The 72089-nt window shown below is 38.6% G+C and overlaps 4 protein-coding genes across 4 annotated transcripts; 1 reads left to right on the top strand and 3 right to left on the bottom strand.

Moving 5' to 3' along the window:
* Window positions 1-21331: 21331 nt before the first annotated feature.
* Window positions 21332-25165, bottom strand: LOC130992825 (non-specific lipid transfer protein GPI-anchored 7-like). Its single transcript, XM_057917576.1, has 3 exons — window positions 24453-25165; window positions 23701-23739; window positions 21332-21588 (listed from the first exon to the last, which is right to left on the bottom strand). The coding sequence occupies exons 1-3, from the start codon at window positions 24760-24762 to the stop codon at window positions 21491-21493; spliced, it is 447 nt and encodes a 148-aa protein (XP_057773559.1). The 5' UTR covers window positions 24763-25165; the 3' UTR covers window positions 21332-21490.
* Window positions 25166-25891: 726 nt separating this feature from the next.
* LOC130994307 (uncharacterized) lies at window positions 25892-27268 on the bottom strand. Its single transcript, XM_057919353.1, has 2 exons — window positions 26656-27268; window positions 25892-26580 (listed from the first exon to the last, which is right to left on the bottom strand). Exons 1-2 carry the CDS (start codon window positions 27266-27268, stop codon window positions 25892-25894), a joined length of 1302 nt encoding a protein of 433 aa, XP_057775336.1.
* Window positions 27269-27770: 502 nt separating this feature from the next.
* LOC130994306 (glutathione S-transferase T3-like) lies at window positions 27771-28778 on the bottom strand. The gene has a single exon (XM_057919352.1). The coding sequence runs from the start codon at window positions 28776-28778 to the stop codon at window positions 27771-27773; it is 1008 nt and encodes a 335-aa protein (XP_057775335.1).
* A 32292-nt stretch (window positions 28779-61070) lies between these two features.
* LOC130994305 (uncharacterized) lies at window positions 61071-64417 on the top strand. Its single transcript, XM_057919351.1, has 4 exons — window positions 61071-61344; window positions 61705-61805; window positions 62006-62119; window positions 64265-64417. The coding sequence occupies exons 1-4, from the start codon at window positions 61071-61073 to the stop codon at window positions 64415-64417; spliced, it is 642 nt and encodes a 213-aa protein (XP_057775334.1).
* The last annotated feature ends 7672 nt before the right edge of the window (window positions 64418-72089 follow it).

Below are 72089 nucleotides of genomic sequence, written 5' to 3'. Positions count from 1 at the left end.
TATATATATATATAGGGTCGCATTCAATGGAGACCACTCCCATAGATAAAGAATAATGACCAATTTAAGGCCATTCATCTCACTCCAATCAACGGTTCATATAATTTCCTGATTTGATTTTTCATGTAATTAAATATTAGTTTATTATATTTATTTAATTCGAAAAGGGCATATATGTCCACTTCCACTCAAATCCACTGAAATTTGGGATCACGTTGAACAAATCCCGAAAATCCCTCTCTTCCCATTCTAGGACCTGATCCGTCAATGAACATAACAGGTGAACATTAGTATGTTCATTTGTTTTCTTACGAACATATCAACGAACATTAGTATGTTCATTTATTTTTCTACGAACATTAATATGTTCATTTGTTTTTCTACGAACATATCGACGAACATTAGTATGTTCATTAGTATTTTCTAAGAACACTAAGTCTATATTCAGATCTGCAGATCCGCCGGCGGCACGACGGTCGCCACCACAAGCGTCCATGTGACCGCCCTGGACAGCCTGGTGAACGTGAACTCCCTCTTCACCATCGGCGTCGTCGTCGGCTATTCCTTGGCGACGCCGAGGCAGCACAGCCTGGAGAACTCCTCCGCCTGCGACGTCGGCGGAGATTGGGGAGGGAGGCGAGGGAAGGGGCGGCGACGACGGCTGCCAGATCTAGAAAAGGGAGGCGGCGGCTGTGTGGGAGAGAAAGAGAGTGTGAGTTGGGAGAGAGAGAGATAAAGCGTGAGTTGTGAGAGAGAGTGATAGAACGTGAGAGAGAGAGGGAGAAAGAAAATACAAATGACAAATCTAACCTTTATTATATAAAATAAATGAAATAAAATCATACATTTTTTTGTATAAAATAGGAACAATTTTCAGCCATTAGATCATCAAGATCTACGGTTGATTCATCACCTTGTTGGATGAATTCAGGTCCTGAGTTCGAATCCCAAAGGTAGCGAAAAATTTATTTTTCGCAATTCATATAGTTACACAGCCAATTCATGTGTGTTCTACATAGAATTCATACATTTTAATTCGTTTATATTTATACAAAAAAATGTGTTTTTATTCTAGCCCACCCATATATATATATATATATATATATATATATATATATATATATATATATATATATGGTATGATTCTAGTGAGAACTATAATTTTCGTAAGAATGTGAGAACTATTAAAATTATTGCATCTGCTGTAAAAGTTAACGCATCTGTTTTTAAGTTTATTGAACTATAAAAAACTAAAAAATTCGATTTCTTCAGGGTTCGAACTTAGGTGTTGCATTCATCCACCAAGATAATGCATCCACCATAAATCTTAATGATTGAAGGGCTGAAAATAGTTCTCTGTTCTTATTTTATTTAAGGGTTCTTACTTATATGTCAATGATGTATCTTGTAGACTGCAGGTCATGTGATATAGAGTGTGCATTTTATGTTTATAGGATTTTAGCCTGAAAGATCCTGATGGTTCAGCTGAACAGCTTGAAGGTTCAGTCGTCAGTATTTAAAATTTTCAGTAAGTATAAGAGGACCAACTAATGCTCCATCAGTTGATGAACACTAACAGTTCACTCAAAGTTTACTTTTCTCACATAAGCCCTAAAGTCAGATGACATAAAAGAGGAGTCAATCTACAAAGCGTATCAGACAATGTTAGACATTTAATGCCACAGATTCGACATTTAATGAGGTTCCCGCTTTTTCTGGAAAAAGCACAACCAAGTACGAGGATTTCGCAGAATATTAACATTAACAGTGTACGAATCTTGAGGAATCTGACACCACCTTACCTTAAGTTAAACAGAAAGAATTTTGAAGCTAACCACCGCAAAATTGAAGATGTTCTCTCCAACATCAAAATTGGGCTTTTAGCTTAGGCCCACCAATTTCATCGAAATTGCAAAATCTGGATCAGATTGCTCGTCAGACGCTGTTTAGATTGAGGCACAGGCGCGCCATGGACGAAGGCCAAGCCCCTCGTGCATGCCCTAGGGTGCCTCGTCGCACCTATAGTAGCTTGCTCACTCACAGGTAACCCGCAGCCGACAACATGATCGTGACCATAGTCGTTTAGGGACAGAGGGCCCCAACGGTCATGCCCCGAGGTCGCGGGTGTGATCGCGGCCCCTGTTGTGCTGCGCGTGGGCCGACGCATCGGTTGTTTCGACACTCCGCCTCCGTCTCGTTTGCTTTATTATCTCGTTCTTCATATAATTACATTTAGAAAAATACTACTCTATAAAAGTAATAAAATTATAATTTAACCACAGACGTTCTCGTGGTGAAAAATGATTACAACGCCAAACCGGCGAAAACCAACAATAGAAAACAAGCCACAGAAAATGATGAACACCAATTAAATATAATTAGAGCGCATATAATAGTTGTACACAATTGATTTCTAACAGAGCCAGAAACTTGAACCTAAAGCTCTGATACCAATTTATGGAACCGTATAGTGAAATACGATTTTTATTTCCCCTTCAGATCGTTTCTGGTTGCCAAATCAATCACTATAAAAAAAAACTATATACCTATCATGCACCTAATAATTTATCTTTATCACATTGGTGGTAAAATCACTTACTTGAGAAAGTGTGGATGAAATACTCCAAACTTGAACTTCTGAATTGTGATCCCTTGCTAATGTTGTGCTTTCTTGGTGAGCAAAAATCTATAGAACAGTCCAACTTTATGTGTGTGTGTGAACTGGTGTGAAGTATCTGTCCATCTCCTCTTCTCTCTTTATTTATAATTTTCCAATTATTATCATCGGCTAGGTGTAGGATACCTGGCCAAATAAATTAATTATAAACCTAAGAGAGGCGTGTTATAATTAAATAACATAGAGTACTGTGTTGGGAAATTAGGTGCAATTTCCCTCTAACCAGATATGCGAGAGCGAAACAAATGCGGAATAATAAAGACACAAATTTGATAATGGAGTTCGGCCATTTATGCCTACGTCTTCGGAGCTGCAGATCTATTTAACAAGGGAGAAAAAATATACAATGTTTACAACACTCACAACACTCAACTCACAACCCGTTACACCCCGAGAAAATTACTATCTAATTTTCTCACACCAAAAGCTTCTAACTAAGCTTTTGTCTAACTAAGCTTTTGTCTCAAAGCCTCAAACTTTCGTATTTGAGATTTCCCTTCAATTCACTCTTGCTCTCTCTACATTACAAAGTTGATGAATGTTACATATTTATAGGCAAGGAGGGAGACAACAACATTAAATGTTGTGGAAGAAGTATAACGCTACTTTTTTGCCTTTTCAACTATTATGGGCTAAGGTTTTACCTAGCCTTTCACTTCTCAATAGTAGCTAGCAGCAAACACAATCTTTGCATTGTGTTTCCTCAACAATTGTGGCTGATATTTGACTAACAATCTCCCACTTGAAGACTGATTTCAATGTGTCTTCACACCTTGATCAATGCAGTAGCTCCTCCGGTCTTGTTACTCAAGCAGACCAACTGAAGCTGAACACAACCTCAGTTTATCAATGGTTACCGTCTTCATTAGCATGTCCGCTGGATTTTGAGCTCCACTTATCTTCTCGAGTTTCAAAATCCCATCTTCCAGAAGTGACCGAATAAAATGATACCATAACTGTATGTGCTTCGTTCTGGAATGAAAAGATGGATTCTTTGCTAGATGGATAGCACTCTGACTGTCATAATACAAGACATTGTCTTGTTGTTTCTTGCCCAATTCCTCCAAGAAACCTTGTAGCCAGACCATTTCCTTGCTGGCTTCTGTGACAGCAACATATTCTGCTTCTGTTGTGGAGAGAGCAACTATCTTCTGCAGCTGAGAAACCCAACTCACTGTTGTTCCACCCAGAGTATAGATATACATTGTTGTGCTCTTTCTGACGACAACATTTTAGGCTAAATCAGCATCCACATAGACTATCAGTGTCGTATCTCCACTTTTGAAACATAGTGCTTTGTTAGTGGTACCCCGTAGATATCTGAGGATCCATTTGACTGGTTAATTCCCAGTGAACCTTGCCTGGATTATTCATATACATCAGACTTCCAATTGCTGAAGCATATGGCACCTTAGCCATATGTGCACGTTCTTCCTCCGTCTTCGCTGATTGCTCCTTAGAAAGCCTGAAATGAACACCTAAAGGTGTACTTACTGGTTTAGCATCTTGCATGTTACACCTGGAGAGTACTTTGTTGATGTGCTCAGCCTGCGACAACACCAAAGTCCCTGACTTTGTGTCCCTCTTGATCCTCATGCCAAGAATTTACTTTGTAGCACCCAGATCTTTCATTGCGAACTGCTTTGATAATTTATGCTTCAAATTATCAATCTCTTGCATGTCTGAACCTGCAACGAGTATGTCATCTACGTATAACAATAAGATAATGAAGCTATTGTCAAACTTCTTAATATAGCAACAATGATCTGCTTGGCATCTAGTGAAACCGATGTCACCGATAAAGTTATCAAATTTCTTATTCCACTGCCTCGGAGCTTGTTTTAAACCGTACAAGCTCTTCTTCAACCTGCACACAAGGTTTTTCTTGTTTGCTTTTATGAAGCCTTTTGGTTGCTTCATATAGATCTCCTCCTCCAAGTCACCATGAAGGAAAGCTGTTTTTACATCCAGTTGCGCAAGATGTAAATTCTTTGCAGCTACAATTTTCAACACCAGTCTGATTGTAGTCAGCTTCACAACTGGAGAGAAAATTTCATTGTAGTCAACACCTTCTTTCTGCTGAAAGCCTTTGACAACCAATCTTGCTTTGTAGCGTTTGCTCCCGTCATGCTCTTCTTTGATCCTGAAAACCCACTTGTTATGAAGTGCTTTCTTATCAGGTGGCAATTCAACTTATTCCCATGTCTGATTTGACATGAGTGAGTCCATCTCATCTTTCATGGCATACTCCCACTTGGCTGAATTCTCCATTTGCATGGCTTTATCATAACACTTTGGTTCTCCACTATCAGTTAGCAATAGATAATGCAAAGAAGGCGAATAGCGTTGGGTTGGCTTGGGAACTCTGGAGGAGCATCTCAGTACTGGCGTGCTTGGTTCACCATCGACTGCTTCAGGATTGACCTGATCATCTTTTTCAGAAATCTCCTCGAACTCAATGAATTCCTCCTTTATTTCAGCATCGTTGTTTGGTCTTCTTGATTCAGTTGTCATCCTGTCTTTGTACATCACATTCTCCGAAGGATCTTCCGATTTTCATAGTCCCAAAATCGGTAGCCAAACTCGTGTCCGCCATATCCAACAAAAACACATTTGTTAGATTTTGCATCGAGTTTACTTCTTTGAGCAGAATCAATGTGTACGTAGGAAATACAACTAAACACTCTTAAATGTGAAAGGTTTACCTATTTTTTGCTTCAAACTTCCTCTGGTATTCTCTTGTCCAACGGGACTGATGGCCCACGATTGATCAAGTAGGCCGCAGCCCACAATATATTGGGCAAGCTGGCATGTATCCTCATGCTCCTGGCACATTCATTCAGAGTTCTGTTCATGCGCTCCGCCACGCCATTTTGCTGCGGCGTCATCGGAATTATTTTTTCCATCTTAATTCCAATTTCTGCGCAAAATTCTCTGAATCTGCTATCTCTGTATTCTCCTCCATTATCGGACCTCAACCGTTTGACTTTCAAACTGGTTTAATTTTTCACCATCACTTTCCATTTTCTAAAGGTATCAAAGACTTCTAATTTCTTCTTCAGAAAATAAACCCACACCTTCTGTGTCGAATCATTAATGAAGGTGACGTAATACACTGCGCCTAAAAGAGATCGAATTGGTGATGGTCCCCATACATCTGTATGAACCAATTCCAGGTTCTCCGTCTTGGGTTCCTTGCCAATCTTTGCAAAGCTAACTTTCTTTTGTTTGCCAAAGATACAATCTTCACTAAGCCCGACATCTACTTTCTTCCGATGCGGCAGCTTCCCTTTTGACAGCAATGTCTTCATCCCTTTCTTGCTCATATGGTCAAGCCGTTGGTGCCACAAATTGGATTCCACTTCAGCGTCTGCTACTGCTATGATATTATCTAAGTTTGAGGTTACATAGAGAGTACCATTCATCTTACCACGAGCAATGATAAGTGCTCCTTTGGTAATCTTCCATTCATGATCTGAGAAGGTTGTCCAATGACCTTCTCCATCAAGTTGACCCACCGAGATCAAATTTCTTTTAAGACCGGGAATGTGTCTTACATTTTACAGCTTCCAAGTAGTTTGATTTGGCAGCATCAACCGTATATCACCTTTTCCCACGATCTTTAAAGCTTCATCGTTAGCTAGATGAACCTTCCCGAAATCACCAGTGACGTAGTTTTCCATGATTTCTCGGCATGGGGTAGCTAGGAATGATGCCCCTGAATCCAAAATCCATGATTCAATTAGGCTGTTGACGCTTAGAATCATAGCATCACCTGCTACCTCGGCTACGTTGGCAGATTCTTGAGCACCACCATTCTTTTTCGGTGCTCGACAATCCTTCTTGAAGTGACCCGGCTTGCCACAATTATAGCAGCTCAGATCTTTCTTTCTCGATCTAGATTTACCTCTTCTAGATTTGGATATGCTGTGATTTGTATTTCTTTCCAAAGTTCTTCATCTAGACTCAGTGTGTAGAGCCGAAGAGGTTGACGATTCACCCGATTCCATCCGCCGAATTTCTTCACTCAATACTAGATCCCGGACATCATCGAACTTTAATTTTTTGTTTCCCAATGAACTGCTAACTGCTGTAATAGTAGCATTCCAACTATCTGGTAGAGATGATAAGAGAATCAAAACTCGAACTTCATCATCAAACTCAATCTCCACAAAACTCAAGTGGGTTGTTATTGTGTTGAGTTCATTGAGATGTTGAGTCACCGATGCACCTTCTGCCATCCGTAGGTTGAATAACCGCCTCATCAGGTGGACTTTATTTGAGGCTGATGGTTTTTCATACATACTGGAGAGTCGCCATAAGACCCGCCGTGGTCTTTTCTTTTGCTATGTTGAAGGCAACATTACGGGATAACGTCAGTCAAATGACTCCGAAGGCTTGTCTGTCGAGAATAATCCAGTCCTCATCCTTCATGCCCTCTAGTTGTTTTCCTGAGAGAGGTTGATATAACTTTTTCTGTTACAGATAATCTTCAATCTGCATTTTCCAGAAGCCAAAGTCCACACCATCGAACTTCTCGATTTTCACCTTTCCTTCGTCTGCAGCCATCGTTCCCACTCGATCTGGACTCCTTGGATCGTTTTTTATTTTTTTTAGTTAACCACCGTGTTTAGAACACCTTTTGTTGACAAGCGGGAACCGCCGACAAATTTCACTATTCACGTGAATAGTAATAGCGAAAAATATCAGAAAATATCTAGCACCAACGTGGCTCTGATACCAGCTGTTGGGAAATTAGGTGCAATTTCCCTCTAACCAGATATGCGAGAGCGAAATAAATGCGGAATAATAAAGACACAAATTTGATAACGGAGTTCGGCTAATTATGCCTACGTCTCCGGATCTGCTGCAAATCTATTTAACAAGGGAGAAAAAATATACAGTGTTTACAACACTCAACTCACAACCCGTTATACCCCGAGAAAATTACTATCTAATTTTCTCACACCAAAAGCTTCTAACTAAGCTTTTGTCTCAAACCCTCAAACTCTCGTATTTGAGATTTCCCTTCAACTCACTCTTGCTCTCTCTACATTACAAAGTTGATGAATGTTACATATTTATAGGCAAGGAGGGAGACAACAACATTAAATGTTGTGGAAGAAGTATACGACTACTTTTTTGCCTTTTCAACTATTATGGGCTAAGGTTTTACCTAGCCTTTCACTTCTCAATAGTAGCTAGCAGCAAACACAATCTTTGCATTGTGTTTCTTCAACAATTGTGGCTGATGTTTGACTAACAGAGTGGGCTTTCACATAATTGGAGTATTAGTTCCTTTGGACTTGGGCTTATGTATGGCCAATTCAGAGACTAAATACAAGGGATACAGATTGGTCTCTATGTATTTATTAATTTCTTATATATAAACCATGATACAAATTAATAATAAACATTAATTCATTCCACTAGAGAATCAATATTAATTTCTTATATATAAACCATGATACAAATTAGTAATAAACATTAATTCATTCCACTAGAGAATCAATGTTAACCTACCCCTATATCTCTTATTTGAGTTGGGCTTATGTTAGACACGTATTAACCTCGTATTTAAGATTGTAGATGATCATTAATTAATTAAAGTTATTGATTAGCTTATATTAATTAATCTCTTATTAATTCATCGATTAGTACCACTCATCCTTATGACTTGCGCCTAAACTTAAATCAACTTGCAGGGTTTAGCACAATAATCTTTATGAACTAATCGAGAGGATATCATCACCCCCTAAACTGATACGGTATCAAGATATAGACTACCAAGAATCTTACGTGCACTGTTGTAACTAGGGGTGGCACGGTACGGTATACCTTATTAAATCGACCATACCTTATACCTTACCTTTACCTCCGGTATGGAGAAAATTCATACATTTACCTTACCTTTACCTACGGCATACCTTAGTTCGGTATACCTTAAGTACGGTATGGAGAATATACAAAACCTTTACCGTACCTTTATTTCGGTATACCGTACTTTCACGGTATACCGCACTTTAACGGTATACCAAAATAATCGGTATTATCAAAATCGAAAAAAATCAATTGGTATACCGTACTTTATATTCGCATACTTGTAGTAAAATATAGTAAATTATATAAATGTTATAAGTTACATATAATTTATATGTTAGAAGTAATATTATTTATAATATAATACTAATATTATAACTGTGCTATTATATATGTAACTATTATAAGTTAGATGTATAATTTATTGTAAAACAATAATTTTAGTTATATATTATAACTATACTATAATATCAAAATAAATAATTTTATTTTATTGTATAACTTATACTATATAATATTTTATTTGTTTTTGTATCATTTGATGATATTTATAAATTTATAAATTATATAGTATATACTATATACTATATACTATATAGATGTTATAAGTTATATGAGATTTATAAATTAGATGTAATCTAAGTTATAATCTAATATCAATATTAATTATAGCTATGCTATTATATACATAGATGTTACACGTCAGATGTATAATTTATTGTAGAACAATAATCTTAGTTATATAATATAGAATATTATATTATAACTGTGTTATGATATCAATATGAATAATTCAGTTATATTAAATTATATAACTTACATAGTATATTATATTTTATTCACTTTTATATCATTTGATGATATTTATATTCGCATACTTGTATGCATTCATGTAATATATAGTAAATTATATAGATGTTATAAGTTACTTATAATTTATATGTTAGACGTAATATTATTTATAATATAATACTAATATTATAACTATGCTATTATATATGTAACTATTATAAGTTAGATGTATAATCTATTGTAAAGCAATAATTTTAGTTATATATTATAACTATACTATAATATCAAAATAAACAATTTTATTTTATTGTATGACTTATACTATATACTATATTTTATTTATTTTTGTATCATTTGATGATATTTATAAATTCATGTACAATTGTATATATTCACATAATATAGATTATATACATCATTTTATAAAATTTATAGATATTTTTAAAAATATAAACATAAAAATAAATATTATATATTTTAAAACTATAAATTTTGATACGATATATACCGCGATTTTCGGTATACCAATATATACGGACAACTGCGGTATATCAGAATAAGGTATTGTACCTTATTACCGGTATATACCGAATATTAAGGTATACCAGAATAAGGTATGATACCACATCACCGTTATATGCAGTAATATTCGGTATACCAGTAATACGGTATCATACCGTATTTCGGTATATACCTTTAATACGGTATTTATTGATTTTTTTGGTATATACCGCGGTATCGGTATACACCGGTATACCCCGGTATTTGGAAAATTCATACCTTTACCTTACCGTAAATCTTCGGTACGGTATCATACCTTATCAAAAAAACCGGTATACCTTAAATTCGGTATTTTGCGGTATTTTACGATACGATATGGCCGGTATACCGAGTTTTCGGTATATTTTTCCAGCCCTAGTTGTAACCTAAGATACATAGAATATGAAGTCTAGGATGACTCTCGCCCATAGCAAGTCAAAGTGATACATACTATGCATACACCCTTGCAGCCTTATTAACAATAAAGTTACCGACAGTCACTGAGATCTCTCGTTTTCTGCTTTGGTCAGTTAAGAAGAACACATATCATCATGGTCCTCAATACGTCACAATGTGTCAGCATAACTAAATGACAAAGACAAGTCATATACTTATTATGTTGCAGCTTAAACTGATAATTTGTCCTGCAATATCTCACATGTGATTTAATATTTTATATCTCATAAATGTTAATTCGATCTAGTTGTGATCTAGGTATTACTACATGATCTACTTATATAATGAGATAAAGGGACATCCATATGCAATTGTAAACAATTCAGATATGAGAATAAATAGTGGCCTTGGTACCATTGTATACATTATACAAGCATAAATATTCTTGTTTTTTAGTATACAACCCCAACAATATGTATGTGTTTGTGTAAATGACATGAATGATGTTCAGTACTTGTTGGACTTGGTATTTGATGTTTATATGTATTTATGGTTTTATATCTACATGAATTATATGCTAAGAATCTAACTAGTCTTGATTTTGTGATTAAGACAGTGAGCTTGGTATGATGGTGGTGTTTACAACATTACATTACTTGTTTATTTAATTTAGTAAGAACTAATCTATATGGGTAGATTAATCTAAAAGTTAAACTTTCTCACCTCGAGAAAGTCTCTTAAGTAATGTAAAGTTTTAGTTTGTTTAGTTACTATAGAGTTTAGTTTGATGCAATCTCAAAGTCTAAAAATTAGTACAAGTATAATTAAAATTAAACTTTCTTCATTCTCAATATCTTTTCTCGTTCTTATGAAAGCCTCGTTACAATTAAAGGTCCAAGAGAATTGGAAGTAACTGAAGGAAGAGTAATATATGTAGTTAGTAAGAAGATATAGGTGGACTTTCTAAACTAACATCAAGACGACAATTTCTTGCAAAGTATATATATGTATATGTATATGTATGACAACTATTTTCAAAGTTGTTGACTTGCCACTGTTTTGAGTTTGTGTATGTTACCATCTACATAAGATATATTAATTCAGTCCTACGCAATGTAGGATTTATGTACATTTGTGATTGTGAGCTATCTTTTGGATTAATCGGCTAATCACCGTATTTGAGAAAGAGGCATACTTCTAAACATATTTATATATGATTGTTGATAGGATAGATACTTACTTGATAACTTAGACTGCACTCATTATTACCAAATAAAGTAAAAACAGTTTAGGGAACACATGATGCTTTTAGAAAAACTCTTATGTGTTTCTTTATTATGGTAAGTTGAATATACAACATTATGATATAAGCTTTGAGATTTATTTTGGCATATGTCATATGAGTGTTTTTGTACTCAACTTTGCATATATTCTCTTAATATGATGGTTAAGCTTGGATATACGTGGGAGTGTGCAGAGCAGCTTTTGTTATAAATAGATATTAGGCTCAAGAATACATGTCTTCATACATATAATTCAATTATGTTATCCGTTGCAACATTTTGATAATTTCTTCTTCTATTGTGTTGTAAAAAGTTGTGAATTATTCTGAGATGATAATTGACATGCCCAACTTTTGTGCTTTTTTTCTTGTCGTGTCTAGGTCTAGATAGAGTAATTTTTAGTGTCTTTTGTTTGTTTTCATATCTGGGATGACACTTGTCATGGCAGAGTCTCGTGGAAGTCGAATAGGGCATGATGGAGCAAATTCTTTGGGATCTGGGAAGCCACCTTGATGATCAAGTCTAACTTAGGTCTGCATATTGGATGCAATTTAAAGATCGAGAGTTACTTATGACTGATCTTCCGGACACGGTGTTGATCAAGAGGCAGTACTACTCAGGGGAGGAGTTCTACTATGGCCAGGGTAGGAAGAAGTTGATCTCTGGAAAAGCGTGTTGGAGCAAAGGCTATTGGCGTCGATCAAGATATCGGTCTGACTACCGCTCAGAATCAAGTTTCCACCACGAGAGGCATAGAGGACAGGACAGGGCAAGACAGTTGATGGAAAGTTGAACAGGGGACGAGCTGGAATGACCAGGCGTCCTAGGCTGGATGTTGACGTGAAAAATCCGGTGCTGGAAGGATAAAGATGCGGGGAATATTCATTTTCCCCACACACGGAACATATATATACTTAATCCCTTCCGAATATGCACGGATCAAGGGCAAGCAGATCAAGCGAGAGTCTAGGGGCGAGAGGACTTTGCCTAAGGCTGAACCTCGACACTCCTATGCAAGGCAGACTCTCCCAAAACCTAGACGTCTGTTGGCTTTCGACCCACGCCTGAAATCTCTATAAATACCCTATTCCATTTCAATTCCAGTGTACGCAAATTGATAGAAGATCGTGTGTGCGCCAAAAACAATTACTTTTAATTTTCTGCAATTGATAGTTCTAAGTCCCAGTTTGGGCAAGACAGTAGTTTATGTTATTTTGCTGGCAATGAAGCATCTTGCCTTATTTTCCATTTAATAGAAGTACCTTTTATTTTTTTCTTATTTTTCTTTATGTTTAATTTTCGTTATTTACTCTATGTCTAGCTAAGTTTATAAATATGGGTAAGGCATAGATAACGTAGATATGATCTAATAAATCGTGAGGTTGAAATTATGTGCTTAAGTAATTGCAAGAATGTGTTCCTGATGTGCTGGGCAAGATAACCAAGTGTCTAAATCGATTTGTTTAGTTAACAGGTTATTAATTAATTGAATAGACTTAGATCACCAATAAATTAAGATTAAAAGATGTGTAGGATAAAAGTGCATCTTGAGAGTATTCGTGGGGCACGGGAGGTTGAAGTGGACTACGGTCTGCCAAGTCAATATCAGGTCTATCTAGGGCTCAACGCTTCTTGATTTAATTGCATGCTCTGAGGTGTTCTATTGCATGGTTAGGTCAAGATGGTTTATTGGTATAGGGTGTCACTTACCTTGAACGCAAGTAAGGATAGATTTTATTACATAATGGAAGTACACGTGACAAGTGAGAATGTGGGCACAAGTCATTGGTAATTTATAACTGGTAGACACATAAGTGTAATTAATATCTTGACCAGGGAGCGATAGTAAGTGCTTATCCACATATTCGACGTCTTGACCAAATTGCCTTTCATCACTGATATTTCTGTTTAATGTTTTCAGTTTATTTTCTTTATTTTAAGTCAAGTTTAGTCTCGAGAGGTGTCTCATGACCAAGACAATAGTCTACCCCACCATTTTTTATTTTTTTCATGACAAGAGATGCAACTACACCAACTCCTTATAAGATCGACCCTAGCTTATCACTGGCACTACGCCTGTCTTGGACAAGAAGAATATAAATTTATTTGTACATAAGTTGGAATGACAACTTCGATTAAACCCGAAGTTCAGCTTCATCAGTACTCCACTTATGGTGTATTTTCTTTAAGGTATAAGGAAGGGATAAGATCCATTTATCATCTTATATCTCGTTTGCTCTGATGTAAAAAAAATATGGGCATATGGTATAAATCTTCGGACAACACTTTTTCCCTTGAATGAGGTATAATTTTATACCTAAGTGAGAGTGTTATGATTTTATACCGCCTTATAAGGAGTGAATAAATATATTATCATTCAAAATAAATAAGTTATAAAAATGTGATCCCCACTTTAAATGATAAGTTTATAATATCAACTCTCTATTCAAAAGGATAAAACCAAATGCAGCCTTAATATTTGGGCAACTTATTGTGTTATTGTTGGAAGTTGTCTACTTGAGAATGTTAAAGTTAAGCTTTTGTTGATTATGAAGTCTATGGCATTGAGCTTGATGAGTTGAATCAATGGCGGAAGCCCGTCTAGACTCCCGTGCAAATAAAGTTATAGTTTCCTATGCTCATAACTAGGTTCCACTAGCGGTAAGTACAAGGTCGATCCCACGAGGAGTTGGTGTATTCTTCTCTCTTGTCACATTCACAATCAATCCCTTTGGGGTATCACTTTGATCAGAGCGCTAGAAACTAAAGACTTTGCCTAGAAACGGGAAATGAAATAAAACAAAGAAAAACATTAAAAATAAAGATAACCTGGTCTGGGCACAACGTCGTTAGGTTTGAGAAAAGTCATCGCTCATAAGTTCAAGGATATTTGTTGTGCCCGTGTATCATTGGTTATAGGCCGTTTGATTAGTGAGTCGTGTCCCCATTGTCACGATGTCACATGTACAAGCTCACCTGGCCCTCATCCGCGCCCTTTCTATTGGGTGAAAGTGTACTCCCTTCCTCCCTCTACTCTAGTAGATTCTCTGCATCAAACTGTAGTTGTGCGAGTATGCTCAGAACTCATTACGGAACAGCAGACCCAAATAGTCACAGGAATGCTTGACTCAACTCAAAACACCTAATAAATTGACTCGCAATCGTACAAGGTCAATTGCAGTGGAATAAGCTAACCTAAGTCGTACTCTCAAGGAAGGCTAAGCAAGGTGTTCGCTCGTGTTGCACACAATTAACAGGAAATTAAACCTAAACACTCTAATCAATATTTTGAGTCTGACACTCTCTCTCGTTAACTAGAACGTAATTGAAATAAAGCATTTAAAACTATATAGGCGGGAATCAAATGTAAATAAGCAGTGATGAAATAGCATGTGATTCTACGCTAGAGTTTTTAAATAAGAACATCAATTATCTGGGCAGTAATCGAAATCGTAAATTAGAATTAATCTAAAGAGCATACGCGAATAAATAACTGATATTGTATTAAATTCATAAATCTAATAGTTTTATCTAGACAACAAATGGAAACTTACAGTAATGACGATAACTGGAAAATAAATCTCTAACTAGTGAATTACTCTAGGCGTGAGGATGAATATCAAAGCAAGAACCCTAACTAGGAAATTTAGTGTCAGGAACGATGGCTAGAACTGCGTCCGGAAAAGTGTAAGTGTGCCCTAGGAAATGAGAGTCAGCTTTTTTATATCATCGGATGTGAAATACGTTTTTTCTTTTAACGCTGGACTAGGACACATGGTGCACACTGCTTGGAACTTGAAATAAGCAACTGTGCAGTGAAATAACAAACCCAGCGATCCTTGATTTTGGCGCGCGGGCGCGGAGCAAAGGTGTGCGCGGGTGCTGGGAAAATTGCGCGGCGCGGGGCTAGCTGAGGAACGTACGGGCGCTGAAAACTCCCAGCGGGCGTGGTGGAGAAAAGCGCGCGGGCGCTACAGCAATGGTGCGAGGGAATGGCTTGACCGCTGGGGACTTTGAGCGCTCACGGGGTGCTCGCGAGTGAAAAGCGCGGCCGCTGGAAGCTCATGGGTGAGTTGCGCGCTCGCGGGAAAAAGTCAGCGCCCGCTGGATTGCTCACGCGCGGAACTGGGCGATGTTTTTATTTTGGCCCGTTCTCCCTCGTTACAGGTTGGATTTTATCCGTTTTCTCCTACGAACTCATATCGAGACGAGCTACAATTCTTCTTAAGACTAATTAACCAAATTCAAACTTCATATTTGTCCACTAATTAATCAATTAGAGAATCAAATCATGAGACAACAAAATAAGCACGTAAACTCAAATCAATCAACTACTGAGTGAACGAGACAAAAATATAAACTAATATCGCACCTAAACACCCATAGAATCATCACAAAATAGGACTAAACAATGCCCAAAGGCATACTACCACCGCCTGCATCAGCCACACTATACGAACAAGATTTCTCCAAGCTTCTGCTTGTGTATTGTTTGCAACCTGGCCTTGCCCAGAACGTTACTGGCTGAATAAAGCTCCAAGTTTGCCCAAGTTATATAGGGATCAAGCCTAATGCTTCGGGAACACACATGCACAACTACTTTGCCCAGATTAGACCTCACGAATAGGGCTGTAATCGGTCCGGTTCGGTTACAACTGAATCAATTTTTCGCTTAATCGGAACTGGTTAAGGCTGAAAATGATAACTGAAAATCGAACCAGTTTTCAATTTGGTTAAATGATTAATTACATGGAACCACCAGTTAATTCGATTAAACGGACCGGTTAGCCAAAATAACCGATTATTTAAAGGCAGATCAGAAATTCCTAAAAAATTCGATTTTAATGGTACTAAGAGGATTCGACTTGCCCTTTGAAACAAAGGGTGAGGTCTTATCCCCTCATGCCAACAACAAAACCAAGTTTCTCAAAACCAATGTTCGATTTAATCAAAAAATAATGGATTGTCCAAAATCTGGTTCAACATCCAACTATCTTATTCTTCAACTTAAATCGTATATAAATGCATCAGATAAGATCTACACACACAGATTATGTAAAATGTGGCTGGAAAGTGTTTGGTGCCTGAAGAGTGCAATATTAGAGTGCAAATATTACAGAATGTGATGTTTGGTGCCTGAAAAACACCCGAATAACAAGTCTATACACTAACAAATATTCACCAATAAGAAGAAATAGAGTAGCAAGCACAATTTTTTACATTTACACATTCTGAAAATCACAAACATGAACACACCACACACAGAAGATATTCTATACATATAGAAATAGAGTAGCAAAAGTGGTATTATTACCTTAAATTCAACTATTGGAGAGAATTAGCCCTCTCCACACGAACACCACCACACACCGCCAGTTTCAGACGCTTAGCCATCTGCTGTTGCTGGAGTTTTTTTTTTCTAATTGCCCACTGTTCAGAGACGCTGGGATTGATGGACCGCCGGAGCTCGGACTCGGAGCCAAGCAAAGGTCGAAGGGACTCATGCATGGACTCAAGGCCAGTAGATTAGCCGAGGAAAGAGGCGCTCAGGCGCACAGGGGCAGTACACCGACGACGTGCGTAAGATGCGCTGGTGAAAAGAAGTGTCGGCGGCGTGGTCGGCACTACCTTCAATTTTCCTCAACAATCGCAGAAGGCAGGGGCGGTATTCCCTCCTCAACCCTCGAAGCCGAAATTGAATCAGGAAGTTTGAAACCTAAAGCAGAAAAAAGCCTTATTCTTTCAAATTTTAATTAATTTACAACTTAATAAATATATAAATTATTTAATTAATAAATTGGTTAATTCGTTTTAACCGATCGGTTATCGGTTAAACCGATTAATCGGATAACATACAATTTCAAAATTAATAACCGAACCAAACCAAAATTTTCGGATTAGCGATTAACTAATTAACCGGTTTTTCGGTTCGGTTACGGTTATAACCCGATACCAAAATCGGTTTACCACCCTTACTCACAAATTAATTACCACATACCCAATTTCGATTTAGCTCAAACCAGGAAGAAAAGCTTAACTAGACATAATAAAGTAATTAAAGGCAAAGATAACGAAAAATAAAATACTTGGATAAATGATAGAAAGTCAAAACGAAAAGCAGTCTTTGCTTAAAACCAACTTTGGGCAGAGCAAATAAAAACAAGATAAATACAAATTAAACAAAGTCATGGCTACCCAAGCTACTCTAATGATTACATTGTGATGATTGTAAAGTGTAGAAAGTGTAAAAAAAGTCTCTTCTAACTGCAGAGGGTGTGCATCTATATATAGAGGGCGAAGTGGGCCTTAGGCCAGGTCGATACAGACTAGGGTTTCTGGGCGCAGCCAAGATTGCTGAGATTTGTTTCCTCGTGTGCTTACCCCAATCAGATATGTATCTCATACTTTAGCAAGTAAATCACGTTGGATCTCCCTATAAAAGGTAAGAGCATATTCGCCTTCTTCATTCCTTATGTTGATGGGTGCGCAGCTTTGCCCTTGAACACCAGTTTGTCTCCTGTCTCGCCACTTTGCCCTTGAATGCCATTTTTTGTTAAAAGTTTGCTTGATATCTCTGCTCAGATTTCGCTCGACGTTTAGCTCACCGCTTTGCCTTTGAACACAACTGGATTCCGCACGGTACTTGATCTGGGCAAAAGGAGTATGACTATTGTGCCCATGAATGATCTCAAGTCCTCGCCTCTTTTGCGGAATGCAACCTGTTTTGCCCAAGATCTTGTCTATAAATCCTATTACCTAAAATGTGTCATCCCAGACGCAAAAGACACAAAACACACAAAAAGAAAACTCGGTCTAGACCTAAACGATACACAAAAAAAGCACGAAAAATAGGCTCATCAATCAAGTTTATGTATTCTTATTCAACCATTTTCTTCCTCATCTTCTTACTTCCTCATCCCTAATCATAGCTTCCACAACTTAACTATCTATAATCTAAATCAGGCCCTGACATATGTCTAATTGTGTTATGCTGGTAATTTCGTAACTTAACATGCGACGTAACTCTCAGACTTTATCCATAATAAGTACTAGCTTTGTCCACAAAAAATAGTTCCAAAAGAAATCAGCATAGGTTTTAGTAAAAATAGTTGAGTGTATTGTGGGTAGAGAATGTGCCCCAATTACAAAGTAGTATTCCCCCGTCCCAAAGAAGTTGAGTCGTATTCCTTTTCGGGCCGTCCCAACGAAGTTGAGTCTATTCACTTTTTAGAAAAAAATAGGGAAATTAAAGCTACTAATTACACCCTTATTTTTTCAACTCATTTTCTTTCTCTCTCTCAAACCCATTATTCTCTCTTTGACACACACACACTCTCACGCACAGCCGCACCTCTCTCTGTCTCGGCTCCTCTATCGCCGCCGCCTCGACAGTGGTGCCGTCGACAAAGGCTGGCGTCCCTTCTCTCCCTCAACATCTGTCGACCTCTTTCTCTCTCATCTATACACACACACAAAATATAGCGCACCTACACACAATGCGAGAAGGTGGTGGCGCAAAGAGAGGGGTACCCTATTGGCGCTGTGCATCGGTCGCCTTGCCCGCCCAACCCTCGCTCTGTGCACACGAGCAGATCTAGGGCTTCAATATCTTTATCTATTGCATTCAATTTATGATTTTCTTCGTTCTCGCAGATCTAAAGCTGAATGAGAAATGTGGTTTCAATCGGAGAATGACCGGTGTGGTTGAGGAGATTTGGGGAAGGCGACGAAGTTGCTGGGGATTTGGGACAGCAAGGGGGAGAAAGACCAGTGGGGTTACTGGGATTTGGTGCGGTGGGGGAAAGAAGACCGGCGAGGTTGGGGATAGGGGGAGAGGGGAAATGAGGGGTTGGGGGGCTTTGGGGCGGTGGGGAAAAAAAAACTTTGAGATTATTTAATTTAGGGGTAATTTCCTGTAAATCCATAACATTTACACGAAATTGGTTTTTGCTCCTATTTTAAAAAATTATCTGCCTCTAAATATATAACCTTTCATTTTTGTCCAGTGATCGATTTTTTCTTAAGCCGGCGCCGAAAATGACACGGTGGCAGCCGTAAATGACACCCTAGACATATTTTTGACATGTGGAAAAAAAATAAAAAAAAAACAAAAAAAACCCACATCATCATCTTCCCCAACCTCCTCCACCCCCAAACCCTAATTCCCCTCCTCCCCCACCCGCCGCCACCGCCCCTGCCCCCACCATCGCCGCCGCCGCCCTTTCACCCCTCAACCTCCCCTCCCCTGTCGACCAATCACCAGATAGCTAAGGGAGGATGAGGTGCTGACAACCAAAGAAGAACCCCGCTCATCTCTCTCTCTGTTTGAGATTTCCTCGCCGCCTCTAGAATCTCCGGCGAGCAGCGGTCGCCTCTCTCCCTACCTCCATCTTTTCTCTCCCTCACTTTTCTTCATTCCTCAATTAATCAATTCTTACTCCAGATTACTTACTCACACGAACGAGATAATAATTAGAGCCCTAGCTTCTGTCAATCCAGTTCAGTCAAAATTGTCGTTGCCGCTCAGTTCTTCCAGCGCCGCCGCGGCTTAAAAGTTCCGGCGATGCCGTCTCTGAAATCGACGGCTGCAAATACAGCCACAACCAATTTTGTCGAGCTCTGCTTCGTGTTTGAACAGGTCGAGACGTGGAGATTTGAAGCACCAACCTCGTTTATTTCAGAACAACAACATTGGCGGATTGGTTCCAAGATTCAACATCAAGGATTCGAAGCGCTGACCTCGCTGATCTTGAAGGCGGCAGCAACAACAGGATTTTAGAGGGACAGATGGAGCATATGACCGTGACAGGAGGGAGAAAGCGGCCTCGTCCATGGCGATTCTCGCCAATTTTGGAACAACGGCGGCAACGGTATTTGCATCTATGCGTTCTGTATCATGACGAGTATTAAATTGATTTATCCCTCATCCTCCCTTAGCCGTCCACTGCCCCTTGGTTAGACGAACGAAGGCAGGGGGGCTGCTGCGGGTTCGGAATGAGGGGGCAGGGGGGCAGCTGCAGGAGAGGTTGAGGGGTTGGTCAGGCGAACGGCGGCGATGGTGGTGGCAGGGGCGGTGGCTGGTGGAGGGATGAGAAAGTATGGTTTGGGTGTGCGGGAGGTTGGGGAAGATGATGGTGTGGTTTTTTTTTTCTTTCTTTTTTTAATTTTTTTCTCACATGTCAAAAATATGTCTAGGGTGTCATTTCTAGCTGCTACAGTGTCAATTCAGCTGCCATCGTGTCATTTTCGGCGCCAGCATAAGAAAAAATCGGTCACCGAACAAAAACGAGACAAAAATGAAAGGTTATGTATTTAGAGGCAAATTTTTTAAAATAGGAGCAAAAACCAATTCTGTATAAACGTTATGGATTTACAGACAATTACCCCTTTAATTTACAATTTGAACTTAAAATAAAATTATTAATTATGACTACTTAATCACAAATTTGCGAACATACTTAAATAATTAAACAATAGCTCTTTAAGTCCTATATCCAAAAGAAATGTCTTAACTTCGGTGGGATAGAGGAAGTATTAATAATAATAATTAATTGTATTGTAAATGAAAAAATGAGTCCATCATGTGATAGCAAGTTTTCAAAAATAAAAAGATATTAATTTTTGTGTACGTTGCAAAATATAAAAAATAAACTATTTTTTGATCGGAGGAAATAATTACTAACTAATTGTGTTTGATCGTGTTAAGCATGTTACACTAGATCCATCTTCTTCCCCGCTTCTTATTTCCCACGCCCTAGCGTTCCAATTGAAAATCATTTGCCCACATTAATTTGAGCTCAAAATAGATTTAGGCATAAGGATATAAATAAAAATCACGCAGTGTAGAAATATGAGCTCAACATCGGAAGTTAATACATTACAATACAGAACAAAAACCTCAAAATGTAAATAAATGGTGGATACAATACAATCACAGAAGAGAAATGTGTAGATGAGAAAATAGGTGGATTCGATATTACAACTAATAGAAAAAGGCGAAAGCTGAGGCCAGAAGGATGGCTGGGATCCCCATCTGTGAAACTCTACCACCAGCGTTCCCGTTGTTGCCACCTGGCGTCGCTGTTTAAATATTCAGTGTGTTAGTTGCAAACTTTTGTTAAACCATGTTACCATTCTTTATATATTAAAGCAAAGATCTTGGTTGCAAAGTTTTGTCATCAAAATTATCATTGATTCATTTGATAGATGTTAAGATTTAATTGTTCCCTCAGTTTGATCACTTTCTTTTCAGCATAAAACTAAATGAGATAGTACTTAGTGTGTTGAATATAATAGGTGAAAGATGAATAAAAAAAATTAATAAGAAAAGTGATTAAATTACTTGAAATAGCTCGAAAATAAATATTGATCAAATTAGTTAGAACCGACGAAGTATTTATTAATAGATTATGATTACTATCCACCAAATACTTCTCTTAAAATATTTACAAAAGTCATTTTATTATTTAGTGATAAGTTCAATCGTTAAATAAAATGAGCAATGACCTAAAATCAAAATAGTTCATTTAAAAAAAAATGTTAATTATAAGTTATAACCTTAATACTTTAATTTATTTTTTGTAATTTCAAAATTATGACAATAGTTTATTTCTCAAAATTTAATTAGAAAATAGTTGTGTAGATTCGTATAGTTTATTGAATTTACTTTTTGATAATTATTCTTTGTTATGATAATTAGCATATGAATTGATTTTTTGTATATAAAAAATTATAATATTCATACTGTGCATCCTACGGGTATAATATTAGTATATATAGAAAAATAGCATAGACTCATTTATTATATTCTCTAGATAGGACTTACACTACCCTTTATCAATAGTTTAGACTAATCGCTTAATGGGAAAAAAGACAAAAATTGAAAACAGAAAAAATAAAAAATAAAAAGATATAGACCCATCCAAAAAGATTCTTTAATAGTTTATTCCTTGACTCAAAAACTAAATAAATTAACTCTGAGTAATTAAATAAGAAATACTCCTATAATAATTAGTATTGGTTACTGTCTGATTCCCACTAAGAAATCCCTCCAAGAACGTGCTCTATCAGAGAATAGATTTTAGGTTAAAGTGGGTCATTAATATAGAAATGAATTACTTATATTAAAAGTTGAATTGGTTTAAGTTGTTGATAATATAGGATTAATTTTATATTATGGATCTTGGCCTTTTTTATGATAAAATTAATTTAAATAATTTCAAATTAATTCAATTTTAAATAATTTCTAACAAATCTCAATTCATATTAACCGACATATTGACTATTCATTTAATGGCGTAGTTGGTATGCCGTGTGGGGTCAACATTTTTCGGCTCGGAAACCGCGTGCATTTGGCAACTATTGATCAAATCTTTCACGTTTAATATACCTAGTTTTGCAATGTTATTAATGAGAAACAAACATTATAGAGAGTAGATAGGAAAGAGACACGATTTGTTTAAAAGGTGGTCTCCGGTGCATTTGGGTGTACCGTATATTTGAGTTGGGGTGTACCGTATATTTGAGTTGTTCTCGACTCGGATCCTGATCTAGTTGGATTATTCTAACTCATCTTTTTTTTAAATGACACTAACACTAACACGATCTTGGAATGACACTAATACTATTTTATTTTACAAACGATATTATTTCGAAAATGACACAAACACTATATTGAAATGACACTAACACTATATGTAAATGATATTCACATTATATCGAAATGATACTAACACTTGACATTCAGATAGGATAGTCCAGTTAGGTTAGATTTGGGTCGGATACGATCCGAGTGTACAGAATTATTTTTTTTCTGTTTTAAAACTTTAAATTACTGCTTTAACTTATTCATTTTAAATTTATTTTTTATAATTTTTAAAATTAAAGAGTTTTAGAATGAATCAATATAATTTATTAATCCTCAATTACACTAAAAACCATTATAATTAAAAATATATATAAGTCAAATCATAAAAATTGATATAGAAGTGAAATAAAATTAATATAAAAATAAAGAAAAAATTATAATACGTTCAATATTGAGAAGAGAGAAAATAAAATATAGGAAAAAATTTATTCTAAAACTTTAAATAATCAATATTTTTTAGTTCTATTTTTTTTTTTTGATTATTTTTATCTCAAATCAATTTTTTTAATAAGGGTCAGAATTTTTAAAGAGAGGGAGAAGTTTACCTGGAGGAGGGAGAGACGAGGAGCCCGGAGCCAGAGCAGCTGATGAGAGAGAGAAATGAAGCTTTGTTATTAAAATGAAAGAAAAAAAAATATGCAGTTACTGAACCTAAACCAATTCTAGAAGATCACAAGTCTTATTAAAACCTCACCTGGCGAAAATTATTTGAGAAAAAACATTAAAAAACAAAAAAGATCCGAAATTCAACATGGATATTAGCTGGCCATTCAAAATTACCCAAAACATAACAGATGTATTCCCACTTTCCAGATAGACCATTCATAACTACCCACACACTGCTTACAGCTTACTTTAAACGTCAATTAATTTGACGATGTAGAGCACGATTGGGAGTTATACCGACAAAAATGTACAAAAGTAATGGCACCTTTGTAATGTGATTGAGGAAGTAATATTTTAGTTACTACTAGCATGTGTAATCTATCATTTGCCATTTGGCATGATATAAATTAATGATTAAAAACATTTTATACGTATTACGTAATTATCCTTTAACTACAAAATAGAAACTATAATGGAAAAAGATATAATAAATTAATATAAAAGACTCCCAACTCCTCTTTTTAATTAATTTAACAGATAAAGATAAAAGCAAATAATTATCCAAAAGTTGAAGAAATTAAGTTAGTGACCGCCCTTCCCAAAATCCAACAGAAATTATGTTAGAGGCTGAACAGGAAATTTCAAGTGTGTGTGTGTGTGTGTGAGAGAGAGAGAGAGAATGTGCACATACCATTGCAAGCACTGGTATCGCTTGGGAGGCCGCAATGTTTAGGTAGCTCAAGAGCTTGAGTTATATTGATCCCGGCGAGAGCGCTTGGGTTTCTTATCAATCCGCAGAGACAAGGAAGTTGAGTTGTCACCACAGTTTTTATGGCCTCGCAGCACTCCGATGACGGATTTGTCGAGTTCAAGTAATCTGCGCACGGTACCAGCTTCACGGCGCAGTCCGACGACTGCCCCTCCGCCACTCTTCCGGCGGCCAATAGCAGCAGCGCGGCCATCATCACCGCCGCGATCGCCGAGGAATTACCTCTCGCCATGATGATTTTGGTAGATCGGAAACTTTTTTTGGGGGAGAGAGGTGGATGGAGGGTGGGGTCGTTGGGAATTGAGATTAATTGGAGCTCTATTTATTTATAGCGTGTGTTACGTGTGGTGTGTATGTGGGAAAGCTGGAAAAGGAGAAAACGTGATGTTGAATTTGCTATTAAATTATTTAAGGAAGAGTCTTGCTTATGTAAATTGTATTAGTCAAAGAATTGTACATGGTGTTCCCATGAAAATAACCTACGATATAGTGTGGGTGGAAAGAGTCTTGTTCTATGAAAATCTAGATCCTTTTTGTTTTTATAAAGTTTAGAATTGACCTATTATATTAATGTTGGAGGATTAGTCTTGTGTGAGACCAACCTGATGGTCAGACCGGGTTGACCCACCCTACCCGCCGACCCTATCCGTTGAACCTGACCCGGAGTATAAATAGAAATTAAGGTTACTGTTCACTCCTTCTCTTCTCTCACGCACGCAACCTTTCATTCTCTTCAAGCTTGCGTCTCTCTCCAGCAAAGCAGCCACCGCACTCAATTTTGCTTCAATTACCGCTGCAATCGCAACCTCCGACCGACTGTTTTGCAACCTCCGTGGCGAATAAGCGGCGCGCGGAGGTTTACACTTGAAGGACAACGTCCCACATCTAACCACCGATTTCGTCGATTCAAGTAGCGGTTTTGTCGACTTTGCTTCAATTTTACCCCACCGCAACCTCCGACCACCGATTTTGGAGCATTCGCCACAAATAAACAGCGGCGCAGAGAACGACCGCAAACCCTAAGGCTATGTTTATCAGCAACCACCCAACCATCCAACCATCTTCAATATTTAATTAATTTCTCTCTCTTCCACATCACTATATTTATTCCAACCCAACCACCTCTATTTTTGTTGATTTATCAATGACCACTCCAACCACCCAACCACAACATTATATATAATTATTTTATTTTTATTTTTAATCGTAATAATTTTAATTATATTAAATATAAATTAAAATATTACAAAAAAATTAAAAGGAAAAAAAACAAACTAATAAAAATTTAAATTACGACAAACTAAAAATATAAACTACAACAATGCAAACTCGAAATAGAAAAAAAAATACATATTAAGCATTTAATTATCATCACCAAACTTTTGCCAAATGTGTTCTATCAAGTCATTTTTTAGAGCATTGTGAGCTTCCCTATTACGAAGTTGTGTCCTGTTCCTCATATAGCTTGCTAGACTTGCAATCCGTTCCGTGGAAAATTCAAAATTAGGATCATCATTAGCTTCAACATCTCCACTTTGGCTATTGAACCTTCTAACTTCCATAAATTCTGTTGGATCACAGTAATTTAGGTAAGTATGTCGCTCGTCTTCCACTATCATATTGTGCATAATAATGCAAGCAAGCATTACTTTTCCCATCATATCACGATACCACATGAGACATGGTCGTTTGATAAAATTGAAACGAGCTTGTAAAACTCCAAATGCACGCTCAACATCTTTTCGAGCAGCCTCTTGATGTTGAGCAAACAGTTGATGTTTTTGAGTATGTGGACCATTAACAGATTTGACAAATGCTGCCCATGAAGGATATATACCATCAGTGAAATAATATCCCATATCTTTTTCATGGCCATTTACCACATAACTAACCTTTGGTGCTCGACCTTCCAATATATCTTTGAAAACAGGCGATTGGTGAAGCACATTGATATCATTTCTTGAACTTGGAGTTCTAAAAAATGCGTGCCAGATCCATAAGTCTTGAGATGCGACTGCTTCCAAGATGATTGTTGTCTTACCGCTTCTTCCTGTATATTACCCAGCCCATGCAGTAGGGCAATTTTTCCATTCCCAATGCATGCAATCAATACTACCAAGCATACCGGAAAAACCGCGTTGAGCACCAACATACAATAGACAAGCAAGATCTTCTTCGGTTGGCCTTCTGGGGTACTCCCCACCGAAGTTGTGAACTACACCTTGCACGAATTTTTCAACTGATTTTCTTATAGTTTGTGCGTTCATTCGAATGTATTCGTCGTGCAAGTCTGCTCCTGTTCCGTATGCCAATACTCTCATCGCTGCAGTACATTTTTGAATCGAAGACATACCTAAACGACCAGTTGCATCACGTTTTTGTTGGAAAAAACTGTCTGTGGCAACGAGTTTGTTCATTATTCTTTCGAATAATGGCTTTCGCATGCGAAATCTTTTTCGAAAAACTTCAGGAGTGTATATTGGCTCGTCTGAAAAGTATTGCTCGAACACACCTTGGTGGCCTTGCTCACGACGACATTCAATAAATCGTCGTGGTGCTCTATCAGTGTTGTTTGTAGGTTGTAAAGATAGAGTTGGAATCTGAAAAGCCACATCATCGATCATGGAGTCAATGCGTCGATTTTGCAATACATGATTTTCATGCATTTCATCAAATTCGGTGAAATCAAAAGGATCAAAGCTAGGACTGGAATCATCAAAGTTTTCATTTGATGCCATGTTAAATTTTGGTGGCTAAATACTAACAAATAGATCAAGCAAATGGATATGTGGGAAAGCTTTGGTTGTGATGAGGTCAATTACTTGTTACTACAGATATATAGAAATTGCTAGTGGAGTAGTTGTTGGAATCCAAGGTTATTCACGTGGAGTATGTAATATTCAACCACAATAATTTCTTCTTTATGTCATATCCCACTATCAATGGAATCCAATGTCATATCCCACTATCAGTGGAATCCAATGTCATTCACGTGTATAGCCAATGGGCAACATAAATAATTGAAACTTTTGTCAGGCATCCAATGTTGAATATCTAGTGGAATCCGACGTTCAATAAATCATTTGCAGTGACAACTATTTAAAATCACATCACTTAGATTCAAAATACATAAACTGAAATTGAAATTACATAAATTTAACGTACTGAAGATGAAATTACATAGAATGACATTACACAACAGATTCACGAAAACTAAAATAAACATAAATGTAAATAGAATTATGGAAATAATTCTGCCATAAGTCGATTTTTCATGGACTCTTCTTGAGGAGATAAGTTGTTTTTACCCAGCAACGTGTTAAGCACATTCCATTTTGACATCATCAAAGTGGATTGCATCCTAATTTCTCCCATTCTGTTAATTGCATCGGTTTCCTTCTCACGTACGATCCTCAAGGCTTGAAGTTCTGCAGTAAAATCCTCAGAAATAATTGACTGTTGTGACATTTTGGCTTTTCCTTTCCTTTTTGCTTTTGTTTTATCTCTACCAGCAGGACGACGGATTGTTGAAGTTACACTTACAGGAGTTTCAGAGGTGGAGTTGTTTGGATTCTCATCTTCCACGGTGGTTCTTGATTTTTTGAAACTGCCACGATCTTCGTCAACATCATCTTCATCATCAACTGCACGGGCACGCGTACGCTCGGTGCCCAACTTCAGCTCCCAATTCGGATGATGACGCATGACTTTTTCAAAAACCTCATAGTGCGTAAACTTAGTTGTTCCATAAAAAAATTGTGCTTCCTTCTCAATATCTGCATCAGACATGCCGCTACTTTTTCTAGCATATGCTTCCTCATATGCACCCACCCACTTAGTTACATTCGCATTCAACCTCTTGTAACGATTTCTCAATGACTCTATGCTTCTTTTCTCTCCCATTAATCGCGAGTTGTCAGCCCGAGATTCTTCATACATTGCTCGAATGCGTTTCCATAAAGTGGCCTTATTTTGATTAGTGCCAACAATTGAATCCGAGCTACAAGTACACCAAGCATACATGAGCGCCAAATCTTCTTGATCATTCCAACCTTTCGGACCGTTGGAGGTGTTTGTGTTTGTGGGGTGGATATTTTCTGGAGTGGAATTTTCACGAGTGAGATCATATGGAAATTGAGGGTTTGAACCAGATCCAAAAACTTGGCTATCAATATTATCAAGATTAGGATAATAATCTTGCGAGTTTGAGAAATTTTGAGAATCCTCAAAAAAATTTCTAGGATCCATTGCAAAAAGTAGAAAATTTTGGTATGTATAACTATAAACAAATGAGGTCTATTTATAGAGAAATTAAAATTATAAATTTTAATATATATATATATATATATATATATAAATTTTATGCTAATATCTAAATTAAAATCAACCAACCAATAAAATTGCAACACATCATCAAAATCCTATCTAAAATGTGAAAGAGACTGCAGGTCTCAATTTGGTGGGGTGGAGACCACGGTCGGTCGACTTCAGCATATTCAATCTCATTTTTGCTTTTTTTTTTAATTTCCTATGTGGCCGGTCGACCACTGGCAAAATGGTTGCCGTTATTTGTAGTCTAAGCTCTCTTCTCCTCTCGACCGCATCTCCGACAACCGATTTTGTACCGGTTATAAAGACTTTGACAAGATTTTCAAGTTGTGAGAGCATATATACTAATTTAGGTATAGATATATTGAAGTTGTATAATATAAATGTTTACATTGTTTACTGTAAAATTTACTTTTGTATACAACAAGTTGTCCTTTTACTGAATGTATAATATTTGTTGTTTCTTGTCTTTCTTTTTAGAAGAATGAAGACTAATAATGTTGATAAAACAAATGATGATACAAACATTGTGGAATCCGATTCACATGCTCAAAATGATGATTCATCAAGTGTGAATATTGAAGAACATGGTGAAAATTGTTTACAAGTCATCTCAAGTGTGAATGTTGAAGAACGAAGTGAAAATAGTTTAAAACTCATCTCAAGTGGTGAAAGTAAATTTCTAAATCAGTACCTATTGTATATGTTTGATTTGCTTTGTCTGTACAACATAAATTACAAAAGTAATAGTTTCATTGAGTAAAAGTTAACATAGTCATTAAATAAAGTGTAATTTTTTTGTAAGATATCTAAATTGTGAATTTCTCTGAATTATTTCTGTGATCAAATATGATGGTTATATATATGTAATTATCAAGAGTAATAGTTACATTCAAAAAATGTAAACGTTGATAATAAGAAAAGTATAATTTATGTGAGAGTTATATACATTATAAATGTAGTGATTTATATTGAAATTAATATTTTTATGTGATCTTGATAGTATTTCTGAATCATTGGTTGGTATAAAAAGCGAGATTGAAGATCTCTATGAGTTGTACACAAAACATGCTCGTAAGGTTGGGTTTAGTGTTAGAAAATCAACTACGAGATGTAATGTTGCTAAATTGTTGGTGTCTAGGATTTTAATTTATGCATGTGAATTATTAAGAAGAAATACTAGCTTTAGTTCTTCAAGCAATCTAGATGAATCTACAAAGAGAAAAATGCAAATAACAAGTGTTGGGAAATTAATGAAATATCATTTTCCTTGTTTTGATGATCCCAAAACTCATAGTATTTTCTTTCTAGACTAGAGCTTTTACTGGACTCAAGTGTTAGAGTCTATTTTATTTGCTAGACTGAAGATCAAAGGACTGAAGACAAAAACACTGAAGGCCTGAAGACAAGACTGAAGTTATTGTACCAGTCCTAACTGAACACCAACACTCAAGACAGTTACTGAAGAACACATACACTGAAGTATCAGTATTAGGGAAAATACTGATACGTGCCACGGTGGATTGAGCGGACTGATACTAAAGTCAAGTATCAGTAGAACCCACAGAGTTATTCCTCATTCCTCAGACTGATATCTCAGTTTAAAGAAGCCACGCGGAATGTATGCAAGTACAGTCGCATTAAATGCTTAGATATGAATATCGTCCTTCTGAAGACAGAGTTTCCCCTTTCATGCTACTTTATTCTGTAGCACCATACTCCTACTGCCGAAAGCATGCTAATTCTTTTCGGATTAGGAACATTGAAGATCGAAGCCTGAGCCAAGATTCAAATTTGTCTCACAACGGCAGATTTCTAAAGACGACCTCCTCAAACGGATCTATTCAAGACGCTGCCTATATAAAGGGCTCAAGGATCAACTTCAATCTTCACCGATTCAAATACACAAGCTGAACCTCTGTCAAAATCGCAACTCAACAATTTCACTGCATTCCAAAGTTTGAATCGAAGAAGAGAATTTCCAATGCTCAACAATCAGTTCACTGATTACTTACATTCTCTTATTCCCTTAAGCAAATTTCTTGCATACCCTAAGCATATGTTTTGATTACTGAGAACCTGTTCTTAGTAATTTAGTTGAAAATACGAACCCCCTTTTTCTAAAAAGCGAAAAGAGAGTTTGATAGTGAGTTCGAGACAGTTGTCTAAACTCTAGGTTGTTTAGTGCCCGGAAACTAAACAGTTAGTTATTCTTAGCACCTGCAAGCTAAGAAGGAAAAATCCAACCCAGTGTGTTGGTACTGAAAGGAGTTCTTTTCAGTCTAAGGTTTATTGTGCACCCGCAAGCACGAGCTTGGTTTGTTGTGCACCTGTAAGCATGTCGCAGCCCGGCCTAGGAGAAAGATAGCTAGACCAGGTATCGTACGACTAGGGTGGAGAAACGAGAGATGTAAAGTAATTGAAAGGAAACTAAGACAAATAAACAATTAACAACTCACATATATAATCAATGAATTTCATGAGGTTCGTCATCATCAAACTTAAACAAAGAAGTTTAAACCAAATAAACATCATAACCAAGATCTGTCAAGCTCATATATAGGTTAAGGTTTTAAAACATTCTACAACACATCAAAAGTGATAAGAGAAATAAAGTGTTGCAGCGAAGTACATCATTGGACATTATGTATGAAGACACAACATCCTGAGCCTATTACTATTTACATAAACAAAAAGCTCCAGCTCAGCACATTTCCATCTTCATCCCAACTTAACCTGCACATTTAGAAAGATATGCAGGGCTGAGTACCAAAAGCACTCAGTGAACATGTGCCGAAAACATTTGAAACTCTGCATGATAATGTTATATATTGAACTTGCCATTTTAAGCAATACACAAGTGATTTCTAAAGCAACCTGTGTTTGCTAAACTGTTTTTATATAGTAACTGAAAGTGTCTGCGCAGACTAAGTTATCATACAAGTATGTACCATATCTACTAATCTCAATAAATACGTTGAGAAGTAGGCCTCCTTCCCAAACGTAACGACAAGCTAACTCAAGGTTAACCGTCACTCTGTGTACACAAATCCTGACTCGCTTAGGACCCGAATTCGTTCTTCTATGTAGATGGTATCATACAAATCTTAAATATTGGCAAGTCAATAACTTGAAAATAAATGCATACACTTAAACGTTATATAATAAAGTATACATCTTTATTTCTTGAGTTAGTAAGCCCACCTGATATATCTCTTTTATTTATACCATACTTCAACTCTAACATTAAATCCCCAAATTTTTGAAAACCCTAGATTTTAAAACATAAATTTTCTTCATGCTATACTTGTAGGAAAACAGAGAATCGAAGAAATTCACCCTTTTCTTTTAAAGTAGTGCAGCTGCTACTTGAAAATCTCTACGAATTTAAACTTGAAGGGTGAGGAAGATGGCTCTGTTCTCTTCCTTTTTTTTTTTGAAAGTAGCCGACAGTAGGTAGAAGTGAATTGAGTTTTATCTAAATTCCCACAAATATACATGGTTATCCTTTTTGTTTGGGAATTTGTGCATTAAAATTCTAGAAACCACTTTTTACAATTAGAAAAAATGGAACTCCCATTTCATTTCTAAAGTTGCCGGCCCATTTGGGCAAAAATTCATACATATAAAGTTTTATTTTAATATATTAGAATTCTAGAAAAAGAACTTTAAAAATGGAAAAATCTATAATTAAATAATTTTATGAATAAAAGAAAATACTTTAAAAATATATTTTGATGAATATTCTTCAATTACAAAAATTTAATGAGGCCAACCATATTCTATGTTGGGAACCTTGTGGAATATCCTAACCCTTGTTTTGATGATACCAAAATTCATAGGACTTAAATGTAATAGACTAGAATCGTTTTGAACTCAAGTGTTAGAGTTCGTTTCTAGTTTAGTTGCGGTGACAAAGACTGAAGACTGAAGACTGAAGAATGAAGACTGAAGACTGAAGACTGGAGTTACCAACTGAAGTATCAGTTGAAGAATCAGTTGAAGACTGATTATTTAATGCGCGCCATAGACTGATACTAAAGTCAAGTATCAGTTGAACATTCCTCCTATGACTGATCTTCCAACGTTCAGAGGAAGCCACGTACGCTCAAGTACAGCCGCATTAAATGCAGAGATATCTCAATATCTTATCTCTGCAGAGGTCATTCCTATCTGGTGGTTACTTTTCAGAGATGTCACATCTCCTGTCATTCAAAGAGAGCCGTTTCCACACAGACAAGGAACCTCGAAGATTGAAGCCTCATCCCAAATTCGAATTGCTCTCCAACGGAAGAAATCTTGAGGACGATTTACGCCAACGGATCTATTCAAGAGTTCTCCTACAAATAGCGCTCGAGGATCACTTCAATCTTCACCGATTCAACAACATAAGCTGAAGCTCTGCCGAAATAGCTACTCAGCCGAAAAGCTTAAACGCTCAAAGCTTGAATCGAAGAAGAGAATTCCAAAGCCAAAATCAGTCACTGCTGATTACATACATTCTCTTAGACCCTAGGCATATATTCTGTGTACCCAGAAGCCAAAGGTCAAACTTGCTTCAAAGAACTTGTTCTTTGTAAGTATAGTTGGCACTCGTTTAAACCTCTCCCCCATAAGAGTGTTTGAGTGACTCAGAGATTCAGAAAGGTACTCTGATCTCTGAAAGGGAAGTCTGAGCACGAGGTGTGCTTAGCAGGGAAATCCTACGCGAGCTGTGTAGGTGCTGAAATCCTATACGAGGTGTGTAGGTAGGGAAACCCTACGCGAGGTGTGTAGGTGCTGAAGAGAGTTTATCTTCAGTTTACGGTTTGCAGTGCACCAAGCAAGCACTTGCGGAGTGGATTGTTGGTCTGATCAACCAGCCGTGGATGTAGGAAAGAGTTTTTCCGAACCACGTAAAAGTCTCTGTGTTATTTACAGCTTTCAGTTTTACTTTCATAACTGCGCTATTTCATTTGATAAAACTGAACACTGACTAATCGCTAGAGAAACCCTAATCCAACTATCTGCTCCACCGAGGCTATTCGAAACTAAGTTTAATTTCCGCTGCGTGTGATATCAATCTGACTGAACTATCCTCTGATAGTAAGGAAGAGTGATATCATCTTTATCTTTGCAAACACGACTGAAGCCCTTACGTGGATCAGTTAAGTTCTTGTGACTTAACTGATAACTCTTTACTGAAGAGCTTTCAGTATCAGTCGTCAACCCTGTTGGTCAAAACTAATTTCGGTTAAACAGGTGTCTGGTTTGCTTGTAAAGTTTCATTTCTATCTCTGACTGAGATCCCTCTGATTGAGGTTGGTAGATAGACTAAAAATAGCCTATAGGTGTATTCCCCCCCCATACACCTATTTGAGACCCCCCCCGGACCTAACATTCTAGTCTATCAAGAACTATTCACCTTCAAGAAAATGATAAATAAATATTCTCATATTATTCACACTATTGATTTAGTAATAAATCTTAATTACTAAACCAATAAACTCATGAGTAAATAATACTCAAATAATTAAATGGCATCTCAAGCTATTTAATTCCTTTAACAAATATATATACTAATAAAAATATTATAAAAATATACGGGGTATTACATCCTCTCCCCCTAAAAATAAATTTCGTCCCGAAATTTGCGTACCTCGTTAAATAATTCGGGGTACTTCTCTCTCATCTTGTTCTCGAGTTCCCATGTCGCTTCATCTCGCCCATGGTGTCTCCACTGGACATTGACTAAATTAATGGATTTTTTTTTGATCGGACAAAGTCATGTTAGATGTTAGTAATTAGTTCCCCATCCACTCCAAGAACCACCTTATCTCTCCATTCACCAAAATCCACCTTATATCTCCAATCTCTAATTCGCTCCCAAGAGGGATCGAACCCGGGTCACTTCACTTAAGTGAGGACCCGGTGGCCAGTGGACTAAATTAATGGATTTGTTTCGCAGTTGTTGAATCTTGTTATCCAAGATCATTTCAGGTTTATCTTCATAGCTCATATTTGGTTCAACTTCTATTTCTTCTTGATGGACGACATGTTTGGGATCATAGACATATTTTCGCAACTGCGACACGTGAAACACATTATGCACGTTGCCAAAATTCGGTGGCAGTGCTAATCTGTAGGCGACTGGGCCTATTTTTTCCAAAATCTCATATGGTCCTGTGAATCTGGGTCTTAACTTACCTTTTACTCCAAACCTGGATACTCCTTTAGTCGGTGAAACTTTTAGAAATACTTTGTCTCCCATCTCAAACTGTAGCTCGGTTCGTCGATTATCGGCATAAGATTTTTGTCTATCCTGTGCCTCTTTCATTCGTTGTTTGATCTGTCGGACAATTGTAATCATCTCTTCCACCGCATCGGGTCCTAAGACTCTTCTTTCACCCACTTCATCCCAATAAAGGGGAGATCGACACTTTCTCCCATATAGAGCTTCGTATGGTGCCATGTTGATCGTTGCTTGAAAACTATTATTATAAGAAAACTCAATAAGGGGTATTACTTGTTCCCATTATGTGCCTTGATCCAATACAATGGTTCTGATCATATCTTCTAAAGTTTGAATGGTCCTTTCAGATTGCCCATCAGTTTGGGGATGAAAAGTTGTACTGAAATTTAGCTTGGTGCCCAATTCTTTCTGCAAACTCATCCAAAAACGTGAGGTAAACTTAGAATCTCAGTCCGACGTAATAGTTATTGGTATTCCATGTAAACGTACTATTTCTCGGACATACACTTGGGCCAATTTGTCAGAGCCATAAGTAATGGGGATGGGAATAAAATGAGCACTCTTCGTAAGTCGGTCTACGATTACCCAAATTGCCATATTTCCTCTTTTGGACTTTGGCAGACCGATTACAAAATCCATTGTTATATGCTCTCATTTCCATTCCAGAACTTCCAACGGTTGTAACTTTCCATAAGGTCGTTGGTGTAACGCCTTTACCTGTTCACAGGCCAAGCATCGTTCAATAAAAGAAGCTATGTCTCGTTTCATTCCTTCCCACCAGAATTTTTGTTTAAGATCTTGATACATTTTGGCGCTTCCTGGATGAGCAGTATATGGCGTTTCATGAGCTTCACTCATGATTTCATCTTTTAAGCTTTTATAATTCGGAACAACAAGTCTTCCTTCGAACAAAATTGCATTGTCTACTACTTCTCTATATGCACTAACTTGTTCTGTCCGAATTTTGACTCGCAACTTTTCTAACTTTTCATCATCTCTTTGTGCATTGACCACCCTGGTTCTCAAATCAGGAGTTATTATCAATGTTGCCATCATGCCCTCCATAGCTTCAATTTTTCAAAGTCCTTTATGAGTTCTTCTCTTTGTGTGAGGAGAAACCCTAGCTTGGATTGACTCTTTCTACTTAAAGCATCAGCTACTACATTAGCTTTTCCTGGATGATAATTGATTCCACAGTCATAATCTTTGACCAATTCAAGCCATCGTCTTTGTCTCATATTCAGATCTTTCTGCTCAAAGAAATATTTGAGACTTTTGTGATCTGTATAGATTTCACACCTAGCCCCATAGAGATGATGTCTCCAAATTTTAAGTGCATGTACTACTGTAATACCTCGTACTTTTCCTCATGTTGTGAGATAGTGTCTTAACACTAATGAGAGTACTGAGATGTCGAAATACGAGACTTTTTTTTTATGAGTAGATAAGACAGATTGTCTTTAAATAGAGATATGAGAGAATAAACCAATGGTGGAGTTAAAGTGAAGAGATTTGAGAAGTGAGTTGAGATGGAGATGCTGATTGAATTGAGCTGAGATTTTATTTTATTTCCAACTACCGGGAATAGAATTACCGGATACCGAATTATCAGAGTTTGACTGTCCTATTAAGAAAATAGGAATAATGAGTTGGAAATAGAGTCGAGGAAGAAAGAGTGAGAAACCTTGATAAATAGAGTCGGTCAGAGAGACGTCTAGTTTGTTTGTGTCTGCCGACCGCTTTGATGTGATGTTATGTGAATTTACGTGACTGATTGATTATGTGATTTCTGTTACGTGTGTCATTATGACCAAGTTACTATGATTTTTTATTTGAGACCTTAGCACTTGGATTTTTGATTAAGTTTCCAAAGAAAGTGCGATTTATTTTTACCGAGAAATCGAATGATGACGGTTTATGGAAATTTTTCCTAGCATAATATTTTTAAATTATTTTTCCTACGAAGAGGAATATTATAATTGAGTGAGTGCACTAATATTAGTGCTATAATTTTTTTTTTGATCACATGAATAATTATGCTATGGTATTTTATTATTGAATAATATTTCCATAATTATTGTGATTAATATTTAATCACCCTTCTCACACTATTATTTTAATTTCCTAAGCATGTGCTTAAATACCACAATTTACCAAGTGGATTAATTGAGAGAGTAGAGATTGAGAGTGTATTAATTGAGAGAGTGTAGAGATTAGAGAGAGAGAGATCAAGGCAATTAATGCCAATATTCACTAAGATTGCCAAATCTTCTATAAGATTACCAAATCCTCACAAATCTTACCAAGCAATTCTCTCTCACTCACTCACCACATTCGGCCACTCCACCTCTCTCCCTCACTCCCCATTTTCGGCACTCTCTCTCCCTCATCTCTCACTTCACCTCCATTGACAACCATTAACGAGACCTTCGGAGCTTCACAAAGTCACACCAAAATCACAAATCACCCTCTAAATCTTACACTAAACACTTCCACCTCCTTGAATTCAAGAAGATCTTTGGAGTTTGATCTTCAAAGTTAGAGAGAGAAAATTTGGTTTTGGGTGTAAGTTTGGGTAAGTGATCTCTATATTCATAGATTAGACTTGTATGAGATTGTATGTGAGTATTCTTGAGAGTTTGAAGCAAGAAAATCACCCCCTTCTTTTTTTTCTAAATTTTCGAAAATATGGGTCTCATACCCTTCAAAAAATTTTCTTTTTCTTTTCTTGATTTGGGGTGAAAAATGAGTTTTATATGATGTTTGTTGATGATTGATGGGTGTTGTGGAGTATGTGCTTAGAAATGTGAAAGATTGATGTAGTTTAGTTTACCCAAAAATGGGAACTTTTGAGTTGATGATTTAAATGATGAATTGATGATGTATATGAGTCCATGAGATGTATATGATGATGATTGATGGAGTAAATTGAGTATATGATGTCAATTGATGATTTTGATATGAGTTAGTTTACTAAAATTAGGGCTATGTGTATCTATGCTCTAATTTGTAAATTGATGGAGTATATGTGAGTTTAAATGACTAAAATTGATAGATATATGATGAGATTAAAGATCCATGTGTGTTTATAAAATTTCAAAAGAGTTTAGTTTAATAAAAATTAGGATTTTCTTGCTTATGTGTCTATTAAGTGATTTGGTTTAAGATATATGAAATTGAGCATGATATTAGTGTTTTAGTATGTTTGATTAAGTCTATTGTAAGCTAAGTAAAATTTGGACTTAGTTTAGTTTGAATGAGTTTTTGAGTTTTCATATTTTGAGAAGTCAATGAATGATAAAATAAGGTCTAATTGATTTATGACCATTATGTGAACGTTTGTCATGCTTTTGTTAAGAGTTTGCGTTGATACATGAGTTATCATTAGAGTTTAGTTTACTTGATAAAAAGGGGATTTATATGTGTAAAGTGAGTTATATGATGTATGAGGTCATTAATGAATGATTGAGTGATTTTGAGCATGAGAATGAAGAGATAATTGAATTGATGGTTCGTTGAAACGTTTTACTTGAGATTTGAGTTTATGATGTAAAAGAGGAGAGTCTAGATTAAGTATGATAAGTATTTTAATGTGCTTGAATGTTTTTGAGTGTTATATGTGTTTAAAATAAGCTTTGATGAGTTTTCTTGGATGGAAGGTTGAGTTGAGCATTTAAGAGTTTGAGATGAGATTTTGGTGATTTTCGTAGGCCTACTGACCTACTGTGATCGACGATTTGTCGATGTCAAAAAGCTTTTAAAATTTTATAGAAAGTCCCTACATGAGTCTTGAGCACCCCTGTAAACTTTCAAGTCATTTGGACTTCGTTTACTATTTTTATAAAATGCAAAACCTAAACTGCATATTTCTACCGAGAGTTGCAGAGAACAGGGGAAAGAGTCATTATTTTCAGTGACTTCCTGTGTAATCTAGCCTTCCAAATTTTTATGGTATTAACCTTATTGTGTTATCTAGATATCCGCCAAATTTGAGCCCAGTTTGACAACATCTACTATTTTTCAAAAATCAAAGTTTTCGATTGCTCAAAACTGCCGAATATGGTAGACTGTAGTAAAACAGTCATATCTCCCAAACCACTTGGAGTTTTTGACTCTACTTTTTTTTATATGAAACGAGACTCGAAGACCTTTCTTTTGGTATAAGTCTTGAGTCCAGGAGATGTCAGAGTCAGAACAGGTTAATGTTTTAAGTTGAGTCAGGGTAAAAACAGAACATGATTTGGTAATGTTTGATTGTATTTTTCTTATGTGCCTTACGTGTTTGTGTTGCCTATGTGTTTGAGTGAAAATTTGACGAGTCTTATATGAGAGATAAAATCGAGACTTAGAACCATGATTTTCTTGAAACCTATCCTTGAGCTTAAGGATTTAAGATGAGTGGAGAGTCTACATAGAGTTGAATAAGGAAATAGAATATGAGATAGAGCAAGAGTTAAGGCATGAGATTTGTTAATGAGTTTCTAATCGAGATTCATTTTATGACATGAACCTTCGATGATGACGATGATCCCTGAAGACACGAGCAGAGCAAGGAAGTAAGTAACTCCGCTTTGACGGGAGATTTTGAGTAAGGTCTTCAGGTGGGCAATATTTTGAGTATATGTTTATCATATGAGCTTTCTAAAATAATTTGATGATGTTATGAGATTAACAAATGTTTTGAGATAAATGATATTTGAGAACTGTTTGACTTGCCAATTTTTGATGTTGAGCTTGTGTGTTACCCTCTACTGATGAGACGAATTCGGTCCTGCCACAAGCGGGATTTTGTGCACAGAGGTGACTGTGAGCCGTCTTCGGGTCGGCCGGTCACGGTACTTGAGAGGGAGGCCTACTTCTCAGTACCTTAATTATAATGATGAGTTGTAGATGCGGTACATACATGTCGATTACTTTGTCTGCAGACACTTATTTATGATGTTGATTATGAAAACTGCATGCACAGATTCTTTTATGCTGACTTATTTATGTGTATTGCTGAGATGTGGAAAGCTTCAAACTTATAGCTCTAAGAGCACTTTCCTTGTTTTTCGGCGTTTGCCCACTGAGTATTATGTACTCACGCCCTGCATGTATTTCTAAATGTGCAGACTAAACGAGGAGCGAGATTGGACTGGTGCTGGTGGGGATTTGTTGGAGGATGTATTTGCTTTATCGTATTCCCATTTTGACGATAAAGCCTTGATGATTGATATACTTTGATTTTTCTTTTGAATTTAAGCAATGTACTCACGGTTATATGTCTTCATACATATAATCGATTCGCCTTTTGCTGCGATACTCTGCATATTATGATTCCTCACGAAAAATGAGCAATACCCGTTTTGTTTTTGATCTTGAAATTCCTGATATTTATGAAGTTATAACGACATTGACGATTTTACCCTTGGGTTCCTTTATGATGATTTCCTTAACACCTTTCGATACGAGCTTCCGCTTGATGTTCGACCTATTCCTCTTATCTTTTATTCTTTTAAAAATAGTCGTATCGATACTCGTACCCCGCTATTACTAACGTCGGGAATCGGGTTGCGACAACTACAGCTGCTAGTTCCAAGTCGTGTGTTAAATAATTCAATTCATGTGGTCGTAGTTGTCGTGATGCATAGGCGATGACTTTGTCGTTCTGCATCAACACACAACCAAGTCCAATCTTTGAAGCATCAGTGTAAATTGCATATTCTTTATCAGCTTCTGGCACTGCCAATACTGGGGCTGTAGTTAATTTCTTCTTAAGCTCCTTAAAACTCTTCTCACATTCTTCCGTCCATATGAATTTGGTATTCTTCTTGAGTAATTGGGTCATCGGTCGTGCTATCTTAGAGAATCCTTTAATAAACCTTCGATAGTACCCAGCGAGACCTAAGAAACTGCGAATTTCGTTAGCTGTAGTGGGTGATTTCCACTCTTGCACAACTTGTACTTTTGCAGGGTCAACTTTAATTCCTTCCGATGAGACAATATGCCCCAAGAAATTTACTTCTCTCAACCAAAATTCGCATTTGCTGAACTTGGCATAAAGTTTTTCAGCTCTTAATTTCTCCAATACAGTCTTGAGATGTTCTTCATGTTCTTCTTCACTCTTTGAGTAGACAAGAATATCGTCTATGAAGACTAATACAAACTTATCCAAATATGTGTGAAATACACGGTTCATAAGGTCCATGAACTCTGCTGGGGCATTGGTTAACCCAAAAGGCATTACTACGAATTCATAGTGCCCATACCTTGTTCGAAAAGCAGTTTTAGGGACATCATCTTGTCGTATCTTCAATTGGTGATATCCAGATCTTAAATCCATTTTTGAAAAGACACTTGCTCCTCTAAGCTGATCAAATAAGTCGTCTATTCTTGGCAGAGGGTATTTATTCTTCAAAGTCAGTTTATTTAACTCACGGTAATCGACACACATTCTCAACGTTCCATCATTTTTCTTGACAAATAGGACTGGTGCTCCCCATGGAGACATGCTTGGTCGAATGAATCCTAGATCAAGAAGTTCTTGCAGTTGAATTTTTAATTCCTGCAATTCTTTCGGAGCCATTCTGTACGGTGCTTTGGATATTGGAGCAGCGCCAGGTTCGAGATCAATAGTAAATTCCACTTGTCTATCCGGTGGCAAACCTGACAAAGCTTCTGGAAAAACATCTTTATAATCCCGCACTACTGGTACATCATCAATGCTCATTTCTGATTTTACTTCTTTATTCAAATAGACCAAGTATGCTACATTGTCCCTATCCCGCAACAACTTCACAGTTTGCATTGCTGATAATACAACAGGTGTTTTCCTCTTTTGCTTTTCCATGCCGTAGAAGCAAATAGGTTATTTTCCTGGTGGTTGAAAACAAATTTCTCTCCTTTCGCATCGAATCGTCGCATAATTTTCTGTCAACCAATCCATTCCAAGAATAATGTCTGCGTCCCACATTGGCATTAAATGCAAACATTTCGATGTCATCTTAAGGGGACCTAACTCAAAGTCTAAGTTTGGACAGGTGTGCTTAGTTGTGATACCCTTGCCTAGAGGAGTCATTACCCCATTTTATTTTTATCTTGTTCTACATTAAGCTCAAAGGTATCTACGCATGCATATGATATGAATGAATGTGAGGCACCAGTATTAAATAACATGATGATAGGCACACCCTTTAATTGACTCATACCTGCCAGATTACCTTAGTTCTTCTCAAAAGGTTTCTGCTCTAGGGCAAAAATCCGTTGGTGTTGTTGTTAATTCAGCAGCTGCTTCTGTGGTTGTTGTTGTTGTTGCTGCTGCTACTGCTGCACGAAAATCTAAATGAAGTCCACGAGTGTTGGTAATGCTGCTGCTGGGGCTCGAAAGTATTTTGCTGCATGAAACCTGGATTGTACTGCTAAGGAAAATTCTGATTCCGGATAGGAGGAATTTCTGCCTTGCTCATCTTGAGCTGCTGTAGCTGCCTCATCACAGTTGCCAACTACTTTTGTAGCTCGCAATTAGGTGCCACTGCAGTTGCCTCAACCCGTTTTCCACGAATCAACTTCTGTTGGGAACTCTCAGCTAGAGTCTGGAAAATCTGATTGAGCTCTTCAGCTATCTTCCTGGCTATGTTTCCTCCTGCAGTACTGTCCACCATAAATTGAGCAGTCTGAACCAATCCATCATAGAAAAATTGGCTCAACATCGCAGGGAGCAGCTGATGTTGTGGGCATTGCCGGAGCAGCTCTTGAAATCTCTCCCACGCCTCATGAAAAGGCTCATCTGCTCCTTGGATAAAATTCATAATTTGGGTACGAATTTCCTGCGTCTTGTGATTGGGATAAAATTTCAACATGAATTTTTCGCATGCCTCTACCCAAGTTTTGATGGAATTTGGTGGCAAGGATAAAAGCCAGGTCCTTGCCCTATCCTTCAAAGCATACTGGAAGCATTTAAGCTTCAGCTGATCTTCTGTGATTTCCAGCAGCGGGAAGGTCTGCACCTGGGTTCAGAAATCACAGACAAACTTCAAGGCATCTTCGTTAAGTAGCCCATAAAAGAGTGGAAGCGAGTTTGAATCGGTTGGTGTCAACTTATAGTTCCTGACTGCAGTAGGAAGAACTATAGCTGAACTCATGGCCTCAATGACAGGCCCGGCAAAATCTCCCATGTACTGCAGATTTCCTGCAGCCATCTTTTCTTCTTCTTTCGCTGCAGACTCTTCAGAACGGTCAGAGTCAGATTCTGCAGTATCCTCTAGATTAGTATCTGAATAAGAGTTTTCTGCTCTTTCACGATCTTTTTCCACATAACTGTTTGAACTGGATTCAGACTCCTCCCTGCGGTTTGGAAATAAATCCTTGCATGCACAACACTAACAAACGGATCAAATGCACCGGAGGGAGAAAATAACCGAATCAAAAGAAAAAAATAAAAAAAAATACATAAAACAAAGCAACACAATTAAACGCCTAAAACCTTCCCCGGCAACGGCGCCAAAATTTGACTCAACCTAAACACTATGCTAGATTGACTCGCAATCGTACGAGGTCTATTGTAGTGTGTAAGCTAACCCAAGTCGTCTCTCAAGGAAGATTCAACAGGGCTCCTAATTGTATCACAGCGAAAGCAATAAATTTTAGGTTTGATTATTATAATTAAACTAATGTTTGTAATTGAGAACTCAACTTAAAACTAAACTCAGAAATGACAAGGCAGGAAAGAACAAAATACAAATACCGATGCAGAAATAAACTATTAAACCCTAGGCATAATTAAATGATAAAGTAAAGGCTACTGGAAATAAAATGCTACTACGTTAAGAATTTAAATAACTGTAAATAAAAACTTCTAATCTAAATTGACAGAAATGAAATTGCAAATTGAAAGCACAACATAATTCGTTCAGATTCAATGAGGCTAAAATAAATAAAAAATACCAATAACGTCTCGAGAAATGAGTCACTGTCACTGATTACAACTTCGAAACGGAAAATGAAATCAAAACGGAAATGAAAAGCTAACTAGAACAGAATCTCAAAAAACTTAAAGAACTCTGAAAACTAGAAAAATACTAAAATATTTTTGGTGCCAGAGGCGGAAGATGATAGGTCAAAAAGAGCAGTTAAGCCCTTTTATAGTCTGCCAAAAATAAAGTATGCTTCTATTTTTTGCCTTTCTTCAAGCCTAATGAAAACAAGAGGGCGCAGCAATTCTGGGCCTAAAAGAGAGTCGGCAAGGCATGCGTGCGTGCGCGGGGTCGGCACTCGGCCGAGACTCTGAAAGAGCAGGCGCCGAGAGCTACCGCTAGGCGCCAAAGTGTGAGGCACACAGGAGAGTGCTCGACGAGGAGGTATAGCGCGCGGCGCTTGGCGCGCAGTGAAGCAACAGGGACCTCGGGCGAGGAGGAATAGCGCGCGGCGCTTGACGTGCGGCGAGGCAGCAGAGTATATGCCGCATGCCTCGGCGCGGGCATGAATGCCTCGGCGCGGGCATGAAGGCCATGGCCGAGTGTGCATGGGGCACGCGGCAGCAGTCGGGCGAGTGAAGGTAGAGAACACTGAGGATGTGAAAGGCGCGCACGGCGCTGAGCACCCGACGGGCAAGGGGCCCCGGCGCCGGGCCCGGCGCTGGGGCCCAGCACCAGTTTGAGCCCAAATAAGTAATTTCTCCAACATAGCATTCTTCCTCCTATTTTATCAATATCTCCTGCAAAACATCAAACAGACTCATAAACGCACCAAATTCCAAAATAATTAAACTCAGAATATCACAATCAAACCCCCAAAATAAGAACAATTAGGCATAAATCAACACTCACGAATGAAATGACAGTCAACCTCAATATGTTTAGTCCTTTCATGAAACACTGGATTGTTAGCAATGTAGATAGTTGCTTGGTTATCACAATACATAGGTAAAGGTTCATTGAAAGTGAACCCCAATTCCTCAAGTATAGGGCTGGGAAGTTCGGGATCGGGTATCGGGTACCCGATTACCCGACCCGAAAAAATTGGGTATTGGGTACCCTATACCCGAAAAAATCGGGTTCGGGTTCGGGATTGGGTATTTAGGGTGTTAGAAAATCGGGTATCGGGTATACCCGATCGGGTATCGGGTATACCCGAAATACCCGAATTAATTGTAATATATCGGCACTGGCACAACTGTAATCCAATCCCACTTGACTTCCCTTCCCTTGAATCCCTTCGGCCTTCCCATTTCCCAAGTCCCATTTATTTTGAATTGAAATCCCAGCTGTATTTCCCAAGTTCCCAAGTTCCCATTGTATTCACACTCTCGAAATTAATACAAGAAAGATATGTTGGCATTTGATTCCTAAGATTTCTCTACAATTCCTTGTTTTCTCTCGTTTCCCATTTATTTTGAATTGAAATCCCAGCCCCAAATCCCAAATTCCTAATCCCAGCCCGCCCCCAAATTCCCAATCCCAGCCCGCCCGGCCGCCCCCACTCTAGAATCGTTTCCGTTTCCGGTGACCCAGCGACGCCCCTCGCCCGCCCGCAGTCGCCGTTCTCCTCGGCCGTCGCCGTCGTTCACAGTCGCACAGTCGCGACCTCGCCCAGCCCCCCCAGCCGCTTGTTCCGCCACCGAGCTTGTCTACGCCTTTTCTTCTTCTTCTTCTTCTTTTTTTGTATGAATTTTAAAAGAGGTAGCCTCATTTGAATTTGCTGAGTCTCGATCTGTATTTTGTATGAATTTTCTTGATCTATGATATGTATGAATATTGTATGAATTTTCTTGATCTGTATTTTGTATGAATCTTGATCTGTATTTTGTATGAATCTCGATCGGGTATTAGGGTACCCGATTTCGTTTTCGGGGTCGGGGTCGGGTATAGGGTTTAGGGGATTTTTGGGTTCGGGTACCCGATTTTTTCGGGTAGGGTACCCGAACCCGACCCGATTCCTAGCCCTACTCAAGTAGATTCTTCACTCCTATCATCTCAGTAGTAGTGTGAGCCATTGCTCTATACTCGGCCTCGGCAGAAGATCTAGCAACAGTTTGTTGTTTCTTACTTCGCCAAGTTACCAAATTTCCTCCCAAATAGGTGCAGTATCCAGAAGTAGACTTCCTATCAGTTTTAGAGCCAGCATAATCAGCATCAGAATATCCTTCAATCTTTAGATGACCATTCTTCTTGAATAACAATCCTTTCCCCGGAGATTTCTTGATATATCGAAGAATCCGAATAGCAGCATTCCAATGAACTTGCTTAGGCTTATCCAGGAAACGACTGACCAAGCCAACAGCAAAAGAAATGTCAAGCCGTGTTACTGTCAAGTAGATAAGTTTCCCAACAAGTCGTCTATACTTAGCTTTGTCCTCGAAGAGGTCTCCACTGTCATCCCAAACACTAGGATCAACATCCATAGGAGTATCAACGGGCTTCATTCCAAGCAATCCAGTTTCTCTAAGCAAATTTGTAGCATACTTTTGCCGAGACAGAGAAACTCCAGACTTACTGTGAGCAATTTCAATCCCTAAGAAATACTTAGGACGTCCCATATCCTTAATAACAAACTGTTGCTGCAAGTACTTCTTTGTCTCATCAATCCCCTGTACATCGCTGCCAGATACAAGAATATCATCAACGTATACAATGAGAATGACAATTCCAGATTTTTGATGGCGCACAAAGACAGAGTGATCTGACTTGCACTGCTTGAACCCGATATTTCCAAGAACACTGTTGAATTTATCAAACCAAGCTTTCGGACTTTGCTTAAGCCAATAAATTGCCTTTTTGAGACAGCAGACCTTAGTAGCATCCTCCTCCTGAGCAACATACCCTGGAGATTGCTCCATATAGACAGTCGAAGTCAAATCACCGTAGAGAAAAGCATTCTGCATATCTAACTGATACATTGGCCAAGAAAGATTGACAGCTAGGAAAAATAAGATCCGAATTGAATTCAGACAAGTAGTGGGAGAGAACGTCTCAAAGTAATATGCACCATAGGTTTGGGTAAACCCTTTGGCCACAAGACGAGCTTTGTACCGATTAATAGTACCATCAGCAATAAACTTTAGCGTGAACACCCAGCGACAAGCTACAATAATTGCTGATAGAGGGGCAGACACCAGATCCCACGTACCTCTACTGAGTAAAGCACGCATCTCCTCATCCATAGCAGCCCACCAAAGAGGGTGTTTAAGTGCCTCTTGGTAAGATGTTGGAATGACTGTAGACAGAAGACAAAGAGCAAAGGCACGAAAAGAAGGACTCAAACGAGCAAAAAAAACATGGTTAGACATGGGATGTTTAGTGGTGCAAGTACGTTTACCTTTGCGGAGAGCTATGGGTAGATCATCAGTGGTATGCGGAAGACCTTCAGAAACTGCAGGCGAATATAACGCAAGTGATGGACATGAGGTTGGTTTTGGGACAGATTCTGAGATAAGTTTTGGCACTAGTGGTGGCCTAGGACGGCGTGTATACACCTGCAACAGTGGTGTAGGAGGACTAGGAGAGTCACTAACCGGGACAGGTAAAGGAGTAGGAACTAACAGATCAGGAGTTTGAGATAGAGTATGAGAGAAGTAAGACTGAGACTCAAAGAAAGTAACGTCAACACAAATATAGTGACGCTTGGACAGTAGGTCCAGGCAACGGTATCCCTTTTTGTGTCGAGAATAGCCTAGAAAAACACACTTAATAGAACGAGGGGACAACTTATCCAACCCAGGAGTAAGATCATGAACAAAATAGACACACCCAAATATGCGAAGAGGAACAATATGTAGAGGTTTATCAAGATGAAGACACGAAAAATGAATATCCCTATGCAACACACTATAATGCATCCTATTAATAAGGTAGGAGGCAGTAAGAACAGCATCAGACCATAAATACTTAGGAACATGCATGTGAGACATAAAAGTACGAGCCACATCCAAAATATGACGATGTTTGCGTTCAGCTACCCCATTTTGTTTAGATGTGTGAGAGCAAGACATTTGATGAATTATACCATGAGAGTCACAGAATGATGAAATGGACTTTTGTGTAAACTCAAGTGCGTTATCAGTGCGAAGAATACGCAAATCAACAGAATATTGAGTTTTTATCTCATAATAAAAGGATTTGAGTACAAGAGGGACCTCAGTTCTCTGTTTGAGTAATTACAACCATATCATGCGAGAATAATCATCAACCAGAATCAGAAAATACTTGAAACCCCCTTTAGACTCTACCCGACTAGGACCCCAAACATCACAATGGACTAATTCAAAAGGAGAAGAACTACGATTATCAACACGATGAGGAAAAGATGTGCGATGGTGTTTGCCCAACTCACAAGACTCACATTGAAAATCAACAGACGCAACAGGAACTAAACTTCGAAGACTGGCAGAAGACGGATGACCAAGACGATAATGCCACTGATATGGAGACACAGTGGCAGAGAGAGCATGGGAAGGTGCAGGGGAGACAAAATCCAAGTAATATAAACCGTCACGCTCATGTCCTCCACCAATTGTCTTCTTTGTTTTCAGGTCCTGAAAGGTACAAAAGGAAGGATAAAACGTGACAGAACAATTGTGAGTTTTGGTTAGCTGACTAATAGATAGCAAACTAATAGGAAACTTAGGAGCAAACATAAGATTATCAAGAGTTATAGTAGTGGTAGGCTTGACAACACCAATCCCCGTTAATGGAGAATAAGTGTCATCGACAAGACGGACAGATGGTAGAGATGATGAAGAAAAAGATTCTAAGAGTGACTTGGTACAGGTAATATGGGCAGAAGCACCGGAATCCAACATCCAAGACTTACCATGAGACACGGCAAACGCACCTGCAGTGGTAGAGGCAGCCATAGTAGAGGAATTACTGGAAGAAGTCAGAAAAGACTCATAATCAGCACGAGGGATAGAGACCATGTCAGCAGTGGAAGACAATGTCTCTGCGGGAACAACAGTCTGAGCAGTAGAAGCCTTGTTCTTGGTCGCCCATTCTGGTTTGCCAAACTTTGCACAACACTTTTCAGACACGTGATTGGTGCGACCACAATGAGAGCAGCTACGAGCATCTTTATCAATATCAGTTCCACGACCACCACCACCACGACCTCGACCATCACCACGACCCCGACCTCGAGCAAACATTGCAGAAGTATCGGAAGAAGTGGTCTCAGTACGGCCTGTGGTGACACGCAGAACACGAGAGAGAGCATTAGATAACGTGGGAATGTTATCACTTGCCAATAAACTGTCCCGAACCTTCGAAGATTAGCATCCAAACCAGACAGGAATTTTGCAACCATAAATTCCTCCCACTGAGTCGCCCGTGTCACAGCATCACTGTTGGATTTGTATACTGAAAGCAAGAACGTTTTATGCTTGTATACAATGTTTCATGTTACCACTATCTAATCTCCTATCTGATTGTGTTCATGATTGCACATGTATGTCCCTTATCTCTTTATAAGTAGATTATATGGTGTGTTGTAGATCACAGAAGATCATATAATTAGAATAATCTTAAGAGATATAAAATGATCACAGCCTAGATGACTTCAGGACGAGTCATTGGTTTAGGCTGCGGTATAGATGGAAGTAGTTTGTCTTGACTACTTGTCTATACTGGTACGTCATAACGTATTGATAGGACCACAGTGAGATGTATTCTTCTGTCTGACTTAAGTGAAGAATCAAAGATCTCGGTGACTTAATAGAATCTTAATACTAATAAGATTTCAAATATATATATTGATTCGTATATCACTTTGACTTACTATGGGTGAGAGTTATATAGTAACTTGAGTACTCTGTATCTTGGGTGACAGCGGTCAATATATGATATTTGGTTATCTGTATTAGTACCCGTATCCGGTATAGGATAATGACATCCCCTTAAGGAGCTCAATAATGTTTATTGCGCTAAACCCTGCAGGTTGATTAAGTTCAGGCGCAATAATAAGGTTTGAGTGGTACTGCTTAAGGATTACAAAGAGATTAATTAATTTAAGCTGTCAGAGCTGTAATTAATTAATGGATGTCGGATATTTTAAATACGGAGATTTAATAAGTCTAAATACAAGCCCCGACTCATCACCGGCAATAAAGGGGTAAGTCAATATTGGTTCTCTAGTGGAATGAACTAATATTTATAAATTAATTATGGTCTGTGCTGACCATAGATAATTAATTTATTTGAGGCCCATCTTTATTCCTTGTATCTGGTCCCTGGACTGGCCCAAAGTCTCCTAGCCCAAGAAGAGAGAGAACACGCCTCCTACACCTAATCTGCGCCTCCTACGTATTTATTTTATTATAAATACAGCTGTCAGCTCTCAGGAAAACACACTGATAAAAATATTAGGGTTTTGAGAGCTGTGGGGCGCAGAGAAGAAAAACGTGTGGAGCTTTATTTCTCTCTTGGGATTTTCACAGTTCGTTGTCCATCCAACGGTTAAAGCTGAGCGGGATACAGTTCAGAAGATCTGAGCTGGAGTCAGATTTTCGCAGGAAATCAAGTTCTGGCAGTCTCCGAAGAACAGCCATAACTTCCTCTACAGAAGTCCGATTGAGGTGAAACAGGCGGCCACGGAAAGCTTTTTCGAAGTCGAAGAAGTCGTATTTCTGCACAAAATACGATTAGAGGTCGTTTGAAGGGTCGAACAGAGCGTTGAAGTTGGCTGACCTGTTCAGCGACGGATTGACGAATTCTTAGGAATTCTTCAGGTATTTTCTAACTCCAACGTGCAGTTGTTAAATTCATAGGAGCATGTTAGGCATTAATCATTGTATGATAAATTAATAATAATCCAAGAAACGATCATCGGGCAAACGGAACGTTAATTCAATTTAATATTCCTTCAATTGGTATCAGAGCCAGGTTAATTTCTTGGCTCTATTATTAATTTATGTACGATTAATAATGTGCGTTGTTTTTACTGCTGTTGTTCTTCGTGGTCTGTTGATTCGTGGGATACGTCGTTTTGGCGTTGTAATCGTTTTTCACCGCGAGAAAATCCGTGGTTAGATTAGGATTTCAAATTGTATTTGTTTTTCCTTTGTAATCTGTAAAACTGAGGAACGAGACGAAGATGACTACGAATCAATGACGAAGAACGGTGTAAGGAGGACACGACGGGTACGGTGAGGCACGGGCTACCGACGCCGAGGGCAGCGCGCGCACGAGCGCTTGCGCGCCGTGCGCCGCGCGCACCTGGTCAGGCTGTCGCGTGCTGCTGTCACCGAGATTACCAGGCGAGGCGAGGCGGGCTGGGCAGGGCGTGCGACGGGGAAGCAGCAGGTGGGGGTGGTGTGCGTCCGGGGCTGCGCCTGCGCGCTGCGCGCCCGGCGGACGGCACGCTGCCGCTGCTGCCGCTGCTGTTGTCGCATGCTGGAGCTGCTGCCACGCTGCTGTCACCGTCCGCTGCTACTGCTGGATGCACCGGAGGCCGAGCCAGGCGAGGGCTGCCGCGCCGGGCAGTTGCTGCTCGCACAGGAGGCTGCCGCCGAGGGCTGCTGCCGGTTGTTGCTGCTGCTGGAAGCGCCGTGCGCTGCCGGCGGGCTGCTGCAGCGTTGGGGGGCGGCTGTGCGGCGGTGCGCCGGGCTGCCAAGGTTGGCGGCGGCGCCTAGGGATTCCAAACCCTAGGTGGCCGAGTTTCAAGAAACCCTAGGGGGCCCAAACCCTATTTTTCAAAGACGAGCCTGTTTGAAGCGTTTCGGGCCGAGTTTACGTTTTTTAGTTTTATTTTTATTTCTTTTCTGTTCTTTGTAATAGATTAGAAATATGGGGTTCCACGAATGGGTCACGAAGAACTTTATTGTTTTAATTCTGTTCTTTGCATGTCGTGGTGTTAATCTTTTATGCTCTTTGCATGTTGTTTTTGTCTTTGCTTGTTAATATGTGTTTATTAACTGCGCTTAGACAAGCATGCTAGGTTTATCGTTTTCCTGAGCATGTTTTAGAATTCTGCGAGCATGTTTTACATGTTGCGTTCTAGATGAGCATGTTTAGGATTATGTGTTGAGCATGATCAAACCTTTTGAAAGAAAAAAGACTAAGTTGTATTAATAATTTTATAGATGATTAAAAATTATTTAGATTTCCACAAGCGGTCTCAAGACAAAGTGATTGAGAATATGAGTAAACGACCACCCTAACGTGGCTTACTTCATATTTGATTTCACAAGTTTGTTAAGTTGAGATTTCTATTAAAAATATTTAAATCCATTTAAGTAGTGGGAGTTATGCGGTAAACGACCACCCTAACGTGGCTTACTCGTATGATTTTCATAAGTACTTTAGAGGATGGATTTTAAATAAGATAACTAAGAAATTAAATTGAATGCGGCATGGTCCTAGTGAGTATGTCAAATTCGAGAATTTAATTTCAAAGTTAGATTGTGGTTATTACTAAATAATTTTTATTCTTAAAATTATAAAGACTTCCACATGCGGTCTCAAGACAAAGTGATTGAGAATATGAGTAAACGACCACCCTAACGTGGCTTACTTCATATTTGATTTCACAAGTTTGTTAAGTTGAGATTTCTATTAAAAATATTTAAATCCATTTAAGTAGTGGGAGTTATGCGGTAAACGACCACCCTAACGTGGCTTACTCGTATGATTTTCATAAGTACTTTAGAGGATGGATTTTAAATAAGATAGCCAAGAGATTAAATTGAAAGCGGTATGGTCCTTGTGAGTATGCTAATTTCAAGAATTTAATCATCAAGGTTAAATTGTGGTTATTGTTTAGATATCATTTCAAGTACAATGTACAACTCCCCAACGGAGTCCCTTCTTGAATATGATATGGTCTGGTTTAAGTCCAACAATTAATTTCCTTTGTCAAAAGGTCAAGTTGACATGGATGGAAATTAAACGACTAGGTAAATAGTATGGTTGAGGAATTCATGTGTAAACGACCACCCTAACGTGGCTTACTCGTGAGATTTCTTGGGCAGTTGGAGGTTTCATTAATATTATTTTTATCAAAAGGTTACAATATTATTGTTACGAATTATGTGCTTTATGTTCGTTACTTTCAGATATGTCTATGTCTCTTACTGTTTATTTATTCTTGCACAAAGTCTTTTAACCGGTCCACATATATAAAATGGAAACGCAGTTTTGGATTTTTATCTTTATCACAAACTAAACACATTTTTTTGTGTTGCCTACTACTCCACGTTCTTATGGTCCGAACAATGAGACAACTGATGGGAAAGAGGAACTGCATAAAAGGTGGCATGTGACGAATAATATGGCTATATGCTATATTATGAGTATAATGTCACAAACTTTGTAGCTCCAACATCAGGGCATGGACGATGTTATTAGCATCATGCTAAATCTCAAGAAAGTGTTCGGAGAGTCGGACTGAGCTGCTCATTTAAATTTGATGAGAGTAATCTTGTTATTTTTATGAGTGAGCACAGCTCAGTGCACGAGCAAGTCATGCAAATTTTTTTGACGGACTTGACTTGCTCAGTGGGAGTATCGACGGTGAGGCAAAAGTCGATATTATCCTGAACTCTCTTCCCAAGTCTTTTAATTAAGAACTTCCGCCTCAACGCTGTTATGAGCAAGAAAGATAATACTTTTTTTGAGTTGTTGAATGCTCTAGTTACGGCTAGGGAAGTTGTGGGAAAGAGATGTGCAAGCACTTGTTATTGCCAAAGGAGAGCCATCTTCTTCGTCGAATGACAGGAAGAAGAAGGGTCCAAGGGGCAAGAAAGACAAGGGAAATAGTGGGAGTAGTGGTGTGATAAGAATGAGTATTGGAGATTTTTTCTTTCAATACTCAAGGCAAAGGGTTAAAGTACTTCACTTGCTATAGTAACTGAGACATATCGGCTCATTTTCTACTCAGTTATGAGTAGTGGATAACGAGAGAAACTGATAATGATTGTTACACCTTGCATGTTTTTATAAGCTGACAAGGAAGCTGAGAAGTGATGAGATGATTGTCTTCGTAGGCAACGTGACTAGAGTCGCAGTTGTTGCAATTGAAGACTTGTCTTTAAGTCTTAAAGACATAGTTTTTAGTTTTAGAGAGTTCCTTATCATGTTTCATAATTTTGAATAGATGGATCACATGTCATTTTTTATAGTAGTATTTCTATCATAAGAAATGACAAAGTTGTCTATTCTGGTATTTTTGAACATCTCTCTTCATACTATAACTTGTCTAAAAAATACTTTTATATTGCATTTACATCATCGAACAAAAGAAAGAGAAAAGTTAAGGCTAATCTCTCATGAGGATCTTACACATATATTGATACCCTAGATTAGGTCACATCTATCTTAACAGGATCCAAAGGCTTGTGTCTAAATAGTACATTGGATTCAATCCAGGTTGTATCATTTGGAACCTGCGAATCCTGTATAGAGGAAAAGATGGAGACTGGGTCATGGCAAAGGGGATAAAGGGCCAATAATGTGTTAGGAATGATCTTTTCTGATTCATTGTCAGTGTTTGGGATTCCAACCCAGTTTACTACACCGTGTAATCCCTATATAAGATGGTGTGGTAGAGAGAAGAAATAGGTCACTCTTGGAAAAATATGTTCGATGATGAGTTATGTATCTTTGCAATTAGTCCTAAAGAATCAGAAGGTGGTTATTAGCAATGACACACGATTCTTAGAAGTGGACTATGGGAGTAATCACTAATCCAAGTCAGATAGTGTGCTTCAAGAAATTGAAGACATTAGACAGGCGATTCCATCACCCAAGCCAAGTGTGCAAGAGTTTTGTACCACAAGACACTGCACGCACTGTTGACACACATGTGCCACCACAGATCCATTGTAGTGGGAGGGTTGTGGGACAACCCGATCGATTTATGTTCTTGGGAGAATCTTTGGATTCAGTCCCTGGTAGTGAATATAAGAGAATCGACCCAGATATCTACTTGGAATTAGTGGAAGACGAGAATGTAGATTCCTGGCACGCCTCAATGGAGCAATCCATTAAGAATATGGGTGTATACTAGAAAATCTTGCTACCAGGAGGCAATAAAGCCTTAGGTTGTAAGTGAGTATACAAGATAATGACATGCCCGAATGAGCAAGGTCGTAGCTTTCGAAGCTAGACTGGTGGCGAAAGGTTATGCCCAGTGTAAGGGTATAGGTTATGATGATATTTTTGTCAGTGCCATGCTCAGAACATTCGGATCATTTTACCCATAGCAGCTCACTTAAACCATCGAGGTCTGGCAAATGGATGTCATATATATTACCTTGAAAAAGGTAAGGACAGCCATGTGCAACGACCTGGAGGTTACGTGAGGGATGGAGAAAAGCATCTCGTGTCAATCGCTCTCGTGTCATCGGTGATGTGGTTTATCTTGCATTTTATGTAGACAATATCCTCTTAATTGGCGACAATATGGAGCTATTGTCAAGACATAAAGTAATGGTTATCCAAACAGTCTCATATGAAAGACTAAGGAGGTACAATATACATCTTTGTGATCAAAGTCATAAGGGATCACTAGAAAAGGATGTTGCGCTTATCTCGAGTGTCTTACATTGATACTGTGAATGCTCGTTTTAGTATAAATACCGCCAAGAAAGGATTGCTACCTTTTAGATATGGCGTTCCTTTATCTAAAGACTATGTCTTAAGATGCCTGTTGAGGTTGAGGAAATGAAGGCAGTATTCTACGTTTCCGCAGTAGATAGCTTCATGTATGGATTACTATGTACGAGATCTTATATTTGCTATGCAGTTAGCATGGTTGTAAGATATCAGTATAGTCCTAGTTAAGGACACTGAGCTGTGGTAAATTATATTCTCAAGTCCATGACTAGAGAATAAGATAGTTTACCAGTTAGACAGTTTAGTTCCTTTTTGGATTATACGATTTCGAATTTCCAGGCTGACCGGAACAAAGAATAATTACCTCGAGCTATGTGTTTTCCTTGGGAGGTAAAACCTTTTGGTTTGACCACTACCTCCAGGATCTAAGGGTGATTCCTAGTTTGCGTGAGAGCATCACCTTCGTGAAACCTCAAGTGCAGTTGCAAACTCTAAGGAATCTAAGAACCACAAGGGGTCAAACACATGGAGAGTAAGTACCAAGTTATACGATTATTCATAAATCGAGATGACTTCAGGACGAGTCATTGGTTTAGGCTGCATTATAGATGGAAGTAGTTTGTCTTGACTACTTGTCTATACTGGTACGTCATAACGTATTGATAGGACCACAGTGAGATGTATTCTTCTGTCTGACTTAAGTGAAGAATCAAAGATCTCGGTGACTTAATAGAATCTTAATACTAATAAGATTTCAAATATATATGTTGATTCGTATATCACTTTGACTTACTATGGGTGAGAGTTATATAGTAACTTGAGTACTCTGTATCTTGGGTGATAGCGGTCAATATATGATATTTGGTTATCTGTATTAGTACCCGTATCCGGTATAAGATAATGACATCCCCTTAAGGAGCTCAATAATGTTTATTGCGCTAAACCCTGCAGGTTGATTAAGTTCAGGCGCAATAATAAGGTTTGAGTGGTACTGCTTAAGGATTACAAAGAGATTAATTAATTTAAGCTGTCAGAGCTGTAATTAATTAATGGATGTCGGATATTTTAAATACGGAGATTTAATAAGTCTAAATACAAGCCCCGACTCATCACCGGCAATAAAGGGGTAAGTCAATATTGGTTCTCTAGTGGAATGAACTAATATTTATAAATTAATTATGGTCTGGGCTGACCATAGATAATTAATTTATTTGAGGCCCATCTTTATTCCTTGTATCTGGTCCCTGGACTGGCCCAAAGTCTCCTAGCCCAAGAAGAGAGAGAACACGCCTCCTACACCTAATATGCGCCTCCTACGTATTTATTTTATTATAAATACAGCTGTCAGCTCTCAGGAAAACACACTGATAAAAATATTAGGGTTTTGAGAGCTGTGGGGCGCAGAGAAGAAAAACGTGTGGAGCTTTATTTCTCTCTTGGGATTTTCACAGTTCGTTGTCCATCCAACGGTGAAAGCTGAGCGGGATGCAGTTCAGAAGATCTGAGCTGGAGTCAGATTTTCGCAGGAAATCAAGTTCTGGCAGTCTCCGAAGAACAGCCATAACTTCCTCTACAGAAGTCCGATTGAGGTGAAACAGGCGGCCACGGAAAGCTTTTTCGAAGACGAAGAAGTCGTATTTCTGCACAAAATACGATTAGAGGTCGTTTGAAGGGTTGAACAGAGCGTTGAAGTTGGCTGACCTGTTCAGCGACGGATTGACGAATTCTTAGGAATTCTTCAGGTATTTTCTAACTCCAACGTGCAGTTGTTAAATTCATAGGAGCATGTTAGGATTAATCGTTGTATGATAAATTAATAATAATCCAATAAACGATCATCGGGCAAACGGAACGTTAATTCAATTTAATATTCCTTCAATCACAAGATAAAGGATGATAGATGAGGATTTCATCAGCAATCCCCTGAAGAGTAGAAAAATAGTCATTGACAGACTAGCCATCTTGTGTATGAGAAAAAAATTTCTCATACAACTCAAACACACGAGATACATTTTTATAATTAGAATACATCTCGTTTAAAGTATCCCACATAGCTTTGGCAGTATCCAGGAACATGATATTCTTACTTACAGATTCATCCATGCTATTGAGAAGCCAAGTCATAACAGAACAATCATCAGCACTCCATGCATCATATTTAGGATCTAAACTAGCAGGTGCAGCAGATAAAACATGATGTCGTTTTTTCTGAGACCCTAAGAATGACAGAAAAGCACGAGACCATAGCAGATAATTGGAACCATTCAATTTAATGGTGGTTCCTAAAGCAGCAGATGATTTATTATCAGACATGATAATAGAAGGGCAAAAAAGCAAAACTCTAGGCACAGCAGCAACAACAAAGAAGTAGAGAGGCGGCAGCACGGAAAACAGACAGCAGCAGCGGCATAAGCGAAACCCTAAGCGGTGGCGGCGCAAAGAAAAAAAATAGGGTAAAAATTCACACCCGCTCTAGTACCATGTAGAATGGTAAAATATGGAGACATAGGAGAGGAAGAATAGTTTATTATGTTCAGTGTGTAAAACACAAGAGACCTCCCACATATATATAGGGGAAAACTAGGGCTACAACATATATAAGGAAAACTACATATATAAGGAAAATTAGGGCTACAACATAAATAAAGAAAACTAAACACAAAATATTCTTCAATATTTTTTTTATCACATTTTGGTGGGAGTTAATATATAAAACTATCCACTTTCATATTGTAAAGATAAAAATTGTCTACCAAGATAAAAATAATAATAACTGTCCACTTTTGGATTGAAAACACGGAAATACCCTCCTTTAAAAATATGTACTCTCTCTCTCTCTCCAGGTACGTCTCCTCTCCCATTTTCTTCTTTCTCTCTCTCCACTCTCTTTCTCACTCTTCTCCATCACGGCCTTCCCCCTTCTCTCTATCTCTCTCTCCCTCCCTCCCTTCGAGCTCAGATCGCTGGCGGAGCGCCGCCGCCTCGGCCTCGTCGCCTTCGCCATCTCCTGCTTCGCCCTCCGCCGCGAAGCGCCACAGTCCCCGGCCTCGTCGCCTCCTCCATCTCTCTCTCTCTCTCTCTCTCTCGCCACAGCGCTCCACCCAATCCCTACAGCCACCGTAGAGCCCTCCACCACCGAGGCTAGCCGTGACAACCACCACCACGGAACCCCCCAAAACTCAGCCCCTCACGCCGCCTAGGGTTTCATTCCCTTAGAGCGGTGCCGCCTCTGCTCACCTTCCGGCTGAACAATGCAGCGCCAGCAGACATCCCCAGCCACGGAAACTTTCGGTGAGCCTTCTCCCCAGGCAAAATCGCCGATCAAAAAAAAGAAGGAGCGCGAACGCGACGCCGCTGCTCTCTGCCTCCACACGATCTGCACCGCCAGACGCGGCGGCGTCTCCGATTCTCCTCCGATACCGAGTTCTGCAGCCCCGATGAATTCGACGATGCTTAAATATGTGTACTGTGTTGTAGATCTATAATCTCTCTCCTTATCTCGCTCTCTCTCTCTCCTTGTAAAAGTAGATCTGGAATTTTGTTTGTAACTATTGCAAATCTGCTTGAACTTTTGTTTGTGAATTTTGTTGGCTGTTTGTAGAAGATTTGGTGTGAGGAGGGTGATTAGTCAAATTAATATTCTTGGTTTGATGTTTGGAGATTTTGTTGGTTTGATGTTTTTGATTATATGTACGAAGAACTTTGTATGTATGAAGAACTTTTTGATTAGTTTTTGTTAGTATGTACGAAGAATTTTTGTATGAGATGAAAAAACTTTTGTGTTAAGAACTTGATCCTCAGCAACATAGCTTTTGTGTTAAGAACTTTTGTATTTTGGTGTTGTACAACAATTTGATCGAACTGTATGATTATTTTTTTAATGTTCTTAAATTCACAACCAAATTTATGAATTCACAACTTAATATTTTTGAATTCACGATCACATCTATAAATTCACAATTTAATATTCTTAAATTCACAACCAAATCTATGAATTCACAACTATAACTCGAATTCGCAAAAAAAAAATTCTAGTTTTAATTGTGAATTCAAACTTTAAAAACTTAATTTCACAACTACTTGAATTCACAAGCAAAATAAATTCTGATTGTGAATTAAATTTTGGTTGTGAATTCACACTCAGTCGAATTCACAACAAAAAAATTCTGATTGTGAATTTGATTAGTTGTGAATTCACAATCAAAAAATTCTTATTGTGAATTAAATTTAAGTTGTGAATTCGACTGGTTGTGAATTCACAATCAAAAAAATCTGGTTGTGAATTCGACTGGTTTTGAATTCACAACCAAAAAATTCTTATTGTGAATTAAATTTAGGTTGTGAATTCACAACCAAAAAAATCTGGTTGTGAATTAAATTTTGATTGTGAATTCGACTGGTTGCGAATTCACAAACAAAAAATTCTGGTTGTGAATTCGATTGGTTGTGAATTGTGAATTCACAACCAGTGTGAATTCACAACCAAAAATTTTTGGTTATGAATTCACACTGGTTGTGAATCGCGGGATTTTTTAAAGGGGTGATGTAAAGTGGACATTTTTTTAATTTTTAATGTGAAGGGTATTTTGGTAACAATGGACATTTTTTAAGTTTTTTATTTTAGTGGACATTTTTTATCTTTACAATATGAAAGTGGCCATTTTAAAAATCCACTCTTTTGGTGGTTCTTATACTTTTTATTACATGTTCTGTATGGCGGGAAAAACATGAGAAAATATTACTCCCTCCGTCCGCCAAAATTATGTAAAATTGCTTGGGCACGGGATTTAATAAAATTGGTGATGATTTTGATGTAGTGGAGAAAGGGTCCCACCACTTTTATGAGATGTGTGGTTGAGATTGAATTTTGAGTGAGTTTTTTGTAAATAAAGAGTGTTAGTAAGGATAAAATATTAAAGAGGATGGTGGGACCATTGCCATAAAAGGAAAGTGACATAATCTTGGCGGACGCCAAATATAGTAATTTTTACATAATCTTGGCGGACGGAGGGAGTATTACGTTAATACCTCATAAACTTTCCATTATCATGAATTAGAGTAAAAAAGAAGAAAAATAAACTTTCCATTATTTATTTTTTCTATCTTGAGTGGAAAAATTTATCCACCCTTAGACCATTTATAGTAGTGACCCTTTCTTATTTGGTCGGCCGCCACGTCTTGAAACTTATCTATGCAAACCGCATACGGTTCCATATCAACCAACCATAACCAGTGCATTCTTTTTTGTCTTCTATACTTTTTAAATTACTTTTAACTATTTTACCCTTTTCAATTATTTATTTATTTTGTTATATTAATTAATTTTTTGAATTGTGTTATTTCCCTTGCTCGCGGGGTGTGCGACAGGGTGACCCGCTCTCACCTATTCTGTTTGGCATTGCGGAGGATGTGTTAAGTCATATTCTGCTTAACTGTGTTCGTTCTCGTCACCTGGTCCCCATGGACTTCAGCCGGGCTTCTCACTTTCCGTCTCATTTGTTTTATGCTGACGATATCCTTATCTTTTGCAAGGCTTCACTCAGGAACGCGCGAAAGATTAAAGAGATTCTGGATTTCTATGGTGGTCTGTCAAGCCAAATTTGCAACTCTCAAAAGTCTCATATGTTTTTCTCGAAAGGAGTGTCTCCGGCTATGCAGAGGGGTATTGTCAGTGAGCTCGGTTTTGGAGTTGGCAGCCTTCCTGTCAACTACCTGGGTGTTCCACTTTTTGCAGGTCGTATGAAGGCCTCTTATTTGCGTGCGATCTATGATAAAATTATTCAAAAATTCTCCTGATGGAAAGGATTGCATTTGTCTATGGCGGGCATAATTTGTTTGGTGCGTTCTGTCATACAGAGCTCGGTCACTCATTCTATGATGGTGTACAAATGGCCGAAGTCTTTGATCTATACTTTGGATCGCCATTGTCGTAACTTCATTTGGACCGGAAACGTTGATCAAAAACTGTTTTGTCCGATTAATTGGTCAAGGGTTTGCGCCCCTCGGGTGGAAGGTGGCTTGGGAGTTAGATCGTTTTCCAGCATGAATCAGAGTTTTTTGATGAAAACTGCTTGGCGCCTTATTGATGGAAAAGATTTTGCTTTTGAGGTTCTTCGTACTAGGTATTTGGACAATTTCAGCCATGCTAAATGGGCCTTGGCGTCTTCTCTTTTTTGGACGAGCATTCGCGACTTGGTTGACAATATGGTGGAGAACTCTCTTTCTTTCATAAGTACCGGAGCTAGTACTTTGTTCTGGCGTGTGATGATTGGCTGGGATATAAGCTGGTGGATAAACTTGGAATTCCTGAGTACATGCACATATTCTTGAACCAGGCTGTTGATGACTACTACTTTGATGGAATTTGACATTTCACTGAAGATTTTTTTGTTCAGTTCCCGGATGTGGTGGTGGATATGCTCCTCATCCCGATTGGTGATGAGAAAGATGCGCATTATTGGAAGCCGTCTGCTACGGGAAAAGTCACCTCGGCTTTAGCCTATGCTGAAGTCAGTCCGTCTTTTCCCAAATTTCGTTGGAGGTCGTGGCTCTGGGAGCGCTTCATTCCGGATCGCAGATCTATGATATGTTGGAGAATCATCCACTCCAAAATGCCAACGTTGGATAGCCATAGCAGAAGGGGGATTTAAGGACCCAATCGTTGTATTTTGTGCGGTAAGGCTGAGGAGAATATGACACATCTTTTTTGGGAGTGCCCTGGTATTCGGTCCTCTTGGATGGAAATTCTGAATTGGTTTGATAAACAAGATTTGGAGAGGAGCTCGGACATTCACTCCTTCTTAGTCTCCTCGTGGAATGTGGATTTTAGCCCCTTGGTGTCGACTTTTTGAAAAGAAGCAATTATTAATATGGTTTGGAAAGTTTGGGACTGCCGCAACCAAGCCACTTTTAATGAGAAGGAGTTCCATCCTAAGATGATTTTGAGTTTCCTTAAAGTCTCCTTCAAAGAGATAGATTCTCAGTTTTCTAGACTCGGCCACTCCAATAACTCTTGGAGTGACTATCTTATTCTTCGTCGCATTGGTGTGGCAACTCGGGCTAGGCCACCTCCGATGATGATCGAGGTTCATTGGTGGCCACCGGTGGACAGCTGGATTAAAGTGAACACGGATGGCTCGGCCACGGGTGCTCCGGGCCTTATCGCTGCAGGCAGGGTTTTTAGGGATAATTAGGGTTGGGTTCGTGGTTGCTTCCACTTTAAAGAGGGTAAAGGCTTTGCTTTTGAGGCTGAGCTCCTCGCAGTTATTCATGCTATTGACATTGCTCACCATCGGGGTTGGAAGCAGCTCTAGCTCGAAGCGGATTCGACTTATATAGTCCGCCTTCTCTAGACACGTTCGACTGATGAGGAGTTATACAAAGTTTTCTTATTATATTTTAAAGACGTTGAGATGTTCTTTTAATGATGTAAGGATGATGTGAGATTTTATATCCATAATTGAGTTAGAGTATTCGAATAATTTGAGATAATTATTTGATTGAAAACGATGAACTCGGAAGTCAGATCTGAGTCCGTTAAGACGTTTTTGAAATTTTTGACTTTTGACGGTGAATAGTAAAATACTGCTATTTCGTCTTTTTGTCGACTTTCAAAATCTTACGTGCACGTCGTCGAGAAATATTCTTAGTTTTTCGATACGAGTCCAACGACGAAAGTTTTTATTTTTGGACGACGAGTGAATAGTAAACCGAAATTCCTCGATAAACGAACCGAGCTCGTTTATCTGAATTTCGAGAAAACGAACTTACGTTTTCTATATTTATATAGAATTACGAGTGTGATGAAAGTGAGTGAGAGACGAGAGGGCGAGTAACGAAGAGTATGGGTAGTTAGTCGTTAAAACGAGACGAGACAAGACGAAACGATATATTTAACGACTAAATATCTAACCTACCCTACCCTTAACCACCCCCCAACCGCCCACACCTTTTCCCCCACTTAAGTGTCGGCTGTTAGCAGCCAACACCCCTCACTCTTCACTTTTAATTATCTCACACACACAACTCACGCATAACACCATTGTTGAGGAGTTGGAGCTTCCAAGCTCCGTTTTGAGCGAGGAGACGAGCCCCGATCATCTTTTCGATCACGTATCTAAGTAGGTAACATCTCTACCTACATTTTGACGGTTTTCTTTTCGATTTTCGTCAACGTCGATTCTCGACTTTATTTTGAAACGACGTCGGATCTTAGTGAAATTTTAGTATGTTGTTCTTGGGTAGATGTCGAGCATGTTTAATGAAGGAGTTAAGGTTGGTTCGAACCATAGCTATGAAACCTAGGAGGGCAGCCAACTATGTTCGTCGTCATAGCTCGTCCTTCGATTTTTATTTAATCGTTGTGACTTGATATATGTGTTTAGGAGCATGCTAGGATGATTATATGTTTAAATTGTATTTTTCCAAGCATGATAAGTTGTAGGCTTTGGTCGTGAAGGGCTGAAATGTGTCGTGAGTTTTGAGCATTGCATGAGCTATGTTAGTGTGTTGTTGAGTTCTAAGATGGAGGTTGAGCATGATAGACTAAGTTTAAAATTTTGAGAAGTGTTAGATAGAGAGAAGCATGAGAACCCTTCGTTTGTTGAGCATGAGTGGTGAGTGTTGAACTTTTAGAGTTGGTGCGTGATATCCAGGTCTGCCGAGCTAGTCAGCTCTGGCGGCGGAATCCAGCTCTGACGGGTTGGTCAGCGCTGGCAATTGAGCTCAGCTCTGTCGGGCTGGTCAGCTCTAACGTGTGGATTCAGCTCTGCCGGGCTTGTCAGTTCTGGCAGTTGGAGTGCTGTTGAGTTCAGCTCTGACTATCGAAATTCAGCACTGTCGGGTTGAGTCAGCTCTGGCTGTTTAGTTCAGCTCTGGCTGTTGAGTCAGCTCTGCCTGTTGAGTCAGCTCTGCCTGTTGAGTCAGCTCTGGCGAGTCAGCTCTGGCTGTTGAGTCAGCTCTGGCTGTTGAGTTCAGCTCTGGCTGTTGAATCAGCTCTGGCAAGTCAGCTCTGGCTGTTGAGTTCAGCTCTGGCGAGTCAGCTCTAGCTGTTGAGTCAGCTCTGGCGAGTCAGCTCTGGCTGTTGAGTGCAGCTCTGTCGAGTTGTCAGCCCTGGCTATGTCAAGTTTAGCTCTGCTGAGTTGACAGCGCTGGAATAAGATGTCCAGCTATGTCGATTTCAGCTCTGCTAAATGGGCAGCGCTGGAATGAGATGTCCAGCCATGTCAAGGAGTCAGTGCTGGAATAAGATGTCCAGTCATGACAAGTAGGCAGCGCTGGAATGAGAGTCCAGCTATGCCAAGTAGGCAGCGCTGGAATGAGAGTCCAGCTATGCCAAGTAGGCAGCGTTGGAATGAGAGTTCAGCTATGCCAAGTAGTCAGCGCTGGAATGAGAGTCCAGCTATGACGAGTAGTCAGCGCTGGAATGAGAATCCAGCTATGACCAGTAGTCAGCACTGGATTGGAATGTCCAGCCATGTCGTGTTGTCAGCTCTGACTGCCAAGTCAGTGCTGGGAAGACTTGGTTTTAAAAGTGTTAAGTTTTATTTCCCTATTTGAACTTAAGTTAGGAAGTGAGTTTTTTGTTATGATGACCTTTCTTCTCATCGATTCTTCATAGCGATGAAGGTCCGGTTGGGAAGTGACGAGAGAGAGAGAGAGAGAGTGACGTTACCTTGTGCAGAGACGCAACGAGGTGGGCTTTTCTACGCTAAAATCAAGATGTTTATGCGTTTGATGTATTGATGTATTGATGTATTGATGTATTGATGTATGATGTATGATGTATGATGTATGATGTATGATTAAGATGGATATTTAAATGCATTGATATTTTATTTTCCTTTCAAAGTTTGAATTGAAAATATATTTGAAGTTATTGCATTGCCAAAATATTTGAGATTTTAGTATGTTATCTATCTTTCTGAGCATAATGATATCGGTTCTATGCGAGGTAGAATTAGTGTACACGGTGGTCGTGAATCATCTTTCAGGTTGGCCGATCACAGTGCTGCAGAGGGAGGCCTCCCTCTCAGTACATAAGTTAACAGATACGATACTTACTTGACGAGAAAAGTGTGCGCAGACAACTTTGAGAAATGAAAATGAGTTTAGCGAACATAAGGCCTTTTAGATAAATCCCTTGTGATTTGCATATGAAATGGCAATAACAATATGTATGATGTTATATGCATGAGATGTTTGGCATGTGTTCACTGAGTACTTTAGTACTCAGCCCTGCATATCTTTTTAAAAAATGTGCAGGTTGAGCCGGTGTGATGATGGTGCTGCATTGAGTGGAGTCACAGGGTTGTTAATAAATATGTAACCTGTCTAGAATATGTCTTCATACATATGTCTAGCTACATTTCCGCTGCAGAATACTTTTAGTATTGATATGTCATACTTTAAGTTTTAGAGGATGTTTTTGTCGAAGTATTAACTTGATTAATGTTTAATTAAGTTTTATGTCTTCTTTCAGTAATGTTTTTAAATGAGTATTAATGAGAAATGATGACGAGTTTTCTTAAGTTGAGTAAGTTTTACGGTTATAAATGACGCCCATTTCTTCCCCTTCTTCTTTAACCCCACCCCTAGTCGTGGATCACTCGGCCTAACTATCCCTAGTTAGGGCGGGCTGCGACAGAGTGGTATCAGAGCATGCCAAAGCTCTGAATTAGAAGTCTTGAGTTTAGTCTAGAATGAGTTACTAGGCTAATAGTTATTAACAACCGTGAGCTTAGCGCACCATCACACCAAGCTCAACGAGGTATGTAAAAGTTCAAAGTTTAATTGTCATTAAATTTTGAAGAGCATGATGTTGAGATTATATGATGAGTTATGATGTTATACTTTGAAGATGCATAACTTGAGTTTGAGCATGACAATATGATTAATAACGAGTTATTATGTTGCATGAGTTATGATGCGATGTATTTTAGATGAAGGAATCTAATGTCTTTGTTAAGAAAGATGTTCTACTAAGTAGAAGGATGAAATGAGAACTGAGAGCTAAAGCTTGAGAGAATTAGCAATTACTTTAAGTACTTGTTTGTATGAGTTATGAGCTTGAGCATAATAGCATGATTAATGATGAGTTATTAGCATGCTGCAATGAGATATTGTATGATATGTTAAGATGTTTTGTGACGCAAGTTACTTGCGCACGCAACTTGTATGGTACTTGAGAAAGTATCATGAGCCATAGCCTTTGGAAATGGCTTTGAGAGAGAATTGTTTGAGTTGCCTTACTGAGTCACGATGATTTAGATTAAGGGATCTAATATCATTGTTTAGAGAGAGATGGGACGAGATGAAAATTTAGATGTGTTGAGCTTGAGTTTTAAGAGAACAGTATTACTTAGTATGAGTTTTACTAAGTATGTTTTGTTTATTTCTATTGTTGGAGCCAAGTAGAGTTAGTTCCTAGAGTCACCTTTAAGTTCTCCTTATAGGTTGGCCAGGACTGTTGGCACTGCACGAAAGTGGACTGCTGTGAGATCGAACTCAGGGGAGATCAGATACAAGGACGAGGCGTACAGTATGTGGTACAAAGATACCCTAGCAGATTTTCAAACACATGTTCATAGACTATGAAAGGATGAAAGCCTTATAGTTGTTACTAGACTGGATGGCAGCGTTCACCTAGTCCCCGTGCTACCAATTGAGTGGTAGGATTGAGCAAGGAAGAAAGCCTCTCAATATGATGGGACGTGTCATCTTGAGCGCTGGATCCACAAGAGATGGGATTTGTTACAGATACCCAGATTTTCTATGTGGATCTACTGCCGGATGCCTGTTTTTCTACCAGGGACTCCAGAAGAGTGTAGTAGATATCGAGTCGATCTTTGAGTATCAGTTACCGAAGATGATAGAACGATAAACGATAAGGATGAGGATGAGAAGGAGCCGAGGAAGGCTAGAGTAGATGAGGATGAGAAGTAGCCGAGGAGGGCTAGAGTTGATGAGGATAAGAAGAGAAGCCGATGTAGGCTAGAGCTAAGGATGATATTGAGAGTATGAGTGGTACACCCTCGTTTTTGATTAGTTTCAATTACTTTGCGATGTATATAACTTACTTAGGAGATACTGGTACTTGAGCCTTATTACATGCTAAGAGATAAGCATGCGAATATAGTACCCTACTGATGTTAGATAGATGGATGTTCCTAGTGTGCTAAAGTAGCAACTAGATGAGTTAATCGGTAGCAATTACCATAGGAGGTCTAGACCGAGACATAGTACTATTCATGGTGTCGACTTAGAAGGGACATCACGATAGATACTATGGTTTTCGTAGGATTTATATGACCCCTTATTGTAAGTCCTCTAAAAAGAGGCATTCTACTGATGGACATATTTAGTGAACCAGAGTGGTCTTTATGTTAGTAATTCGTGAGTGTTTATTGCTTCATAGATGAATGTTGAGGTGACCGTGAGGGTTTCCTTAGAGTTGAGTAAGTGAGTTGAACTTGAGTTTCGAGAACGCTTAGAGTGATGGTTGAGTTGAGGGTTTCGAAGACCCAAAGACGAAGCTTTTAGCTTGCTGTTGCGTACATAAGTTTTCTTATGTATAGTATGTTGAGGGTTTCGAAAACCCAAAATTTTCAAGTTCGGGATAGTATTTCCCGTATGACTGGGGAGTGATTATATTGGACCTGGCCAGTCCACATGATCCAAATCTCAGTAGATGTCCTTTGGGTTAATAAACCCACGTGTTTCAACTTTTAGTTGAAAAAGTCTGATGGGTTCTTACTCTAGGTCATTTTGTTCGACCTGGTAGTTACTTCATTCTACCATCTGGTCATTCATTCGAGTCTCTTGAGCAAATTTGTTTGCAACACTTTTGTTTTGATGTCATCCTAGGAGTGAACCCTTACAACTTTTAAGTTGTCCTAGTAGTTTCTTTTGATGTATAAGACTAGTGAGAGACACGTCAGAAGACTCTTACACCCGAGCAACTGGTAAACTACACTTGAGAACGTTTCAAGGCTACTCAGAAGTATGTACCGAGGAGTTACCTAAGCAGCGAGAGGCTGAATATCGAAGTTTGACGCAAGGAAAGAAATCGATTGTAGAGTATAATCGAGAATTCTGTGAGCTATCACGTTTCGCTCATCAGAAGATGGATACTGACGAGAAGATGTCTGAGTCTTTATATGTCGGATTAAGGCAGAACTTTAAAGTAGTATTGGCAAGATAGAGTGCATTGTCATACACCGAGGCTTTGAATCGAGCCTTGGATATGGAGTTGGCTTCACAGCCAAGGAAAGTACTGCAGTCACCCACACTGCCGTTGACTCAGATAAAAACACCTAGAGGACAACAGACTGTACCTCCAGGACGTAATAGAAAGAGAAAGTGGGAGGACAAAGCACATGGCAACAAAAGCCGTGGCAAGGACAAGTCCATCAACAACAGAGTAAACAACAATATCCTGGACAGTCATCAGGACAACAGAGGACGTCGCCGTGCGCCAAGTGCAACAAGATGCACTTGGGGGTTTGCAAAGCTGGAAATAATAGTTGCGTCAACTGTGGACAAGCTGGTCACTACTCGTCACACTGCCGGGTAAACAACAAGAAATGGTAGGAGGGAAGCCTAATAAGAATTCGACTCAACCCGTGAGCGCCATCATGGGATATCCCCAACCGCCCCAATAGCAGCGTCAACCGCAATGTCCACAGAAACAGCAGCAGCAGCAACAACAACTTCCACAGTCGCCACAGCATCAGAGAGCCTTTGCGCTAAATCAGAAGCAGCCCGAGAGAAAAATCAGGGAAACCTGAAAGGTAGGGGCAAGTTATAGGATGTACCAGTCAGGATCCTGTTTGATATAGGAGCCTCGCATTCTTTAATTGTTTGAAGTAGATACCTTCAAACTCGAGCCAAAATGAGCTAGTCCCGAGTTGAGAGTAATCACTCCTGTAGGAAGAGCTACTACAGTTTCTCACATGATTTCTAACTTGGAGCTTGAGTTAGGATCACTAAAGATGAGAATACTTAATGCCTATGTGGGACGTAGACATTAGTCTAGGGATGGACTGGTTAGAAGAGAACTTTGCCCTGATTGAGTTTAAGAAGAGACAGATAACTTTCCAGCCACCTGGAAAGGAACATACATGTTTTCACGGCATTGATAGAAAGAAGAGAGTTTCAATCTTTCGGCATTTCAAGCGTCGAAGTTGGTAAAGGAGAAAGAAGCACAAGCTTACCTAGTTACTTGAATGATGAAGGAGAATCAAGTGAAAAAAAACTTAGAGGATGTAGCAGTGGTAAGGGAATATAGAGATGTATTTCCCGAGACCTTACCAGGATTTGCCACCAACAAGACAATTGGAGGTTACTATCGATCTAGAATTCGGATCAGCACCAGTGTCGATAGTACCCTACAGAATGGCACCTAAGGAGCTAAAAGAGCTGAAGATTCAGCTACCAGAACTGCTTGAGCTAGGTTTTATTCGACCTAGTGTATCCCCGTGGGGAGCACCAGTTCTTTTGTCAAAAAGAAGGATGGCACGTTGAGGATGTGCATAGATTATCGAGAGCTGAATAAATTGACACTCAAGAACAAATATCCTTTACCAAGGATAAATGACTTGTTTGATCAATTAAGAGGAGCGAGCATTTTCTAGAAGGTTGACTCGAGATCAGATTACCATCAGTTGAAATTTTGACAGAAGGATATACCTAAGACAGCTTTTCAAACGAGGTATGAGCACTATGAGTTCGTAGTTATACCATTAGGTTTGACAAAGGCACCAGTAGTTTTCATGGATCACATGAATCAAGTGTTCCATCAATAACTGGAGAAATTTGTCCTAGTTTTCATAGATGATATTCTCATCTATTCGAAAAACGAGCAAGAGCACCAACAACATTTGAGAGTAGTGTTGGAAGCGCTTAGAGCTGAGAAGCTTTTCGCCAAATTCACCAAGTGTGAATTTTGGTTGAACGAAGTAACGTTCCTAGGACATATTGTTTCATCCGAAGGGATTAAGGTTGACCCCGCCAAGGTACAAGTTGTACATGAGTGGAGATCACCAACTACGCCTAACAAGATTCGCAGCTTCTTAGGCTTAGCAGGTTACTATCGGGGGTTTATTAAAGGATTTTCCACGATAGCAAGACCGATGACCCAATTACTTAGAAAAGAAGCTAAGTATAATTGGAAAGAGGAGTGTGAAGAGAGTTTTTAAGAGCTTAAAGGAGATTGACTACAGCACCAGTGCCGATAGTCCCAGAAATGGATAAAGAGTATACCATCTACGCAAATGCGTTAGAGAATGGGCTAGGATGTGTTTTAATGCAAGAAGGAAGAGTTATAGCCTATGCATCACGACAACTTAGACCCCACGAGATAAATTATCCAACGCATGATTTAGAGCTTGCAGTCGTTGTGCATGCCCTGAAAATTTGGAGACATCATCTCTACAAAGTTAGATGTGAGATTTTCACGGATCACAAAAGTTTAAATACTTATTCGAGCAGAAAGATCTTAATATGAGGCAAAGGAGATGGCTCGAATTAGTAAAGGATGTTGACTGCGACATTAACTATCACCCTGGCAAGGCCAAGGTAGTAGCCGACGCATTGAGCCGAAAGGTCTCGTCAAAGTTAGAATATCTCCTCACGAGAGAGGCTGAACTTAAAGGACTTTGACAAGATGAGGATAGAGGTGATAAAACCACCAGGGATAGGGATGGCAACGGGCCGGATCTGGACCGGGTCTGGCCAATACCAGATCCAGATCCAGATCCAGATCCGTGGATCTGAAAATTTTGGATCCAGATCCGTCAGATCCGCGGGTCCACAGGTCCAAATCCATGAATCTACTATTTTTAAATTAAATTAAAAAAAAAATCACAAACTCAACAACATCTAATTTCCATCATGAAAAATATAACACAAAATACTTTTATCTAATTACTTTTAGTTTTTATTCTTTTGAATATAATTTATTTATTATTTTTAATTTATTTAATATTATTAGTAAACTAAATATAAAATATAAAAAATATATATATAAAATAAAACGGATCCACGGGTCGGATTTGGGCCGGATCCGGATCTAAAATTTCAAGATCCAGATCCAGATCCGTTTTCAAAACTGAGATCCAGATCCAGATCCAGATCCGTCGGGTCCAAAAAATTGAGATCCAGATCCGTAAAAACGGATCTGGATCCATGGATCTGGACCGGGTCCAAGATCCACTGCCATCCCTAACCAGGGACAATAGCGAGTATTATTGCGACGACGCCTAGTTTGAGGAAAATGGTGGTTGAAGCACAAAGAAAGTCGAGAAAATGGAAAAGTTACGAGTAAGGATAAGGGCAGGAGATCTAAAGAATTACAAAGAAGCATTAGACAATGCTATCTTGTCTGAGAGGAGAATATGTATTTCCCACGATGATGAACTTAAGAATAAGATCATGAGTGAGGTTCATGACACGCCTTACACCGCCCACCCAGGAGGCACA

The sequence above is a fragment of the Salvia miltiorrhiza genome, chromosome 7, assembly GCF_028751815.1.
Source record: "Salvia miltiorrhiza cultivar Shanhuang (shh) chromosome 7, IMPLAD_Smil_shh, whole genome shotgun sequence".
Taxonomy (NCBI): Eukaryota; Viridiplantae; Streptophyta; class Magnoliopsida; order Lamiales; family Lamiaceae; genus Salvia; species Salvia miltiorrhiza.
The sequence above is the reverse complement of the archived record's forward strand: the minus strand, read 5'-3'. Positions and strand labels throughout refer to the sequence as shown.

Excerpts from the sequence above, each read along its gene's own strand:
- LOC130992825 (XM_057917576.1), bottom strand. The coding sequence starts at position 24,762 with ATGGCGAGAGGTAATTCCTCGGCGATCGCGGCGGTGATGATGGCCGCG. Across the intron at positions 23,740-24,452 it reads CGATACCAGTGCTTGCAATG|CTGCTCTGGCTCCGGGCTCC; the intron begins GTATGTGCACAT and ends CTCTCTCATCAG. Across the intron at positions 21,589-23,700 it reads CTCGTCTCTCCCTCCTCCAG|CGACGCCAGGTGGCAACAAC; the intron begins GTAAACTTCTCC and ends ATATTTAAACAG.
- LOC130994305 (XM_057919351.1), top strand. The coding sequence starts at position 61,071 with ATGGACTTCAGCCGGGCTTCTCACTTTCCGTCTCATTTGTTTTATGCT. Across the intron at positions 61,345-61,704 it reads GGGTGTTCCACTTTTTGCAG|ATTTTGCTTTTGAGGTTCTT; the intron begins GTCGTATGAAGG and ends TTGATGGAAAAG. Across the intron at positions 61,806-62,005 it reads GGACGAGCATTCGCGACTTG|TTCCCGGATGTGGTGGTGGA; the intron begins GTTGACAATATG and ends TTTTTTGTTCAG.
- LOC130994306 (XM_057919352.1), bottom strand. The coding sequence starts at position 28,778 with ATGGATCCTAGAAATTTTTTTGAGGATTCTCAAAATTTCTCAAACTCG.
- LOC130994307 (XM_057919353.1), bottom strand. The coding sequence starts at position 27,268 with ATGGCATCAAATGAAAACTTTGATGATTCCAGTCCTAGCTTTGATCCT. Across the intron at positions 26,581-26,655 it reads TGCTCAACGCGGTTTTTCCG|GAAGAAGCGGTAAGACAACA; the intron begins GTATGCTTGGTA and ends GGTAATATACAG.